General features: G+C 40.2%; 5 protein-coding genes across 10 annotated transcripts; 3 read left to right on the plus strand and 2 right to left on the minus strand.

Moving 5' to 3' along the window:
- The first annotated feature begins 5,733 nt into the window (after positions 1-5,733).
- Positions 5,734-17,121, plus strand: LOC104248296 (ISWI chromatin-remodeling complex ATPase CHR11). Of its 3 annotated transcripts, none has more exons than XR_716422.2 (26): positions 5,734-6,155; positions 6,404-6,529; positions 6,616-6,722; positions 7,463-7,569; positions 10,335-10,432; positions 10,541-10,720; positions 10,857-11,078; positions 11,493-11,627; positions 11,917-12,199; positions 12,295-12,368; positions 12,477-12,697; positions 12,783-12,870; positions 12,969-13,062; positions 13,158-13,346; positions 13,433-13,464; positions 13,563-13,639; positions 13,728-13,817; positions 13,991-14,060; positions 14,149-14,203; positions 14,319-14,377; positions 14,455-14,620; positions 15,930-16,108; positions 16,190-16,405; positions 16,480-16,581; positions 16,676-16,734; positions 16,833-17,121. XR_716422.2 is itself a non-coding variant. In XM_009804530.2 (25 exons), exons 1-24 carry the CDS (start codon positions 5,955-5,957, stop codon positions 16,552-16,554), a joined length of 3,144 nt encoding a protein of 1,047 aa, XP_009802832.1. In that variant the 5' UTR covers positions 5,734-5,954; the 3' UTR covers positions 16,555-16,581; positions 16,676-17,121. The 3 variants fall into 3 exon arrangements, 1 of the variants encoding a protein (XP_009802832.1); XR_716421.2 differs by having other exon boundaries at positions 16,881-17,121; XM_009804530.2 differs by having other exon boundaries at positions 16,676-17,121.
- An 8,638-nt stretch (positions 17,122-25,759) lies between these two features.
- On the plus strand, positions 25,760-26,041 carry LOC104248295 (monothiol glutaredoxin-S2-like). The gene has a single exon (XM_009804529.2). The coding sequence runs from the start codon at positions 25,760-25,762 to the stop codon at positions 26,039-26,041; it is 282 nt and encodes a 93-aa protein (XP_009802831.1).
- Positions 26,042-26,058: 17 nt separating this feature from the next.
- Positions 26,059-30,759, plus strand: LOC104248294 (uncharacterized). 3 transcript variants are annotated; one of them, XR_716420.2, is made up of 6 exons: positions 26,059-27,367; positions 27,521-27,658; positions 27,738-27,795; positions 27,994-28,229; positions 29,108-29,233; positions 29,686-30,759. XR_716420.2 is itself a non-coding variant. In XM_009804528.2 (5 exons), the coding sequence occupies exons 1-5, from the start codon at positions 27,051-27,053 to the stop codon at positions 29,592-29,594; spliced, it is 762 nt and encodes a 253-aa protein (XP_009802830.1). In that variant the 5' UTR covers positions 26,059-27,050; the 3' UTR covers positions 29,595-30,759. The 3 variants fall into 3 exon arrangements, 2 of the variants coding, with proteins under 2 accessions (XP_009802830.1, XP_009802828.1); XM_009804528.2 differs by lacking the exon at positions 29,108-29,233 and having other exon boundaries at positions 29,582-30,759; XM_009804526.2 differs by lacking the exon at positions 29,108-29,233 and having other exon boundaries at positions 26,445-27,367.
- Positions 30,760-31,462: 703 nt separating this feature from the next.
- On the minus strand, positions 31,463-38,374 carry LOC104248293 (zinc finger CCCH domain-containing protein 34-like). 2 transcript variants are annotated; one of them, XM_009804524.2, is made up of 7 exons: positions 38,107-38,374; positions 37,861-38,006; positions 37,507-37,587; positions 36,436-36,555; positions 35,950-36,282; positions 35,539-35,856; positions 31,463-32,624 (listed from the first exon to the last, which is right to left on the minus strand). In XM_009804524.2, the coding sequence occupies exons 1-7, from the start codon at positions 38,189-38,191 to the stop codon at positions 32,229-32,231; spliced, it is 1,479 nt and encodes a 492-aa protein (XP_009802826.1). In that variant the 5' UTR covers positions 38,192-38,374; the 3' UTR covers positions 31,463-32,228. The 2 variants fall into 2 exon arrangements, with proteins under 2 accessions (XP_009802826.1, XP_009802825.1); XM_009804523.2 differs by having other exon boundaries at positions 35,950-36,294; positions 38,107-38,327.
- A 4,437-nt stretch (positions 38,375-42,811) lies between these two features.
- LOC138871447 (secreted RxLR effector protein 78-like) lies at positions 42,812-43,210 on the minus strand. The gene has a single exon (XM_070149327.1). It carries the CDS (start codon positions 43,208-43,210, stop codon positions 42,812-42,814), a length of 399 nt encoding a protein of 132 aa, XP_070005428.1.
- Between the last annotated feature and the right edge of the window lie 27,523 nt (positions 43,211-70,733).

Genomic DNA, 70,733 nt, shown 5'->3' on the forward strand with positions numbered 1-70,733 from the left:
CAGCCCAAATGACATAACAAGAAACTCGTAATGACCATACCGAGTCCTGAAAGTAATCTTCGAGATATCTGGCTCCCGAATCTTCAACTGATGGTAACCTGAGCGCAAGTCAATCTTAGAAAACACCAGTGCACCCTGAAGCTGGTCAAATAAATCATCAATACAAGGCAAAGGATAACGGTTCTTAACTGTAACTTTGTTCAACTGGCGATAATTAATACACATATACATGAACCATCCTTTTTCTTCACAAACAAGATATGAGCACCCCAAGGTGATATACTGGGCCGAATAAAACCCTTATCAAGCAATTCCTGTAACTGATCTTTCAACTCCTTCAACTCAGGAGGAGCCATACGATACGGAGGAATAGAAATGGGCTGAGTGCCCGGCAACAGATCAATGCCAAAATCAATATCTCTATCAGGCGACATGCTTGGAAGATCAACTGGAAACACATCAGGAAAATCCCGTACTACTAGAACTGAATCAACCAAAGGGGTATCAATACTAACATCTCTCACATAGGCTAAATACGTGTCACACCCCTTCTCAACCATACGATGAGCTTTAAGAAAAGAAATAACTCTATTGGGAGTGTGATCTAAAGTACCCCTCCACTCAACACGCGGTACACCTAGCGTAGCCAACATCACGGTTTTGGCGTGACAGTTAAGAATAGCATAATGAGGCGACAACCAGTCCATGCCCAAGATAATATCAAAATCTACCATGCTAAGCAACAATAAATCGGCTCTGGTCTCAAAACCACTAAGAGCAACCAAACACGACCGATAAATGCAGTCCACAATAAGAGAATCTCCCACAGGAGTAGAAACATAAATAGGGGAACTCAAAGAATCCCGAGATACACCCAAATGCAGAGCAAAATAAGAAGACACATAATAGTAAGTGGAGCCTGGATCAAATAGAACCGATGCATCTCTGTGACAGACCATTTTAATACATGTGAAGATAGAATCGGAGGCAACAACCTCGGTACGGGCAGGAAGGGCATAGTATCTGGTCTGGACTCCCCCTATAGGGCGACCTCTACCTCCCTAACATCCACCTCTGGCTGGATGAGCATGTGGGGTAGCAACTAGAGATGTAACTATAGCCTAAGAACTCTGCGGGGTGCGCTGTGGCTGAGAAGTCTGTGGAGGTGCACTCCTCCCAAGTCTAGGGCAATCCCTCACCACATGGCGTATGCCACCACACTCAAAGCAAGCTCTGGGAGGACGTGGTGGTTGTGACTGGCTCAGGCCAGGTCTGCTGGACTGACCTCTGAAAGCACCCCGTGCAGGAGGCACGCTAGATACCGGAGGTGCATAATAACCCCTACCATGATGACCTGCTGCTGGGGCACGGGCACCAGAGAAATGGCCCGACTCTCGAGACCTCTTGGCCTCCCTATCCTCTCTCTCTCTCTAGCATGCATACCCTCAATCCTCCTAGCAATGCTCACCACCTGCTGATAAGAAATATCCATCTCCAACTCACGAGCCATGCTAGACCCGATGTTGGGAATAAAGCCCTCAATAAACTGGCGAACCCTCTCGCGAACAGTAGAAACCAACGCTGGGGCATGTCTAGCCAAACTAGTGTAACAGACAGCATACTTTGAGACAGTCATAGCACCCTAGCGCAAATGCTCAAACTCTGCGCGTCATGCGTCCCTAAGGCTCTAAGGAACATACTCTTTCAGGAACAGATTTGAAAACTAAGTCCAAGTCAGTGAAGCAGCCTCATACGGACTGTCTAACTCATAGGTGCGCCACCACTCATAGGCAGCCCCTCGAAGCTGGAAAGTAGTGAAGGAAACCCCGCTCGATATATACCCATGGTACGGAGAATGCGGTAACACTCATCTAGAAATCCCAGAGCATCATCCGATGCTAGACCACTGAATATAGGAGGTTTGTACTTCTTGAACCTCTCAAGCCTCAGCTGCTCATCCTCGGAAGCCGCTGCCCTGTCCTCGGGCTGATATCGGACTGCAAGCTGTACAAGAATAATCTCAAGAAACTGCTCAACATGCACTCACTGCTCAGGAGTGCAGGCAGCGGGAGTCTGTGCTCCTCCCCGGCCTGAGACGTAGCTGCAGCAAGGGAAAGCAACCCTGCCTGAGCCAAAGTGGTATACATGCTCATGAACTGTGCTAGTATCTCCTGAAGAGCTGGTGTAATGGTAGCAGTAGGCGTATCAGGTGCCTGGACTCCGGCTAGAACTGCTGGTGGTACTTCGACGGCAGCTCGCGCATGTGCTCTAGCTGCACCATGTACGCGTCCTCGGCCTCTGACGATTGCAGAAGGGGGCGCGGGTGCCTGATCATCTCGGGTAGCGCGTGTGTCCTCACCATCTATGAGAGAATAGAAGATAGAAGTTTAGAATTATGATATCAAAATCTCACACGACAAAGAAATCAAATGAAGTGGAATTTTCCTAACGGTTACATAGCCTCTCATAGATAAGTACAGACGTCTCCGTACAGATCAACAAGACTCTAATAAACCGGCTTGTGATCCATGACTCCAATGAACCTAGAGCTTTGATACCAACTTGTCACGACTCCTGTTCGTCCTCCGTAAACCATCGTGACGACACCTAGTTTCTACGACTAGGTAAGCCTAAACGCGGAAGATAAACCAATTTGCACAAGAATACAATTTAAAACAGAAATAATGTAATAAAACAACATTTTAAAAGTGTCGCTCGACATACAAAATATAACTCTCAAATCCAATATATATATCTCCCAAACCCGAAAACCCATAAATCACAAGCTAAGGATATTACATAGTGCTCTAACTCCAGAATAGTCTAAAACAAGTAAATACAGAAGGGTTTTAAATACAAGAAAGAATAGAAAGAGACTCCCCGGTCTGCGTACGCGGCAGATATACCTCGAAGTCTCAGAAAGGTCGCCTCGCCTCAAGGATGGTAAGTCTGAGTTAAGGTACCTAGATCTGCACATAAAAAACATGCGCAGAAAGGGCATGAGTACACCACAACGGTACTCAGTAAGTGCCAAGCCTAACCTCGGTCGGGTAGTGACGAGGAAGGTCAGGCCCCTACTGAGATAAAATAAAAATATAAGATATGACAATATACGATAAGCAGTACAGTCGGAAACTAACACTAAGAATTTAATACAGGAAAATAGGAAATTCAATAACTGGAACAGAGGCAAAAACAATCACAAGGAAATAAACGGGGATCTCTCCGTATCCCGGGGATCTCTTAATACCCTCAATATATGCCAGGGATCTCTTGGTATCCCGAGGATCTCTCGGTATCCTCAATATATGTTAGGGATCTCTTGGTATCCCGAGGATCTCTTGGTATTCTTAATATACGTGCCAGGGATCTCTCGATATCCCGCACCTCAGTTCAAATCATAAATACGTACAGGAGATCTCTCGGGATGCCGTCCCGTAGTTCCAAAGTAAAACACACAGCAGCAACACAAGAATACTCAATTAAGCTCAATTTCGTATCAAGTAAACAGGTACTTCCAATCTAACATGCTTCACATAATTAAATTAAGCCAGTTTAAGTAAATAACAGTTAAGTCAATTAGACATGCTTTTTCTAAGTTAACAACAAGTTTAAATTTCAAGTAAAATGAAACAGGAAAAGGAACACAATTGAAATTACTTAAAGAAAATCGGATTTCCAACAATTAGCTCAAGTACGCACTCGTCACCTCACGTACAAGGCATTTCAAACATTAAATATACCAAATCCTAAGGGGAAGGTCCTCACACAAGGTTAGACAAGCCACTTACCTCGAACCGGCTCAATAATCAACCCGAGACCACGTTCTTGCCACGAGTGCTCGACTCCAAATGACCCAAATCTATTCAATTCAATTGCATAGTGTAAATAACACTTCAAGTAACTGATTCTACAATTAAATTCTAAGCTAATATGCGAAATTAGGTAAAATGACCAAAACACCCTTCGGACTCACATCTCGGAATCGGGTAAAATTTATATTTTCAGAATCCTCATACTCTCACGAGTTCGTGCATACCAAAGTTATCCAAATCTAAGGTCAAATTCCCAATCAAAAGTTGAATTCTAGGTCTAAGAACTTCCTTCCAACTTTTCCCCAATTTTCATCTCCAATCCAAAATTAAATGATGAAACTAACTATAGATTAATGGAATATAACTAGAAAGTGTTAAAGAATTGTTACCCACTGATCTCCTCTTCAATTTTCTCCCAAGATCGCCCTCTCCCGAGCTCCAAATCGAATTTCCAACTTTTGAAACTAAACCCTCAAAATTTCATATTTCTGCCCAGCTGTTACCGCATCTAAGATCCTAGGATAGCTTTTGCAGTCTCGCTTTTGCGGAACACTGGTCGCATCTGCGACTCCTCACTTAAAACCAGATTCCGCATCTGCGACTCACCATCCGCAGATGCGGTACCGCTTCTGCGGAAAGCCTACAGCTTCTGCAGCTCCTGCTGAACCTCCCTATTTTCGCTTCTGCAATTGATCCGCCGTTTCTGCGGCTCCGCACCTGCGTTCCCACACTCGCAGGTGCAGTTATGACAGTAAAACAGCTGAAGCTGCAACTCCAAATCCCAAAAATCTTTCCGTCAATCATCCGAAATGATCCCGAGGCCCCCGGGACCTCAACTAAACCTACCAACATATCCCATAACTTCATTCAAATTTGTTTCAACCTTCAGAACGCTCAAAACAACATCAAAACATCTATTTTTAATCGGATTCAAGCCTAAGAATCCAAAAAACTCTAAAAATACACTTTCGATAAAAAAAGCTATCAAACCTTGTCCGAATGACCTGAAATTTTGCACACACGTCACATTCAACACTACGGAGCTACTCTAACTTCCGAAATTCCATTCCGACCCTCGGATCAGCATGTCACTATCGAACTGAAAACTTCAAAATTCGACCTTTCGTCATTTCAAGCCTAAATTAGCTATAGATCTCCAAAACACAATCCGAACACGCCCCTAAGCCCGAAATCACTCAATGGAGCTAACGAAACCATCAGATTTTCATTCTGAGGCCGTCTTCACACTGTTCCGACTACGGTCAACTTTCCAACACTTAAGCTCTCATTTAGGGACTAAGTATCCCAAAACTCTCTGAAATTCAAAACCGAACATCCCGACAAATCAAAATAGCAGAAATAAACTCAGGGATAGCAGTTAACAGGGGGCGTAAATTTTTAAGACGACTGGCCAAGTCGTCACAATAAGTAACTATACTATAGACTACTATATGCTTTGGTATAACTATATATGTTATATTGATTTAAATCTTTAATATATATATTTGCTTTATGTTTTATATTTTAATTAAATAAAATAAAAAATAATAAAAGTGTCTTATGATAAATTTTTAAATTCATTTTTCTCTTTAAAATAATTATAAGACTTTGGACTATCCTTTTTGGTAATTTGATACTCAAAAGTACTTTTTAGAAAAATTGGCCAAACACAATTTGTTTATCAAATGTTACAAAAAGTTTTTCTTAAATGAATTGGCCAAACACAAATTTTTAATTTTTTGCAGCTTGGCCAAACACAAATTTTTATTTTTTTGCAGCTTGGCCAAACGGGCTCTATGTATTGTCGTACCGTGCATTTTCTCTTAATTTTTTTGTTTCTCAATTGGACTAAAGCCCATTCTAAGTTGGCACACGTGGCTCAGCCCATAAACCTATCGGCTTTCGTCCAAGACCCAACGGCGCTAAATTGCAGATCCCCCACAAGTGGCGGGAAGTTTCATTTCCTAATGTAATGTGCTCAACAGTCAGCAACATTACATCAAATTATCAAAAAGGAAAAAATCTGCTGATTTGGTTCCTTCACCAAGCCGCTACTTATATATTCCGAACCTAGAAAACTCTCTAGTTAGACGGCGAGTTCCCTTTTAGATTCAGGTTAGAAACCCTCGAATTGGAGCCATGGGTAAACACTCGAGATCCAAATCCTCGTCGTCGGAGCCTCCATCGGATAGTTCGGAGGAGGAACAAGTCCAGGATCAGGTCAATGAAGAAGAAGATGAAGAGGAGCTTGAGGCCGTCGCGAGGACCGCTGAGGACTCCGACGAGGAGGACAATGACGCCGCCACCGACGTGGCAGACCAAGACGATGAGGATAATGAGGTATGTTAATTAATTGTTGTGTTAGGGTTTTTTTTCTTAGGTTTTGGTCGGTCTGCCGAATTAATGCCTGATAACATGTCTCATTCCACTAATGAGTGGGCATGCTAGGGTTTTTAGACTGAAGTTGTTTTTTCAAGCATAAATGCACATTCTTCAAATGATGTATAAGTTTGAGCAGCTTTCATGTTTTGACAAGCTTTAAGGCTATTTATTTTTTAAGTCACCCGGTTATGCTATGCTACCTGTAGGAAGAGGTTGCAGCCAATGAAATCTCCAAGCGCGAAAAGGCCAGGTTGAAAGAGATGGAGAGGATCAAGAAGAAGAAAATACAAGAAATGTTGGATTCACAGAATGCTGCCATTGATGCTGACATGGTATCTCATTCAGAATATTTGTTGCTGGACCTTTTTGTGTTCTGTTTTAGTTAAGAGTGTGCTCAATGCTGACATATCTGTGGCAGGACAACAAGGGAAAGGGGCGACTGAAGTATCTCTTGCAGCAAACTGAGCTATTTGCACATTTTGCCAAAAGCGAGCAGTCCACCTCTCAAAAGAAGACCAAAGGAAGGTATGGGTAACTTCCTATGAGTAACTTAGTTTGATCCTTTCTTTGTTGTTAGCTTTGCTGAGTTTGCAGCTGATCCCAGAGACTTATAGAGCTTGATTGCTCCGAGCAATGCATTTTGGCTAATCCGCTAGAATTTCTTTGTTATTTGATGGTTTATGTTAAGGTGCATGGAGTGAGCAATATGGAACTGAGGTTCAAGCAAGAAGAAAAAGATATTACTAATTCTTTTATGTTTAGCTATTTGATACTTATTTACAATAGAATGATATCTTCGTTGCCTATTAGTGGGAGTTAATGTGCAAGTGTTTTCGCAGCATGAAATCAACATTGCATACATAGACATAGCTATTTTGGTGTCTTCCTAAGGACTTTCATTTTGTTTGCTTGTTTGTTAAGTTGCTTGCTTTATGTTACCTTTTCAAAAAAAAAAAGTTGCTTGCTTTTCTTGATGTAAAACGATGCTGATACATTGACGGACTTCATTGACTCCTTATGTAAATAAACAGGCTTGATTCCTTTTCTGCATGTTCTGCACCTTCCTGGTGTTTTATGTCGAAAAATACAGCTTGGTTTTAGATTTGGCTGCTACCATGTGGTTTCAGATGGTTATTTGTGTGGATGTGATTCACGCAATATGCATTATGTTGTGTCAAATAAAGGGGAAAGTTTATGCATTAAACGGAGGTACTTCTGCATGTGGATTCTTTATGAGCCAATTTGATGATCTTTTCTTTCTCCAGGGGCCGTCATGCATCAAAAGTAACTGAAGAGGAAGAAGATGAAGAGTATCTCAAAGATGAAGAAGACGGACTTTCTGGGAATACACGATTGGTGGCACAACCCTCCTGTAAGATATAGGGGTGCTTGGATGGGCTTTTAAGCTCGTCAAACCAGCTTTTAAGTTATTTTTAGCTTGTTTTAGTGTTTGGCAAACTTAAAAAGTGCTTAAAAGGACTTGGCTTTTAGGCTAAAACAAGCTAAAAACAAGTTGGGTTTTGCTCAACTCATCACTTTTTAGCTTTACAACTATCTATGTTTGACCAAGTGTTTTACTGTTCTGTCCCTTATAATGTTCTATAATTCCTAAAATAAACTTCAGAACAAAAGGCCTAATTTAGACATTTCTTTTCCCTTGTTTCTTTCGTCCACCTTTCTTCCATCTCCGCGCTCTTCCATCTCTACCATTTCGCCAATCTTGAGGTTTGGTATGTAGGAAAATACTTTTTTTTGTGTGTTGGATTTTGCGCGGTTTCTTTGATTTTATATTGTTCCTTAGGATTTAGGATTAAAAAATCAAATACCAAAAAGGTCCAAAAGCTCTAACCCACTTTTGTGCCAACTCGAACAATATGGTTCTGCTCTTCATATCTCCGAACTTTGCTGTGTAATTTTTCACTTTTGCGGCTCTATATGAAGCCGGCAGATACCTTGCAGGCCTCGAAATGTTTTCATTCCTAAAGCTTTAATTATTTAGTAAATTTCCTTAATATTAGCATCTATTGAAGAACCACATGAATTGAAACTATTGGAGTTTATATTGTTTGATTACCATTATGTATTGCTAGTAAGTTAACTTGAGCATGAGGAAAATGATATATTTTTTAATGAGCTTGCTTTTCTCTAGTTAATTAGACATAAATTAAACGTAAAAAAGAAGAAAAAAGAATGTATAGAGATTAAATATATACATGCCAACAACAACAACAACAAACCCAGTATATTCTCACATGTGGGGTTTGGGGAGGATAGTGTGTATGCTGACCTAGAAAAGCCGTTTCCAATAGACCCTTGGCTCAGAAAAGGTGAGAAGAAGAAAAAGAAGAAAAGGCCAATCTTAACAAACATGTCATGTAAAATAGGGACATTCAATTTAAAAAGAAGGGTGAGGCCAATAGTTGTTTCTTTAATCAGCCATCAGGAAAATCTGGAAGATGATCCCTCCTTGCATCTTTTGGGTTCTTTGGACAGAGAGGAATCGCACATGTTTTGATGGAGTTTCAACTCCTCATTTTTTGAAAGTGAAAGGTCTAGTGTACCTTTTTAGTTGAAGCAACCTAACCCCTATAAATAATGTTGCCTCCTATTTAGATTTTATCGGTTCACTTACTTTGACTTAGGCCATACTTTTGCTCTTTTGTTAGCTCTTTGGCAGGAAGCACATTGTAATGGAGCTAACAATGGCATATTTTGTATTTCTGTATCTTCTGGATGCCATCGGTGAATCATCTTACTTCATCAAAAAAAAAGTTACTCCCCTACCCCCCCCCCCCCCCCCCCAGAAAAAAAAACACTTACCATTTAGTTCTTTGTATCTTTCTTTGAAAACTTTCGCATATCTTTCAACCTCCTCCTCAATTCTCCCTTCCATTTCAGCAGCAATACTTTTTAAGTCACTGCGACCATACTTCTCACAAGCCCTGATAAAGGTATTGAAGTCTCTTCTACTCCATGTTGAAAACACTTGTCAACCTCCAACAACAATAAAGGTAATTATAATCCTAGGATGAGTTAGTAGAAACACTTACCTCTTCCAATAGTCGCTCCTTCTCCTCCTGCTCTACAGCCGTTAAAGGCTCTCCTGCATCTTCAGGTTCTTCCACCTCTATAGTGTCTTTAACCTGATTCTTCTGGTGTGTTTGCTGGAATAAGTAACAAATATATACATGAAATTACACAAATTATACTAGTGCATAAACTATAAAAATATTTTATTTGAACAATTTAGAATTAAAAATATGTAGTATCAGCTCCTTGTGTTAACAGATTTAAGGACATTCACTAATTTTAATGGAAAAAGCTGCTTATCAGCACTTTTTTATCACAACTTATTTTCAACTACATCACTTCTATCCAGATACATAACTGCATATTCATAAAACCAGCTCCAACACTTAAAAAGTGCTTTTAAGCACATAAAGCTTAAAAGTTGATGCACATGTATTTGTCATATGATGTTGTTACTAAACCGTGTAAAATGAAGCTGTTACGAAATTGGGAGATCCATCTTGAGAAAGCTCAGATCAGATACACGAGCCTAGGTCCTACTTATAAGAAGTTCAATTTATCATCCTATAAGGTGTATAGTTTGTGTAGCTCCGTTCAAGGCTCTTTAGTCGCGTTGTCATTACAAGTAATAGTGCTTCTTTAGTCAAGTTGTCATTACAAGTAATAGTGCTTTGTTATACATGTGAGTAACTGATGCATGGCTGCACAGAAACTGTAGTCATCATTGCAAGTGCTACCTAGGAAGAATTCATGATGTTTTTATTCTATATAAGGTGGCTAAGGAAATAAGCAGGGTTCAGAAGGGTGGAGGTTTATCAATACCTCTGATCACCTTAGGGTTATTGAGCATCATTATGGACAAATGTGAATTTTAAAGAAAACCAAACTAGTGAGGTTTCACGTATTGAATTCTCCCGTACTTTCTTCATATTAAGCCTGCTCAAAGCTCTAAACTTAAGTGCATTTGGGAAGAAACGTCATATTAAACAGTTGAAGCTGTAAATGCATTGGATAAATGCTTCTATCTCAGACAAATTTTCTCTGTTAATGCTTTCATTTCTTTCTTCTTTAAGCGTCCAAAGATCACATCCATAAATATTTTGTCAGGTATTCAAGGGAAGATGAGGGATTATCAACTCGCTGGTTTGAACTGGCTGATACGACTGTATGAGAATGGGATAAATGGAATACTTGCTGATGAAATGGTTAGTATGGTCATATGCAACTGTATTGAGATGCTCCTTTCTCCCTACATTTTGTAATTATTACTTCTAGGAGAAGCATCATCATTTAATCCTCTTATTATTGCATAGGGTCTTGGTAAGACATTGCAAACCATCTCCTTGCTGGGATATCTACGTGAATTTAGAGGAATAACTGGTCCTCATATGGTTGTTGCTCCAAAATCGACTCTTGGCAATTGGATGAATGAAATCAAACGTTTCTGTCCTGTTTTACGTGCTGTTAAGTTCCTTGGAGATCCTGATGAAAGGGTAAGCAACAACTTATATTGGTTCTTTTGCTTTCCTCTGATGAAAGGGTAAGCAACAGCTTATATTGGTTCTTTTGCTTTCCTCTTTTGCACATTGCATTGCTTGTTCAGACTAGTCTTTTATATTTTATTTACAGAGATACATACGTGAGGAGTTACTTGTTGCGGGGAAGTTTGATGTGTGTGTCACAAGCTTTGAGATGGTTATCAAAGAGAAGTCTGCTTTACGACGCTTTACTTGGCGTTACATCATAATTGATGAGGCACATAGGATCAAGAATGAAAATTCTCTTCTTTCAAAAACAATGAGGCTCTACAACACTAATTATAGACTACTTATCACGGGGACACCACTTCAGGTGATGCTTATTTTATTATTTTCCTTGCATGTAGGCTGTAATTCCTGATTTACTTGACCTTTTTATTTCTGCATCATTTTTTTCAATCTCCTTAAATGCAAATTACTTATCTGAAATTTCAAACTAATATGATATAATGATACTCCAACCTTTCATGTTCCAAATACTGCTCCAACCAAAGAATTACTTAAAACTATTTTCCAACTAATAATGATAAATAACCTGAGTAATACCTTTGATTTTTAATTTTTAGCTAGTCAAGCGTTATTTCCTATTTTTATAAATCAGTTTCCAATCTATTTGTTGTATCTTTGCTGCGATGCCGATGAGCATGTTATCTTAATAGTCCTCGGTGTGCATACATATGTCTGCATTCCAGCCTAATTGATGTGCGAATTTTGTGATATTACACAGAATAATCTTCACGAACTCTGGGCGCTTCTGAACTTTCTGTTGCCTGAGATATTTAGCTCAGCTGAGACTTTTGATGAGTGGTTCCAGATTTCTGGTGAAAATGACCAGCAGGAGGTGGTCCAACAGCTACATAAGGTGTGTTGATTTCTAGTACGTAGTAGTTTCTATAATTGAGACCAAACAGTCATCTGATACATGCAGTTTGAATCATCCCCCCCCCCCCCCCTGCTCACCAAAAAAAGTATAGAACAAGGTTATGGTTGAAGGGGTGAAGACAGAACAACAGTTACCCTATGACCTTGCTGCAGATGTAATTTCTTTATTTTGAGACATCAATGTCCCACTCGCAAATATCTTGCTTTGAACTTTGAGGGAGAAGCCTTGTAAACCTAACCTGAGTTTTCAACTTTGGCTACTTGGTCAGGTCCTCCGTCCATTTCTTCTTAGGAGGCTGAAGTCTGATGTGGAGAAAGGCCTGCCTCCCAAAAAAGAAACAATTCTTAAGGTTGGTATGTCCCAGATGCAGAAGCAGTACTACAAGGCTCTGCTGCAGAAAGATCTTGAGGTTGTCAATTCTGGAGGAGAGCGCAAGCGTCTTCTCAATATAGCAATGCAGCTACGTAAATGCTGTAATCATCCATATCTTTTCCAAGGTGCTGAGCCAGGACCTCCATATACAACAGGAGAGCATCTCGTAGAAAATGCTGGTAATATTTTGATTCCTTTGGATGCAGTGTTGGCGTCTATTTGCCGTTTCTGCAGCAGCTTTTTACTTAACTTATAATTCATGTGCTTGATGCAGGGAAAATGGTTCTTCTAGATAAGTTGCTTCCTAAATTGAAGGAACGTGGCTCAAGGGTCTTAATATTTTCACAGGTTTCCCCCTCGAATTTTCTTTGGTTTTGTTGTGCCTATCCGAAGTTTCAACAGCTTTCTGGATGCTCAGCTTTCGGACTTACCCTTTCTTTTGATTTTCTAATTCAGATGACAAGGCTATTGGACATCCTTGAAGACTACTTGATGTACAAAGGTCACCAATATTGTCGGATTGATGGAAATACTGGTGGTGAGGATCGTGATGCTTCTATTGAGGCTTTTAACAAACCAGGGAGTGAAAAATTTGCATTCTTATTGTCAACCAGAGCTGGTGGTCTTGGTATCAATCTTGCTACAGCAGATGTTGTTATTCTTTATGATAGTGATTGGTGAGGATCTCCTATATTGTAGGTTTTGTCAACCCAGGAGAGAGGACGGTATCTGAATCTTGTCTTTACATTATTGAAATTGCAGGAATCCACAGGCTGATTTGCAGGCTCAGGACCGAGCCCATAGGATTGGTCAGAAGAAGGAAGTCCAAGTATTCCGCTTCTGCACTGAGGTTCGAATTCTTTCCCTGATGTGTTAATGCACTGAAAAGATGCTGCTTTGGGATCTTCTGGTGATGTAGTGAGACATGCTTTTCAATTATTCATTCAGTATACCATTGAGGAAAAGGTGATTGAAAGGGCTTACAAGAAGCTAGCACTTGATGCATTGGTTATCCAGCAGGGGCGGCTAGCAGAGCAGAAAGGTGAGGTTATCTTTGCATACAATTTCCTTCTCTTTATACTGTTTGATATGCATATGAAATCACTGACTGTTTGTATCATGTGATGCATAACACAGCTGTTAATAAGGATGAGCTGCTGCAAATGGTGCGATTCGGTGCTGAAATGGTTTTCAGTTCCAAAGATAGCACCATTACTGATGAGGATATAGATAGAATAATTGCTAAAGGAGAAGAGGCAAAAGCTGAACTTGATGCCAAGATGAAGAAGTTTACAGAAGATGCTATCAAGTTTAAGATGGATGACAGTATGCACTTTGCTTCCTGATTTTTTCTGTTTGCCTCCTGCAATTTGTTGTGCTGCTTTAGTTATAAGATTGCTGACTTTATGCAGCTGCTGATTTGTATGACTTTGGTGATGAGGAGGTAACAACGCTTGTTCAGTTTTCTGGTGACTCCTTGCTTGGTTAGCTACTTTTCTGTGTGTTTCACTTGCCTTTCTGCCTTTGTTTGGGTCAATAAAGGATAAAAACAAGGTGGATTTCAAGAAAATTATCAGCGACAATTGGGTAGAACCTTCAAAAAGAGAAAGAAAGCGCAAGTATGCTTCTTATGTTGCTGAATTTTACCTTTTATGTACTGAAGCTTAGTTTATCATCAGTTAAAACATGACTCTCCTTTGCTGTTAGCTACTCAGAGTCTGAATACTTCAAGCAGACCATGCGTCAGAGCGCCCCTGCAAGACCTAAAGAGCCTCGAATTCCTCGGATGCCTCAGCTGTAAGTCTGTGTTTGCACATTTTTCTACTTTTCTGTACTACTTTTGTTCTCTCCTGATTCTGTTGGGCCATACATAGTAGCGTTTTGAAATGAAGGTTCCGTGACTCTATGTCTCTGGCAACCTCATTACTTTTTCTCCTAACGACAGTTCTGGTTATCCTTATCATTTGTAGGCACGATTTTCAGTTCTTCAATACACAGAGACTGAGTGAGTTGTATGAGAAGGAAGTGCGCTATCTTATGGTTGGTTAAGCTTTGTATTTCTCAAGTTTTTCCATTGCCACCCTTTCGTGTGTTTTTTTGTGGATTATATATTTGTTACTTATTCCAGCAAACACACCAGAAGAATCAGGTTAAAGACACTATAGAGGTGGAAGAACCTGAAGGTTTGAGACTTTTATTTCCATTTAAAAGAACTTCAGTTTTTTTTTCATTTCTGTATGGGGAAAATTTTGGGCCTGCTTCTTCTGAATATGTTTTCAAAATGTTTCATGTATATAGATGCTGGAGATCCTTTAACAGCTGTAGAGCAGGAGGAGAAGGAGCGACTATTGGAAGAGGTAAGTGTTTCTACTAACTCATCCTGGGATTATAATTACCTTTATTGTTGTCGGAGGTTGACAAGTGTGATATCTAGGGATTTTCAACATGGAGTAGAAGAGACTTCAATACCTTTATCAGGGCTTGTGAGAAGTATGGTCGCAATGACTTAAAAAGTATTGCTGCTGAAATGGAAGGGAAAACTGAGGAGGAGGTTGAAAGATATGCGAAAGTTTTCAAAGAAAGATACAAAGAACTAAATGGTAAGTGTTTTTTTTTCTGGGGGGGGGGGAGTTTAAATTGTGATTAAAAAAGAAACAACTATGCTTCACCCTTCTTTTTTAATTGAATGTCCCTGTTTTACATGACATATTTGTTAAGATTGGCCTTTTCTTTCTTGTTGTTCTTCTCCTCCACACCTTTTCTGAGCCGAAGGTATATTCGAAACAACCTCTCTACCTTCACTAGGTAGGGGTAAGGTATGCGTACACACTACCCTCCCAGATCCCACCTATGGGAATATACTGGATTTGTTGTTGTTGTTAAGATTGGACAATGATTAGTGTTACAAGTATTTGGAACATGTGAGAGAACATTCAACTCTTTTGACACAGTTTTTGGTTTATGTTCTTGGAAAAGAGTTTCTGAAGTAGTCTGGAAATCTTCTTTGAATATTGATGTGTGTGAATGCATTTTTCCTGGAAACAGAATGAAGTTTGGATTGGAATCTTGTTGAACTAGAAAGTTAAAATTGCAGCATATCATTTTATAAAGCTATAACTACAAGCCATTTTTCAAAAAAAAAAAAAAAACTATAACTACAAGTCTGCCACATAATTAATTCCATCTCCATTGTGAATATTGTAGCAATTCATTAGAACTACATGCATTAGACTAACAATACATTGTACAATAGCAATATAAAAACTGGAACTAACAAAAAGGTAAATAAAATTTTAGTCCTTGAAAGAATAGAATAAGATGAATGAAAAAAAAGCATTTTGGTCATAATAAAAAAGGAGGAAAACTAGATGAAATTTTATTTTAAAAAAAGGAGGGGTCAAAGTGATAATGTTGACAAGTTTATGCGCAACTGGGGAAGAAAAGGGTTATTTCTTGGTTTTGGTTCAGAGTAGAACAGATTTTTTAGGTATCTTCGTGTTCCCAAAACCCAAAAATTGATTTTGAAACCAAATAACTTTGTTCGGGTTTGATTTTTGAAAATGTCTTCCAATCCAAACACAATTGAAAAGAAAACTTGTACTGCGTAGAGTAAGTGGGTCGCATGCAACTGTTTTGTACTATCATTTTCTTGAGTAGGAACTTTTTTTTAAAAGAAAGTGCACTGTTTAGGACAAGTAAGATTACCAATAGTAATTTGGGATGGGGGCATATTTAAAGGTTTGTAATATTTATTTTCTTCAGTTTATGTGCTCTGCTAATTTATGTCACAAAAGTAGGATAGAAAATTCACTAGGAAGATCTTGATAGTTGGGAGAAATATAATTATTTATGTCGAGCATGTAGGTTTTGGAGAACTGTAGTTTAGTTTAATGGATGTGATGCTTGCAGATTATGACAGGATTATTAAGAACATTGAAAGAGGAGAGGCTAGAATTTCACGGAGAGATGAGATTATGAAAGCAATTGGTAAGAAGCTGGATCGATACAAAAATCCATGGTTGGAATTGAAGATCCAGTATGGTCAGAACAAAGGGAAGCTGTATAACGAGGAATGTGATCGTTTCATGGTGAGTGGACTGAAATTCAGGGGTGAACTTTTAGGATTTAATCCACTATCAGGAAAATGATTATATAGGTTATTTCTATAGATATGTATGGTTCACAAGCTCGGCTATGGAAATTGGGATGAGCTGAAGGCTGCATTTCGCTCATCACCCTTATTCCGATTTGATTGGTTTGTGAAGTCTCGTACCACTCAAGAACTTGCCAGAAGATGCGATGCACTTATTCGGTTGATTGAGAGGGAAAATCAAGAATTTGATGAGAGGGAGAGGCAGGCACGCAAAGAAAAGAAGCTTGCAAAGGTTAAACTATCAACCTCTTAACTCATTCTTGGAGGTAAATATGTCTGATACTAAAAAAGAATTTATATCAACAGAACATGACTCCATCAAAGCGCACCTTGGCAAGACAGGCAGCTGAAAGCCCTCCTACTTCGAAGAAGCGGAAGTAATTTTCAATGGATGGCTATGTCATCTGGGTAGGTATTTCTTCTTTGAACTTCTTGTTGCGCCATTTACCAATACTTTAAAAGAGTATCATTTTTGTCTAACCATGGTTGTTCCTCTTTGCAGGGAAGTAGGAAATGAGAGTAAAAATGAGCACTAAATTCATTTCGTGATCTAATCATCTGGTACTTAATTAAGAACGTCATCTAATGGATGCTTTCTGTTTTTGTCATTAGATACCTCTGGCATTTTTGAAAAAAAAAAGATCTGGTATTTTATGCAGAACGTCATCTGATGTTCTATCCTTTTGGTATGACAATCATCAACTCAGGGGCATTGAGATTCTGTCCAGGACAATATCAGACCGGCGGAAGAAAGAAAGATTGCAATTTGTTAGTCCACTGATAAATGCAAGTCCATTAAGATAGTCCCGTAGCTAATTCTACATTCCGACGGAGGCACCTTAATAATTTGTTGTTTTTAACTGGTTGAGGTACGGTAGCACTTATGAAGTGACGAATCTACAAGGGTTCTGAATGATGGCAAGTAATGATATCTTTTTATTTCCATAATCGTCTATCCTCAAGTAGCAAATGATATGATTGCGTAGTGTGTGTTGGTGTGATGCCAAGAACAGCCTTCGTTCTCCCTTCCCTATCTTTATATCCATCATATTGTGCTTTTTTTTATTTAGCATATCATATTGTCACCTATATTTGTCTATAAAATTGACAATTTTTCTTTATTTAGCATGCCATATTGTCACATACGTTTGTCTAAGAAGTTGACATTATTTTTTCAAGACAAATAATCTATATTATTTCTTATTATTTTATGAATATAATTCGTAATATGAGTGGAACAAAATTTTCTAAAAGATTCTCCTTCCTTTCTCTTTCTAGCTGTGTGATGCATGTTTGCCAATGCAAACTATTGCTGCATCAATGTCTTCTTTATTCCCTTAACTTCCTCGGTTATCTATATTAGGTGCACGTGTATTCATCGCTTCTGTTATTTACTTTTTCTTGGTGGATGTGTCTATTTAATCTTTCGATTATTGTTTGACTCAAAAGATATTGAAACTTTTTGAATAAATCAATCAAAGAAAGTGAAGGGGTAAATTTTAGTTAGACATAATAAATTTCAGATCAATGAGCTAATTGAAATAATAGTATATGAGATACAAATGGAGTAATCGATCTCATTGAAATTCTTTATTAGGGCTCCCATTAATTAATGGGAGAGGCAGTTCTACATGTTTTTCAGGATATTATGTCTTTCTTCTTTTATTATGAAGATTCCAAGGAGAGAACTAGGGAGAGAGGACCTTTGATATTCACTCGGTCTGACACTCTCACACTATGTCTGTCTTTGGTCGTCTTTTACACGTTATTTCTTCTGACTCGACGAGTGTCGAGAGTGCTGATTGTGGAACAGACCATGTCATCTTTCGTTGCCTTGCCGCCTGGGCGGGGTGTTGATCAGCTTGACCACAACGGTCAGATTTTGACCAATACAGTTAGTCCATCCGTCTGTCGGGGTCGCCCCCTATCGGGCCAGGCAGACGGATCATGATTGTTACAAATTCCAGAGAAATCTGACTGCTTGATCCTTGGTTGTACCTTTTAGGTTGCAAGTGAGATGATGGCGCTCTTCCGATATCCTTGGACCGTTGCGACCGTTTCGGAACCGAAACGTCGTTTGGTATTGAAGCGTTGTTTCGTGGTTGTCGCCATTATGACACACGTTCCTGGGGAACCGAAACGATTCGTGCCCTATCAGATTCGATTGACGACTCTTGGGTTTCGTGCTTGGTGGATTTATGTCTTTTATAAATTGAAGGAACATATCCTTTGATTGACATACTTTTTTGCCCTTTGCTTGAAAGAATTTTGCTGAAATGATTTTCTTCCTGATACTTCGAATTTTCATTCGCCTCCAATTGGTTGAAAACTTTCGTCCTTCTTTTCTATTGTCTTTTTGCCACTCCCCCTTGACAAAATGGCTGGTGATTCTTCTCGCACTGATCTCCCTATCGCAATTATAGCGCCAGAGAATGTTGCTCAGGCCACTAAAGGAGTAGAAGTGGTGGAGGATGAGGAGGTCCCGTCAGTAACCGAGATCTTGCCTCGTCCTGGAAGAGAATGGAATGACTTCTGCAGCCGTGCCGGGGTGGAACCGGAACCAGTCCCCTCTGTTTTAAAAGAAGAAGACCTTGCAGAGTTGAAAGCTAGGTGGGGAATTCCCAATTACGTTGATATGCGGTCGACCGTAGGGGATGACATAGTACATTTTGACCGTCCCGGGTACTACGTGTTCTACGCCTACCCCTTTCTTATTGGATACACACTTCCTCTCCCTCTCCTGGTGGTGGATTTCTGCCATTTTTACGAGGTATACCCTGCTCAACTTTCGCCGTACTTGTACAAGCTATTCCTTATGTTGCTCAAGTTTGCGGAGCTCGCTGGTCGTGAGATCACTTTGGATCACATGCTCGGTATCTTCGCCCCTCAACTCATTCGCGGCACGATGCTTCACATGCGTCCGCGAGGGTTGAAGAGTCTGGTGGTGAAAATGGACGACAGGGCCAATCGTCGTTTCTACGAGATTTATTTCTATGTGCGGACTGAGCACTTTGTGGCGGATCCAACGGGGTTCTCTGAGAAGTGGAACTTTGCACGTAAGTTTCTTGTATTTTCAGTCGGCGAGAAATCCGACCGCTTTCCGTTACGGTACTTAAACTTTTATTATGTTTCTGCATTCGAGAAATTGCCTCCTCCATCTGTCGATGGTATCCGCGAGTGGGTGAGCGCCATCCTTCCCCATACGGCGGGGGTTCGCACCTGGTCGACCTTTTATGAAAAATTTGGACGCAGGCCCCTTACAGGTGATATGTCGTTTCTGTATGCTATTTTTCCTCTCTTTTTACTTAGTTTCTTATATGCTGTTTGTCGATGCCAGGGAGAGTGCGAAGAGCGAGGGCTCTTCCATTGGGTTTTCGTCAGCCGACATTGTCTGCTCGCCTTGTTGCAGCACCTGCCGCTCGACCTTTGTCGAGGGCTGCTACAGTCGAGTCAGCAACTGTGATTATACCTGAGGAGGCCACTTCTCAAACTGAGGTTCCAACTCGTGTTGCTTGTCCAACGAGTGAGTCTCCCTGTGCTAAGGAAGAAGAAGGGTCGTCCAAAAGGCGACGAGTTGAATTCGAGGCAGCCCGTCTGACTGTAATTCACCTGGACGACTCATCCTCGACAAGATCTGGGGCGGGGGTTGACACCGCCCCACCCGCAGCGATGGAGATAGCCGTCGTATCTGCCCCGTCGACGGAGATTCCTGCTACTGTCATTGATCAACAACCTGTCGCGACGAGGGGCTAGATTCCCGAGGCTGCTGTTGTGGTTTCGGAAGTACCCTCGTCCTCCGTACCTGGTCGTGCCTCCTCCTCAGCTGTTGAAAGAGGAAAGGGCGTTGTGGTCGACGATTATGAGTCCGAGTCGGACCTCGATCCTAATGATGTTAGGATGTTTGAGGAAGGTGTTACCCACTCGGTGTTTCGTGCGGGAGTCCCGACCCGTATTCTTGAGATTTCTTCGGATGTTAACCTGCTGGGGGACACGGAAGATCTGGTGACACAGTTCGACATTTTGTGCTCCGCCGCCGAGAACGAGGCTCTCCAGAATGTTCCTGATATCAATTTGATGAATGAGGTGGCCGCTATGGGCTTGAGAGTATGTCGCACTTTTCTTTTATACTTCTCTCATTTTTCTTGTTGATATGGCTTTAACTCGTCTTCTCGTTTTTCAGACGTACATGGAGGAAGTGGAGAGTATGCGCAGGGCCGACATTCGGGCCAAGCTTTTCTTGAAGATGTTGGAAAAGTATCGACGCTATCGCAACAAGTGTCATGAGATGCACGAGCGACTGAGGGAGAATCCTTGTGCTCGATCCCTGGCGAGGAATTGGAGAAGAGAGACTAGCAGTTGATGGAGGCCATTCGCAGGAACAGTATGCTCGAAGAGCAACTTCACGCGAAGGATGAAAAGCTCGAGGTGGGAAAAGGGGTGGCCGCAGAGTGTGACTATCTGCAGGGGAGACTGAGGACAATGCAAGCCGAGATGGACCAGAATCTTATCAAGGTCGAGGCGATGAGTGCAAAGTGTATGGGAAAGATGGCCGAGTTGGAGAGAAAGGTCGCCGGGTTGGAAAGTATCGAGAGTGCCTGGTCTGCGGCTTCAACAAGGGCGGCGGCCCTGGAGAACACTATCCGCGTCCTCCAGTCCGAGCAGGAGTCGGAGAGAGCGAAACGCTAATGGAGGTGAGGCTTAAGGAGCACATTGGGGAGATCGACCGGGAAGCTTCGACCTTAGGTGATTGGGTCGCCGCTCTTGAGGCAGAAAATGAGCGATTGTTGGCTCAGATTGAGTCTTCCTCCGCCACTGTTCCCCGCCGCTTACACGAGTTTTGGGTTCATGCTGAAGCTCAGCGAGATATATACAAGAGCCTGTGGGAGGCGGGCAATGTTACTGAGGCCGAATACGAAGGAGCACGAGCAAAGGCACGAGAGGCTCGCATCAACTGTGGTTATGACTCTGCGACTCCGGAGGCCGACGAGGGCGCGGATGATGAGGGAGAGCTTCTTGGAAATGATGGCGATGAGGACGCCGAGTGAAAGAATGCTGTCTTAGTCTGTTTTTTTATTCATCGTGTGTTGTCGTTGTTCCTTTCTTTTTTTTTATTGTTGGCTTGGGCCATATGTAATATGCGACCGTTGGCGCGACGACTTTGTATAAAGAGGAATTTTCTCGTTATTATCTGCCTTGTGCTTTATCTTTGTTTTCGCTTTTCGCGATTTTGGTACGGGATAGATTCCTGTATGACGAGTCCCGGCTTTTCCTTCCCTTTTTGTTTTGTGACGGCACTTGGCCTTGGATATATTTCGAACTTTTCTCTTTGGCGATGGCTCGTGGCCTTAAAGGGTGTTATTTTGAGCTTATCGAAATAGTAACCCGTCATCATTCGATCGAGGTCGAGCTCTTCTTTTTAGGGAAGTCCCTTGGCCTTAAAGGGTGCTATTTCGAACTTATCAAAATAGTAACCCGTCATCGTTCGATCGAGGTCAAACTCTTTTTGTTTTTTGGCGAAGGCCCTTAGCCTTTAAGGGTGTTACTTCGAACTTATCAAAATAGTAACCTGTCCTCATTCGATCAAGGTCGAACTTTATTTTTTTGCGAAGGCCCTTAGCCTTTAAGGGTGTTATTTCGAACTTATCGAAATAGTTCGTCGTTCGATCGAGGTCGAACTCTTTTTTTTTTTTTTTGCGAAGGCCCTTAGCCTTTAAGGGTGTTATTTCGAACTTATCAAAATAGTAACCCGTCATCGTTCGATCGAGGTCGAACTCTTCTTTTTGGCGAAGGCCCTTAGCCTTTAAGGATGTTATTTCGAACTTATCACAATAGTAACCCGTCGTCGTTCGATCGAGGTCGAACTCTTCTTTTTGGCGAAGACCCTTAGCCTTTAAGGGTGTTATTTCGAACTTATCGAAATAGTAACCCGTCATCGTTCGATCGAGGTCGAAGTCTTCTTTTTGGCGAAGGCCCTTAGCCTTTAAGGGTGTTATTTTGAACTTATCGAAATAGTAACCCGTCGTCGTTCGATCGAGGTCAGACTCTTCTAATTGGCGAAGGCCCTAGCCTTTAAGGGTGTTATTTCAAACTTATCGAAATAGTAACCCGTCGTCTCGATCGAACTCTTCTTTTTGGCGAAGGCCCTTAGCCTTTAAGGGTGTTATTTCGAACTTATCGAAATAGTAACCCGTCGTCGTTCGATCGAGGTCGAACTCTTCTTTTTGGTGAAGGCCCTTAGCCTTTAAGGGTGTTATTTCGAACTTATCGAAATAGTAACCCGTCGTCGTTCGATCGAGGTCGAACTTTTTTTTTTTTGCGAAGGCCCTTAGCCTTTAAGGGTGTTATTTCGAACTTATCGAAATAGTATCCCGTCGTCGTTCGATCAAGGTCAAACTCTTCTTTTTGGCGAAGGCCCTTAGCCTTTATGGGTGTTATTTCGAACTTATCGAAATAGTAACCCGTCGTCAGTCCCAGTTTTTGGAGAGTCAGGCATCTTTCGAGGGAGTCCCGGTTTGCTTGATATTGTTTGCATTGGAGGGCGTAATGTCGGAGAGTATGAAACTTTGTTGTTTCTCTTATGTTCATTTTGTGCCCATATTGGAGTTTCTTTGCCTGATTCCGGCCTTCCGCCCTGAAGATGTTATCGTCGGGCGATTTTTCGGTTATCTTGTAGTAGTTTCTCATTCTTTAATTAAGATGTTTCTTTGCGCGTTCGCCCGCGCGACATTTGTATTCCTGCTTGAGCAAAGGGCAGAATGTGAGTCAAAATTATATTTTCCTTACCCCCATCCGATGGACCGGTGAACGAGAGCAGGTTTGTAACATTGCTCATTTTGTTTGGCATTTCGACGGTTGATGGGGCGAGGATTTTTAAATCCGGTTACTCTATTCAGCTCTCTTTCCCCTTCTATGCTGCAACTTTGTCCTGCGTGGGTTGGGTCTTGCCTTAGCGCTCTTTCTGGTGGGTAATCGTGTTTCTTGTCTTTGATCTGGAAGAGACTAGGAAACTTCACCAAGAAATTCCCACAGACGGCGCCAAATTGTTTGACTCAAAAGATATTGAAACCTTTTTGAACAAATCAATCAAAGAAAGTGAAGGGGTAAATCTTAGTTAGACATAATAAATTCCAGATCAATGAGCTAATTGAAAGAATAGTATATGAGATACAAATGGAGTAATCGTTCTCGTTGAAATTCTTTATTGGGGCTCCCATTAATTAATGTGAGAGGCAGTTCTACATGTTTTTCAAGAGATTATCTCTTTCTTCTTTATTATGAAGATTCCAAGGAGAGAACTAGGGAGAGAGGATGGAGAAAAAGCCCCCCCCCTCCCCCATCGAAGGTTCTTCCGTATTATATATAGTCATGTGACCTTTGATATTCACTCGGTCCGACACTCTCACACTATGTGTATCTTTGATCGTCTTTTACACGTTATTTCTTCTGACTCGACAGGTGTCGAGAGTGCTGATTGTGGAACATATTATGTCGTCTTTCGCTGCCTTGCCGCCTGGGCGGGGTGTTGGTCAGCTTGACCACAATGGTCATATTTTGACCAATACATTTATATTATCGGATCAAGTTTCCTATTATTCGAGCATTTAAAACAATTCAATGTGGCACATTTTAATCTAACCTACTGTTGGCTTAATTTTCTCACCAATATAAAAAAGGCGAGCCTTCTAAGATTGTTTATTTATAATCTACTCGCTTCTTCAATTTTAACCGGATAAGTTGATAAATATATTTCAAATTAGCGGAAGTTAATTGTTTTTGCCTTGACTACTTTTTAAATTCAGGGAATGTTTCGATGGATTGGTACGACACTTTAGTGCGAGCAAAAAATCAGTAAATGAAATCCGACCTTTGGGATCTACTAGGGACATTCATCCCAAATTTTAGAAAAGGGCAATGACTAGTACTAGAATTGTGTGAAATGTTCTGTTATTCCATTTTGATGAAGTGGTTTCAAAAGGTTTTGAAATTCCACTGGAAATCTGTAAGCATAAAATTGAGTATGAACATAACATCATAAAATGGAAAGTAAAATAAAAATCTGTGAAAAAAGTCGGACAAAGATAATACTACTGGACATCATGAGTCATGGCTTGTCCCTTCTGATGTACTGTACTGTCCTGTCTTTTTGCAAGTACATGTTCTCAAACAATAAGTGTTCGCGCTATTAGCAATATATAATCTTAAATTCATCGTTGAGTTAGTCTTTTACACATGTTATCAGTACTGCTCTTAAAATTTTTGGTTGAGCTTTTGCATTTGAGTTTTAATTAACATCAAAAAATTGAAGCCAAGTGCATGGTTAGCGTTGTCATCAACAGTTTAAGTTTGTGCTAACAAAAGTCATTGCAAAAATTCTATATCCTCATTCTCTTCGCATTTTGCCTTTCTGCTTTGTCGAGTGAATATATCTTTGTTTATTGGACCACAGAAAGTTCCCAATTGGATAAATCCAACCTCCTTCTCCAACTAATCAGACGCTTAATTCCTTCTGGATTCAATCATCAATAGAAGAAAGTCACTTTCTACCTGGGAACTTAATCAAGATTTTCCTTATCCCACCTCCACACATATTTCTTTAATTGCATATCCATAATCAGAAGTCAGAATTTGAACCTTATGGATTCGGGATTTTAATTAGTTCTTTTAAATTATTGGATTCTAAATTAACAATTTGTATATATTCAATGAATATTTTAAGACAATTCAAAATTTGGATCAAAGTTACTACATTCCGCCCTATACCTACAAACTAGCTCCATCTAACAATGATAAATAAGAAATGGTACCCTTATACCATTGCTTATCGTATCATGAAGCATAAAATCCCTACGTACAATGACACGTTTCTTTTTTCTTTTTTCCGTATGAGATAAGAATCATTATCATGAAACTTCTTTAGTATACACGTACACGTAGCGGGAATATATATGCATCAGTTGTCAAACCAATACTCTCATGAAATTCTGCAACAAATCCAAATATCTTTTTACAATGTTAATTTACTTGGCTAATAATGAAAATATTGCGACGTTAAAGAAATTGTTCATAATTAGGCACCATCATCAGAACATATAGAGTAGAATACTTGTGAAGTATATGTCTCTAATGAAATGAAACGACCACATTGAACACATACAGTAACATTTATACTCACTTGGATTTAAATTTGTTTAATATTGCCAAAAAGAAAAATAATGTCTGAAATGGATTATCTGCATTTGCGCTAGTAAATTGTACTATTAATTACTTACGCACTGACAATCCTAAGAAGTAGAATAAAAAAATAAGAGCAGTAAATCTAATACATTAATTATTCTTAAATGGAACTTCCAGTTCTTTTCCTTTTCTAGGATTATATTCGTTCTGCAACCTTAGCAAATCTGGACCGACGTCAAGGAAGTTTATATATATATATATATATATATATATATATGTCTCGTTGGACCTTCATTTCTCCTCACCTTAAAATTCAAAGTCTAAACAAAATCAACTCGTATATATTTACAGGAGCTGGTATCTATATATATGTATTATACTGAATTTGCCAATATTGGAGAGAGTGAGCAGAATGGTAACTGAAAAGCCGGTGGTAATATTCAGCAACAGTTGTTGCTGCATGAGCCACTCTATTAAGTCTCTCTTCTCCGACCTCGGTGTTAACACAGCGATTTACGAGCTGGACGAGATGCAGAGAGGCCATGAGATAGAGGCGGTGCTTTCAAATCTCGGCTGCAATCCAACGGTGTTCATCGGCGGCGAAATGGTGGGTGGAGAAAATGAGGTGATGAGTCTTCATCTCCAAGGGTCCTTAAAGCCAAAACTCAAAAGCGCAGGAGCTTTGTGGGTTTAGACGTTTAGTAACGTACGCCTAAACCTCTACGTATCCAACGCAAGCCAATAATAACAATAACAATGATCATATATGGTGTTGCTTTGCGTTTTTTTTTTTTAAATTTTTTTAAATAATACTCTTAGTTAGAGTTTGGCTACTAATTAATTACTTTTAGTATGAAAAAGGAAAAAAAGTTAAAGTGCGTGTATGTATAAGGATTAATCTTATATATACAATGACAGATGTAAAGATTTCTAACACTATTTGTATATTAACTTCTTGTAGTCTGCTTTATTTTTAACACTTATTATGAACACTTATTTGTAACTATTTTTTTGACGATGCCCGAGTACTGTATAATTTATTTTACACTATTAAGAGCCTCTTTGAATTGGCTTATTTCAAGTGCTTCTAATCCATTTTGTAGTATTTTAATAAAGTAAAAAAAAGTATTTTTAAACATTTGTTTTAAAGTTAAAATGACAAAAATAAGCCATAACTCAAAAACTAGAATTTCTAACTTATGATTTTTGACTTAAAATTCACTTACAAGTTATAACAAGTCACATCCAAACAAGTCCGGATTTAGTCGGGCCCCAATATAAGTACCGGAAACCGAGCGAGAAACCAAAAAAAAAGTCACGTCCAAACGGGCTCGAATATAGAGTTAAACTCTATGTAAAAAAGGAGAGCGCGAGAGTATATTCCAATGACCCTATTTTTACTAAAGTAAAACACATGACTGAAATTGAAAGATACAAATGATGATGGAATTATAATCCTTGAATCTAATTCAACACGACATTTGGAGACTCCAACAAAGCTATGAGTGTTTTATCAAAATCATGACCTTAGTTTGGAGTCAATTCTAGGTTTTTTTGAATTGGAGAATTTTAATTTTATTTTGACTTGGACGAGCTTTCCAAATTAGGAAACAAGAATCGGGCCGGTGATATAACCGCCAAAGAAATCCAATAAAATCTGCTGGATTTAACAATTGGCCCGATTTGAAATCGTCTCTTCCCCTATGGACTCGAGATTTAAGCGAATTGTCAATGCTGTAGTCGGGAAATCATGTCCAATATGCCTGAGCCGGTTACACCATCGGAAAGCAGCGGTTATTATCCCATGTATGCACGCCTACTGCATCGATTGCATCCGCAGATGGAGCCATATGAAGCGAAAATGCCCTCTCTGTATCTCCGACTTTGATTCATGGTTCTCTAGAATCAGTTTCTCCTCCGGGACCTTTAAGAAAGAGAAATTATCAGCTCCTAACGAGACTAAGAAATTACGCTTAGGGTTTGCATCATCTAGGTCGAGAGATCGTTTGGTGGACCAAAGGTTAGTTTTTATCCTTAATTGTCCATCAGGTTTAGCCATAACCAAAAAATTAACTTTAGTGTTAAAAGTACAATTAATTTGAAGTGCCCGGAAGTTGGCTCGGATTATCCCCCAAAAATAGTACAATTAATTTGTGAGTTTTTTCTTGTACAGAGCGATTAGGAGAAGGAGAGACGAGCTGAATGGTTTTGGCTCCAGAACGAGGCCGTTCCCAAGGCGGCGATCCTTTGATCAGATTGGAGCTTCAAATTCATATGATATTAACAGGAGAATAATTCACTGGCGTGCTAGGTATTTTGTCTAAATTAACATGGAAAATCCTAAATACATGGCTAGTTGTTTGACCTATCGTGATATATTTTGGTTGCAGTATATATGAAGAGAGATTGCAGGCTGTTCGGTTTTCATCCAAATATTGTCTTGTGCAGGTAATGCTCACCCCAATAAATTGACGCTCTTCACTAAATAAATTAAAGAAATTGTGGTTATTATGTCTGCTATCTTAGCTATTATTATGTCTACTATCTTGATGATAAACCTGATGGCTAGAAGTTGTTTGTCTTAACTGATTCTGCTTGAGACGTCTAAATTTGATTCTGATCTTTACTCGGTGTTTAAATTTATAGCGCATGGATAATAGGAGTGCCAAAGAAAAGATGTTACAGAGAATAGAACCTTGGATAAGAAGGGAGCTGCAGGCTATACTGGGGGATCCAGATCCGTCCATTATCGTCCATGTTGTTACCTCACTTTTTATCTCCGAAAATACACATTCAACACAACAGTATGCCGGAGATGATTTTCTTGCGCCGTTGCGACCCTTCTTGCATGAACATGCTGAAATGTTTTGGCACGAACTGAGGTATCTTTCATTATACTTCTATGCTTCTTTACTTTAACCTAGCTATTGTATACATTAGTCAAACCTTTATGAAAAAGAGTGTTCACTGACCAACTAATTGCATGACTCTAACAGCAATCAAATTTTCATCAAAGAAGTGTTTTCTTTTCTATTTGAGGCCAAGTATTCAAGTTGAACACTCCGTAGTCGATATTTTATGACATTTCTCAAAAACTAACAAAAAATTGCTATGTTCTAATAGCAATCAATCTTTTTGCTCGTACAAATACTTCTCCATTCAGGACCAAGTATCAGAATTGAACACACTGCAGTCAATATTGGGACTTTGGGAGGGGAAATTCATAGGGATATTTGCACAAATATGGCCGCATTCACTGTTTAGTTTTCCTATCCGATATACATAGATTTTACACTGATTATACATATATTATACATCCACCATTTATTTCTGGTTTAAGCTGTTGGGTTGTTGACTATTTAGGTCAATTCCTCAAATATCCAAGCAAATTGATTTGGATGTAGGGCAGGAGAATCACCTTTAAGCCCCCCCCCCCCCCCCAAAAAAAAAAAAAAAAAAAAAACCGCCTTGGGACCTATTTTGTAAGTTTCACTCAGAAGAGCTCACATTGAGATAAAGGAATATGCCAAGTATTTTCTCTGCTTAATTTAATCTCTTATCGGCATCCATGAGATGCCTCGCTTTCCTAACTGAAGCTGAGAATAGGGTCGCCCAAAGCTCTGGTTCGGTATTGTGGGTAATGTAAACAATTCCTTAGGTTTGATGTTGTTTGGCAAAAAAACTTCTGATTAACATCAGACATTTTTTTGAAAATAGATTAACATCAGACGTTAAATCGTTGTTTTTCTTCTTGCTCCAGTGTTTGGCTGTGAGAGTCGATTCCTGTCAACCATCTTAACAATCATTTGTGAACATTGCTGACCATCGGTGTTAAACTCATTGCATTGGATTCATCTCTTAGACAAAAAGGGAGAACTTCATCAAGGTTTATCTGTCAAACATTTATTCACTATTGCTTTTATAGGCAAATAAGCTCTAAATAAATAGCCCTTCCAGGCAGCGCTATATTTACTAGTGATCTGTTTAGAATTAGAAACTGCTATCCTAACTAACTACCTGAGCTACAATTATAACATAGTAAAACAGAGAATATAACTTCTTTTGAGAAAATATTCCCTATGTTATATAATTGCTCTTTTGTTGACTATTTTCAGGTAATGTCATTCCTTTTTCCTGTCGTTTTAATGTGTTTTTTGCTTTTTGGCTTCGTTCGTTTTAATTAGAAATTTTATCTGAAAAAAATTTGAGGCTCTCGATCTCTCTCTTTCTTTAGGGTGGGGATGTAATGGGGACTTGCTCTCTGTCTCTCTCTCTCTCTCTCTCAAGCGCTGTTGTTCGTACCGCATTCTGTGACTTAGATAATAATGTTCACTGTAGGTGCTTTGCCGAAAGCCCTTTGTCTATGCAAACATATGATACTGTGGTGGAGTACAAGTCCTTGGACTAATTCAGTAGTACCAGTCATTGATACATTGGCTACAATCCTAGTGTAACAATGGATTGAGATGGATAAAGGTTGAGCTGCAGCATAGTCATCTGACAATGGCTATGATGATGTTGTTGGAATCTAAATTCTTGTGGCTAATGGAAGAGCAAGCCATCAGTTTTTCTTCCTCAAGAGCCAGCTAGATTTGTTGAAGAGCCCATTATGCACTGTTCCTTGGTGGTTAGCATGGTATCTTGCAGCTTTGGCTTTGTGTAGGCAGGGATAGCATTTCTGTTCTGCATATTCATGTGATTTGTGAAGTCCAAGACATGAAGAAAAACATCACACCTGTGTGATTAGCAATCCTGCCCATTAATATGAGAGGCTGTAGAAATTTGAAATGCCAAAATTAGATTTCTGCATTGTTTAATCCAAGTGTCATTGGAATTCATCTCTTTGGAGCTTAATTAGGCTTTCGTCTGTTGCTGTTACCTGGGGCTCAGTCTGAAGAGATATTGGCAATATTTTGATTGTGCCCCCAAATGAGTAGTCTTCAATGTCTTTTTTGTTTAACTGCCACAAGGCTATCGCATTCTGCATCTGCCTTTGGTGCACTCAAGTTTCAGAAGTAAGGGTAGACAGCAGGAATAATTAACTGACTATGGCGTTTCTCATTTTATCACCTTTATTCCTTGGAACTCAGAAGCATTGTTTGAGAGTTTTTAGGTTCTCTCAAAGAGACTTACCCCCTATGTTTGAGTTCCTATTTTGTAGTTTTGTCATATTCTTTCAAGAATTTTACCGTGCACAGTCTGATGTTGATGGTCGTAAGAAATGTCATAACGTGCAAAACTCGAAAGTGGAGTAGTGCAGTCTACTCCTACATTACTTTTGAGTTACATTGAAGATTGATTTTCTTGAATTAATGTACTACTGCTATTTTTCTGTATATGTCACTATTATCAGAGTTTGGCTAATTAATTTCAACAAAAGAAGAAAGAGAATGCTAATAGTAGTTTTCAATGTTTTTAGCGATTATGTTGTAGAAAGTTAATAAGTGAAATGCACATTATATTAGATTGCTACTAGTTGAAACATAAATAACAGTAATGCAAAGCTAAAAAGAAAGTTTGAGTTTGTTATTTCGACTCTAAAAAAACTCCTACTGCCATCAGATATTGATATTCCTGGTTATAATTCGAAATTGCCCTAATATATGACACTTGCTGAGACGAAAGCTCAACTAAGCCAAAACAAAATTGAAATCCAGCAAACCAGAAAGCGGAAAATAGAGAAATTTCGTTAAAGGGTAAGTCTCAAACATTATCAACCAAAAAAACATGCTTAAATCTATAGCATTTTACTAAGCTGCTAATAAGATTCCAGTTTCTTTGGGCAGAAAAGGACATGCCACAATCGTGCAGAGAACAGATTACAAGTCGATCAGTCACTTAGATTGGAAAGATCTAGATTTCAGGAGAAATATTCAATCTCACGACTCTAGCTTACAACTACACTCTTGACCTCAGACCCGATGTCATTTAGTTCATTTTATTGAGCTATGACTTGTTTTCCTCCTTGGTTTTGTTAGCTTTAACCACTTTAGAACCTCAACTTTGTAACTTAGGTAATCAATGGAACCTCATATTTATTTCTAAGGGCACTCTAGACAGTAATCGTTGGCAGCACACTCACGGGGAAAATCATAACCGATAAATAGCATCAAAATGACAGTGGTGAGTCTGAATTTGATATAAACAGAAATTGAATTCTTACAAAGTCAAGGTTTCCCCTTGGTAATTTTGCTGTATTTGGTGTTAAATATTATAATAAAAGAAAAAAAGTTGGGTGATTTCCCATATCACAACATAAAGTATCAGGTAGATCCCATAAAGGCAGCAATACATTTGTCTTGCTCGGAATCTGTGAATCAGCTGTTTTCTTCACAAGAAAGTCCCACACCAAAACAACAAGACCAGGATATTCATTCCTATAGTCAAGTTGGAGCTTGTCCCTAGTTTTAAAAGGGACCAAATAGGACAGGAGTGAAGACAGTCCAATTGGAAGGAGAATGACACGGCAGGATTTTTTTTGGTTCCCTAAAAGACTACAACATAAATAGCCACAACAAGGTCCAAATATGACATCTAAAAGGAAGGTGGTTTTTGTTACTAGATATTCACCTCCACTGAGGGTTGTTGGACCTCTGAAGGATGGAATACACTTATTCAAAATGGGCAAAAATGGAGAAGGAGAGCCATGTGGTGATTTAATGAACACAAAATGACAGAACTAGTGTGTGCTAGATGGAAAAGGTGAGCCATGTGGTGATTATATGAACACAGAAAGACAGAACTAGAGTGTGTGCTAGATGTGAATGGGAGGAACCAAGATGACTAAGATAAAAGCCTCCTAAGAAAGGCTAGCACCAAAAACGGAATCCTTGATCATGACCATTCAGCAGGAGAAAAATGTGATTTCTCAATCTTTTCTCTCAACTTGATGTTTGAGCCTCACCATCGCAACCTGTACTGCTGCTGCCACTGGAAGAGGTAGAACTCTGTATAGACTGTTGAGCACCAGAATGAGAAACAGGACCACCCTTTGAGAACATTGAACCAACTGAACCGCTTGAAGTGCTCATAGAAGACGTTTGGGTAGAGAAGGCATCCTTGGTGGATCCAGATACAAGTTCGGGCTTCAAATCTGAGGACGAGGAGGATGGAGCCAAAGTACCAACAGAAGATCCCACAGGGTAAGGCGCAACTGGCATATCAACGAGAGAAGATGCCGAGGGACTATAGCTTATTCCCATTGGATGGTCAAACTTGCAAGAAGGTCCAAATTTGCACACTCCATTTTGTGAATAGTGAGAGCAAATTGGTGCACCCTAAGAACAATTAAGAGAACCCAAAAAGAATGATCTTCCAGTCTGAGCACAGCACAGTTAATATTAAAGCATACAATTCACTCTGTTAAAATATTAATACACCTCGGTAAGAAACAAAAGTGTTTAAGATATACTATATAGAAGTAAATCAAAAAACAAATCAATTCCTGGCTCATGCAGTAAGCTTAAAAACTAGTCAAACTACTATATTAGCACGGTCATTCATGGAACTGATCACCAGATAGCTGATGATTAACTACTGGATGAATCTTGCCAAAAGATCAATGGACTACTAGGAATCACTTCACACAAATAGAACCAGAATGCAACATCAACTTGGCAATGCAGATCTCAACGGATGCGTGAATAACATAAAAAGGATGATGATATGGCATCACAAAGTCAAGAAATATGTTCTTTAATCGCCGATAAGCAAGGCATTCAAATATAGTCCATAATCCAAGTTGACATGTGGAAAAAGCTAAAATTTTGACTTTCCAACACAACGAACAAAAATAAGCATAAGAATAGAGCAGGATCCAAGCATTTCTCACCATCCGCAGTAAAGCATACTGTTTATAGCAAAGGTGCCAGTCGGGCGGATTTAGGGGGGCGCAAGGGGGTTCACCCGAACCCCCTTCGCCGAAAAAATACACTGTATATATAAGGCAAAATCTATTACCTTTATATATTAAGTTTTGAACCCCCTTAACACAATCCAAAAGTGTAGTTTAGTGGTCAAGGGGGTTCAAAATCTACATAAAGTCATGAGTTCAATTCCCACTAGATACAATTTTTTTTTTTAAACCCCCTTCGTGGAGATCCTGCCTCCGCCACTGGTGCCAGTAAATGTGCCACAACAATTTTTAAGTGTACAATAGTAACTAACAACTCAAACTTCAGATAATATCAGTGTATCACATATTTACAAGGCCCCAGTTGAGGTGAAAAACCCTGGTGAATAAGGATGAATTTTTGCAGCTTGCACTGTATTCTGGTTGCTTATGAACAATACAAAGTTTAACCACTTTTTGCTGCACTTGAACAAGTAATTGTATAGATAAACACCATGAGACCACGGCAATATAGAGACTATTTTAAGTCTCTTCCACGTTTTCTATAATTTTTAAGCATTCAAAAGATACAAAAGTTTCTGACTGAAAATGTAGTATAAGTTATTAGACAGCTGTGTCATTAACTAGGAAGTGGATGACTTTGACTTGGAAGAACATTTAAAATACTCCAACTCAACTTCAGAATCCTAAGATTAATTTGTCAAAGAAAATCTGCGAAGTTCCGTGCAACCTAGGAGATGGCACTTAGAGGCTGCAAATGGTGACAAAAGCCATGCAGCTGTGTGTGAAACAGACCACTGCAAAGATAGCATTCCTAATAGCTAATTGACAAAGGTTTCTTAAATTTCAAGAAAGATGTATTGAAAATAAAAATTACTTTTTTCACTTGAATTTACTATCATAACAGCTAGGACACTACTTCATGCTAAATAACACTGACAACATATTAAATTGATTTTAATGTTAATCAATTAAAAAATGGAGTTCACTGTCCTTTTTTCAATATTCCACTGCTATGGAGAAAAAGGTGGTAGAGACAAAAGTACTCCCATCATAGAGAATGCTTTAGTACAAAAATTAGATGGAAAACACACCTAAGTTCAGTTGGATTCCTAAGCATATAGCTACAGTTCCAAGAGAATGATTATTAAAGAACCATGGATGTTAAGATGAAAGTGCAATCATATAAATTAGACAATATCAGAATGATCACCTCTGACAGAACGTGCAAGCAACACACATAGAGAAAAAGACGAGTGAAGGCCGCTTGAGATGATTTGGTTATATCCTATGCAGACCTACAAATGGATGTGCACCATACAAGATCCGAATGATCACCTCCAATAGAAGGTGCAAGCAACACACATAGGGGATAAAATGAAAGAAAGAGATTATCTGGTTAAGTCCTATGTAGACCTACAAATGTACCCACCTCTAGAGTGAAGCCATGATGATTGAAAGTGTAACGAACCAGCTAGACCTAAGATCTCAAGGGAGAAATTGTCTCAAAAGACCTGTAATCTCTCGAATCCATACTTCGCAAAAAAATAGAATACAATGAGAGCAGATGATCAATACAGGCAATAGCAACCTGTTGGAATTAATGCTTAAGATGTTTGGTATGCTTATGTTAGGTCCAATATTTGCTGGAAGTCTTTTTACTTAGTGTAACATAACCCTAAATTATTAAATATTGGAATGAAATGGTCCAACAGAACCAAAATGAATGGTGAGGATTCACATAGTTGCCTAACTAGCTTGCAATTGAGGCATAGCTGTTTTTGCTGTTGTTTCATAGCTTCTCGAATAGATTCTTTTTACCAAGTACTCACAAAGTTTATAAGTACTTACACTAAGCCAGTGCGACAAGGTGTAATTACAGATTATGCAGAACCCTTATGTATCAAAAATTGTATCTACATCATGTACAATAGCCAAATCTCGAATAGATTTAGCTTCTCTAAAAATTTAGTATTACCATTAGTCTAGGTTTGTTTTCTCTGGGGGGGGGGGGGACACAACACTAGTTTAAAAAATTCAAATGAAACAGGTGCTTATTGGAACATCAGCATTACTCAGGAAACATGAATCAAGAAAAGTGTTAAACATAACACCAATAAAAATGCTAGGAGAGATCGACAGAGCACTCTTGCTATCATCTCATTGTCAATATTTTTTCCGATAGAACATGAAATTGAAAATTTGCACTTAGAAAGGCTGAGGAAATGTTGGTTGATGACCTGTTATAATCTAATTAACTTGCAAGCAAGACCAAAAGAATGAAACATAAACGTGCAAAGAAGAATCTCAATCTAAAGATTGAAAGCCAAGTTGCTTACAGGACGAAGAGGAAGACCCATCGCACTAAGGATAAAACCTAATTTTGGTCCACTCCACTCAGGTGGATGATGGTATCTACATGAAGATCCAAATTTGCAATCCCCATACTTCATGTAATACTGACATTCAGGTTGCCCAGGCCTTTCTGGGAACGCATGTTCCTTCTGGATGCTGCCTGAAGGACCTATAGAAGCAGTAAGAGACGTGTGCGGTCCCATGTAGGAAGGTGCTGATGCAGAGAGTTGCGTAAGCCCATAAACTGGACCTGCTCCAGCAGCAGGCTGAGTAGTTAGGGAGGGCAATTGACTAGCAGATGCCTGCACCATATAATTTAATACTCAGGAAATAAACAGTGCCTTTCAGGAAAGGTCTACATCAGCAGCTGCAAAAAACACTCATAATATACCTACCGGATAAGGAGTCCAACCTGGCACAGGAACCATCCCAGGGGGGAAAAGCATAGGGCCGTATGTGCCAGGAAGATAGGAACCTGGAAGCAGAGTAGGCCTCACAACCGGCCAGTTGCCAGCAATCACTCCATATTGTTGAGCTGATTGAACAGAAGGAGATTGCACTGTTGGATAAGTGGCTGGTGGGGGAACAGCCGCTGGCAAAGGAAAAGCTCCAGGTCTAGCTGCTGATGCTGGCACTTGCACACCAGCTGGCTGTGGATGGTGAAATTTACAGGTGATGCCAAATTTACACTGCCCTGTTTTCATATAGAACAAACATTCCTTTTCACCCTGTGCCAGGAACTCAAAGAGCCAAATCAGAAAGATACGTCAATGGTCAAACTTTTCAAAGGAGACAAGGAAAAAGAACGTAAACATAAAGGAACGGAAGATAACAAAACAAGGAAACAAAAGGAACGAAATGAACATGAAAAGAAGGCAGACCGGTCGCAGTGGGTATCCATAAATGTTATGTGTCATCAGGGCTGGAGATCCACCTCCCTGTCTTGGATGGTGATATTTGCAGGAAGCACCAAATTTACACATCCCCGTCCTCATATAGTACTGTAAATCATAATCAGCAAAAACTAGCATTATAACAGTGAACAGTAAAAGTCTTATATACAAAGGTTTTGAAAAGTTTCCAAAAAAGGACAAAAAACTATCTAGCTTTGCTGACCGACAGTTTCCATATTCAACAATCACTTAGGTGAATTAGCAGCAGATCAAAATTTTAAACAACCTTTTAATGTGAGTCATAGTTTGGAATAGAATAGGTACACTTGATGGATCAAATAATACGAAGATAAGTGAGGGAATATTGTAGCAGACAAAACCATTTTCATTTTTTCCTTTGATTATTTAATCCTAAAAGTACAACAACAAAATTTTTCCAACAGATAACATTCTAAACAGCCAAGTGAACAGATGAATCATGGTGAGATAGAAAGTCTCTGAAGCATTTCCTCCAACAGAAGCTCGAAACTAGCACCCAATGGTAGAAAGTAGAAACTAAATCTGGTTATTCAAACTAAAATAGTTATCAGTATCCCAATTCAACAGTATATTTCCAAAGACCAAAAGCAACAAGAACATAAGCACTTATCAGCATGATCAACATCTAAATAGCATAGTAGATGGTAGGACAACTTTTTTTTTTTCTGTGGATAAGTTACTAGATGCTAGGACAACATAAGCTGCCTATTAGACCTACTAGAGATCCAATAAGTAGGAAAAGCACAAATCTTGGTTAACGAACTGGGAGCACAAATAGGACAAGTTACTAGATGCTAGGACAACATAAGCTACCATTCAGCATAATAAAGATCCAATAAGAAGTAAAAGCATAAATCTTGGTTAAAAAAACAGGAGTCCAAATAGTACAGGATCAACAAAAAGTAAACCAAGTTATTGCACTAAGAGAGTCAAATCCAGAAAACATATATTCACTCTCGAATTTGATCATTAAATGAACACCAAATTCCGAAACTGATGCATCACATTTAAGGAAACTACCTGGCAAACAGGTTGACCCACTCTTTCGGGGTATTCTCCTTCTCCTCCTCCTCCTCCGATAGCTCTCGCAGCTCCCATAACCTGTCATTAACTTACATACATGAAATTTGGAATATTTTCTGCTGACTAAACTAAAGATCAAAAGTACAAAATGTACAAAAAAGGAAAGATCTTTCAGATATAACTTTCAAGGATATATAATAGACATCACTAATGAAGATTTTAAAAACCTGATATATTAAGAAGATCAAGCTGAATTGGACAGTGAGAAAATAAATCAAGTTGATCAGGTACATAAAGCATAAACACCTAGAAATAAACCCTAATTAATTGGAAGTAAAGAAGAGAAAATACCAAATTACGATCGGGAGGATGATTGAACCGACAGCGAGAGCCATAGCCACAGAAGCCCGTCCTCAAATAATAAATACAATCGGCCTCGTTGGGCCGTTCAGGGTACGATTCTGGGCCACTTCCCACCGACAACTGCCACATAGCCTCTGCATTACCCATAAATAATATATGACACAAATACAGTCCACATTATACGAACTGATACTAATTGGTCCGAAATTGAAATGCAGGTAAGAGTATACTCGCCTTCGAGCCCAGTATCGCCGCCGGGAGAAGTCCATTCCGACACCGGAGCACCCTCCATTGCCTGGGTCCCACTGTACCTCTCCATTGCCCTTTAAATTAATTTATAAATACAAATAACTATACAAATATTTCGTATATGTTTATAATCTATGTACGGCTGGCTATACGTATATGTAATCTATGAACACGAGTGAGTGAGAAAGAAGAGAGTGTTTGTTGTGTGCCTCGGGGGAATGGTTTTGATCGAGTTCGAGTGGGGGTTTTAGAGAGAGAAAAGAGGGGTTTTTAGTGGTTTTTATTGTCACGCGCGCGCACACTATTCTCTCTCACTCAGTAATGGCTTTTGTGTGAGAGAGAGAGAGAGAGAGAGGGAGAGCGTTATTTTTCTCGCGGGAGTCGGGGTGCGCGGGCGGTTGGAGGAAGGGGCCTGTCAAAGTCGTTGTAATCTCTCATCTTTATTGGGCAAAATAAAATAGCCTTTTTATTTTCTTTATTTTTTCCATTTCATAAAATATTTAGGAGAGATTTTTTTGGAGGTTGAAAATAAAATTTAGGAGAAAAAACCGGTGAAACGAAATGCGACAGCCTTTGGCTGATTTGGTTTCATGTACAAGGCATGATTAGTTTGTGCAATGTTTGTTTATCTTTTTTTATAATTGCATAAATTTAGGATTGTTTGTACATTGTCTGATTATCATTTTAAGTAATACATGGATTAAAGTACTGAAATGATCATTATAACCCTCATGTATTAAACTATTATTTCAAACAATAAACAAAACTCATTTTTAGGTTATATCTTGCACAAAAATAATACTCTTTATAATAAATATAATTCTTGCATCATTCATATCTTTTTATCCCTCGTCTAAAGTTGACACACAATTAAAAAAGCATCAAGTATGTAAAAATAGCACGGGCTAGCCAGTTTTCAGATTGGTCATTCAAAAATAGCCAGTGTTTGCAAAGTCATTGAAAAATAGTCACTATTTTGCTGCGACACGAAAAGTTTCAGCATAATATACTGGAGACCGGTGCACATGTGTATGAACTTCCAGCATATTGTGCTGGAACTCCAATACGCGAAAAGTTCCAGCATAATATACTTGAGATTGGAGCACTGGACTGGTATACTGAACCAATCTCTAGTATATTATACTGGACCGGTATATTATGAACTCCAGTATATTATCTAGAATTCCAGTATAATATACTGGAGTATTTTTCCGCATTTTAAATAGTATTTTTGTTCAGATTTATCTTTACATGAAAAATGGCTAAATTTCGATTACTTTTGAAACTGTGACTATTTTTGAATAACTACTTGTAAATCTGGCTATTTTTGAATTTCATAAGGAGTGTTTAACTAATTACACTTATCTTTCTTAGAAGACTACTTAATAACTATACGCTTTCTTGAAAGTAAGAGTAAAATATAAAAAAGAAATATCTTTATAATTTTAAAAAGTAACAAATATTTGAGACCTTTTTCTCCCTACACCGACATACAAAACGGACCGAAGGGAGTACTATTTAATTTTTTGTCTTTTTCCCCCTTGTCCAATTTTTAAGGTTTTACTTATTCATGACTATTTTGTTCTTTTTATCAATCCGGGTTGTGGTGGAATGTGTATTTCTTTATTTTTAAGCAGAAATTTCGGGTTCGAGTAGTGGCACATGCAAAATTTCTATTAAGGGGATTCAAAAAAAGAAAAAATTAAAAAATCAGAAGAGATTGTAGCTAGTAGGAAATGAACCAATAACCTCACAAATATTTTGAACTCCCTTGACCACTAAGCTATGCTTTCAGGTTATGATCAAGGGAATTCAAAACATAATATATAAAGATAAAAAATAGATTTTTTCTTATATACAATGTAATTTTTCGGCGAACGGGATTCAGGTGAATCTAAATCTACCCCTGGGTTCGAGCCCTGGATATAAAAGCGCTTTTGTAACGGAACCATTTACCTTCCAATGTGAAATTTTTCGGTACAAATTCAAATTTAATCGAGTTTTAATACGGGTGCATAACATCAGATGAGAAACAAGAAAATAAAACTTTCTATTCTTGTCCCTTCTATGTGTACTAGTATATGTACTCGCGCGATGCGCGAATTAGTTCAAGAGAAAAAGGAACGTAGAGAGATAATAGAAAAAGATGTATATTGCAGACAAAATTTAACGACAACATTCAAAAGAATTAAACCAAAAAATAAATAGATACATTTCTTTGAGTTGTTTCTAAAAATTTGTTGGCAGGCTTAGATCGATTACATGCCATTTCTTTGTATTCATCAATCAAATTGCTGCTTGAAATGATAAACCCTCCATGATTGCATTGAATTTAATTTTTTATTTTTGGTTTCTCTGTTTGTTGTTTGCATAGCAAAGTTGCTTGATTAGGGTGGCTTCCACAAGTATCATCTGACTTGGAAGTGGCTGAAGTAATTCAAAAATTATCGTGGCGGTAGAGATTTGATCAATTGTGATCATGTGGCTGGTGTTGCAACTGCTTTCCGAGCCTCAACTGCTCTCATTTCACTGCCGCCTCATATCTTTAGCCAATCAGTGGTTCAAATAAACTTTAAAATAAAATTTCCAATAACTACTTCAAAATTGCTATGTAAAAATTATTTCATAGTTTTGATCTGGAGTACTTATTGTTTCTTATGTACTTTTGACTTTGATGGTATTTATCGTGCACTTCATCGGCCATCACAGTTTTCTTGGCGGTGAAGCATGTTATGGTTTAATATTCCAAGCCATAGGTCTATGTAATTTGAGAAAGAATTATTCATAAAAGGAATTCCCAAGTAGCAATAGCTAAATCAAAGCATGCCCATTGAATATGCGCTTGTATTAGTGCCACCAACCATCTTGACATATGTTCGAGCAAGATTAGCCTTCGATAAGGCAGAGACGAAACCTGAATTTAAACTTTATGAGTGCACATTTTTAGCTTGAAACCTATTATATTTTAAAATTAGCGGTTCAGACTCATTACTCGATTATATAAGGTTGCATCCGCCTTTGAAGCAAGGAGTATAATGGGCCTGACGAATCTACAAATGAACAATTAAAGCAAAAAGAGTGACAGTTTTTGAGTTTTGATACACAAAAAATAAAATGTATTTGGACCTCCTAAAGAAGCAGTAGTGTATCAGCAACTTGCACAAAACCCCTATCAAAGCAGTAAAAAGAATAATTAGTAGAAAGACAAGTTTGATGGTTTTATAAAATATTTAATACACAAACCTAATAGTACTTAATTGACCAACCACTTGAATTGGCACCTAAACTCTTTCTCCATAATTCATATTGAGGCATGGTATTAACTGACAATATCTTCGTATTTATGAATAACATGCACAAAAAAATACAGAATAATGTTTACTACTTGTGAACCAGATTGAGGTACTTTGGCTATTTAAGAAAAAGGTACAAAATTCACCTTCATAATTGTTGCGTTGGACTCAACCAAGAAAAATGGTACTTCAGCAAGGATGGCCAAAAGTGTTGATGAAAGTAACTAAAAGACCCTGATATGTGAACTATAGCGATAACAACTAAAGTATAAAATATAGTTCAATCACAGTGAATACAGAACAACAACAACAACAACAATATCCCAGTATAATCCCACAAGTGGGGTCTGGGGAGGGTAATATGTACGCAAACCTTACCCCTACCCCGAGGGGCAGAGAGGCTGTTTTCAGGAGACCCTCGGCTCAAGAGAGAAACAAGAGCCAATATATTAGTACTATAAATAGGATCATAGTAAATAACATAAAATACATAACATAAAATAACAAAATAACAACAATATATAGAAAATACGAAAAGGATGTAAGGTATACTAATATCCAACAGATATAGCACTGCATCAGTAGCTGATCAGTAACATCCTAAGTCTAACTTCTAAATGGCTAGTCTCCCTCTAGTGTGCTGTAGTAATATTCACAAACTTCCCCCTAAGCTACAACCTTAATGCTCGACCTCCACAATTCCATGTCAAGGGCCATGTCCTCAGAAATCCTAAGTCGTGACATGTCCTGCCTGATCACCTCCCCCAATACTTCTTAGGTCTCCCTCTACCTCTCCTCGTGCCCACCACAGCCAGTCGCTCACACCTCCTCACTGGTGCATCAGTGCTCATCCTCTAAATGTGCCCGAACCATCTGAGTCTTTCTTCTCGCATCTTGTCCTCCATGGGGGCCACACCCACCTTCTCTAGAATATCTTCATTCCTAATCTTTTCCATCCTTGTATTCCCGCATATCCACCTCAGCATCCTCATCTCTGCTACTTTCATCTTCTGGATGTGTGAATTTTTAACTGGCCAACACTCGGTCTCATACAACATAGCAGGCCTAACCACTGCTCTATAAAACTTACCTTTTAGTAACGGTGACACTTTCTTGTCACAGAAGACTCCCGTTGCTAACCTCCACTTCATCCACCCCACCCCTATACGATGTGTGACATTCTCATCGATCTCCCCGGTCCCCTGAATAACTGACCCAAGGTACTTGAAACTACCCCTCTTAGGGATGACTTGAGAGTCGAGCCTCACTTCCACTCCTGCTTCTGTTGACTCGGCCCCAAATTTGCACTCGAGGTATTCCATCTTCGTCCTGCTCAGCCTGAAACTTTTAGACTCAAGGGCATATCTCCAAACCTCTAGCCTCTCGTTGACGCCGCGTCATGTCTCATCAATGAGGACTATGTCATCAGCAATTAGCATGCACCATGACACCTCCCCTTGAATATGATGTGTTATGGCATCCATCACCAGGGCAAATAGGAAAGGGCTGAACGCAGACCCTTGGTGCAACCCCGTAACAACCGGAAAATGGTCGGAGTTGCCTCCTACTGTCCTAACCCGAGTCTTAGCTCCATCATACATGTCTTTAATCACCCTAATGTAGTCAACCAGGACCCCTTTAACCTCTAGGCATCTCCATAGGACCTCCCTAGGAACCCTGTCGTACGCTTTCTCTAGATCGATAAACACCATGTGGAGATCCTTCTTCTTATCCATGTATTGTTCCATCATCCTCCTAATAAGGTGGATAGCTTCTGTGGTAGATCGCCCCGACATGAATCCGAACTGGTTATCTGAAATAGACACCGTCCTTCGCACTCTCATTTCTACCACTCTCCCAGATTTTCATGGTATGACTCAATAATTTGATACCCCTATAATTGTTACAACTCTGAACATCGCCTTTGTTCTTATACATCGGAACCATTGTACTCCACCTCCACTCTTCAGGCATCTTATTGGTCTTGAATATAACATTAAACAACCCAGTAAGCCATTCCAAGCATGCTCTACCCACACACCTCCAAAGTTCAACCGGAATTTCGTCTGGCCCGGTAGCTCTGCCCCCCCTCATCTTATGCATTGCTTCCTTGACCTCATCGACCTCAATGTCCCTACAATAACTTAATTCATGGGGGCTGTTGGCATTCCTCAATTCACCTAGCATAATATCCTGATCCCCTTCCTCAATACAGAACAACCACAAGATAATTCACATAAAGAAAGATGGATATTACCGAAGAAAAGAGATAAATTTACAAAAGATCTGGACCTAATTTTTGTATATATTATAGTTCCAGAAATTTCTTTCCAATGGAATAAGCGGATTATGATTTTGATATGCCTGCAGAGAGATATAATTATTTAGTCACCGCACACAAAACTGTGAAAAGCATAATAACAGAAATTTCTAATTGAGTTAAAAAGAATATGTTTATAAATATACAAATAATTTGGACTTGATTATTTTATATCATTCGTTTTGAAAGTAAATTCCGTATTTCGAGGTCTTAAAAATCTCTTTTTTTTCTTACCTCGTTTTACGTGCACAATCCGGGTGCATTTTCGGAAAGTTTTTATGTGAAAACTAAGTAAAATAAGGAAATTGGCTTTTAAAATTGAATAAAATTGACTTTGGTCAACATTCTTGGTAAACGGACCCGAACCCGTGATCCGACGGTCTCGTAGGGTCCATAGTAAATTTGGGACTTGGGCATATGCCCGAAATCGAATTCCGAGGTCCCAAGCCCGAGAAATGAATTTTTGAAAGAAATTGTTTAACTAAAATTATAAGAGCTTTTGGAAATGAAAAAAGATTTGAAATTGATGGTATCGGGCCCGTATTTTAGTTTCGAAATGCGGTACGGGTCTTATATAATAATTAAGTTGAATCTGTGAAGTTTGGTAAGAATCGGAGTTCGTTTAGTATAAATCGAACCCTTATTTGAGAAATTGGAAATTTGATGTTCTTGAGTGATTTCATGAATTTGAGGTTTAATTCATAGTTATTGATGTTATTTTGATGATTTGATCGTACAAGCAAGTCCGTACGGTATTTTTGGACTTGCGTGCATGTTTAGTTTGGAGCCATGAGGGCTCGGGTGAGTTTTGGGTAGGCCATGGAGTGAAATTGGACTTAGGAAAACTACTAGTGTGTTGCAGGTCTGTTGAAAGCCTGGCTCGCAATTGCGAGATCATATTTGTGACTAACCATCGCATTTGCGATGGGGGGGGGGGCGAGAAACCTTCGCATTTGCGAAGCTCCAGTCGCAAAAGCGACTCCAACAGTGTTCGCATTTGCGAGGTTAACAAGGTAGGCCTTCCTTCGCAATTGCGAAGCCTTGGCCGCATTTGTGAACATATCATCGCAAATGCGATGCCTGCGCCTGTGCAAATTATAACTTAACCGAAAATTCTTCATTTTTCAAACTCCCTCAAATCCTAAGCTCTCTTGGGCAATTTTCTAAAGAAACGTTATTCTCCAAATCAATTGTAAGTCATTTCTAACTCACTTTCTTCAATCTATAACATCTTTTCACATGATTTCAACTCAAAATTAAGGGTTTTCATGGGGGAAATTGGGCGTTTTGGGTAGAACTTAGGATTTTCAAATTTTGGGGATTTGTACCTCGATTGGAGGTTCGATTTCAAAACAAATTATATATTTGAGTTCTTGGGTGAATGGGCAATCGGGTTTTGGTTCGAACCTCGAGTTTTGACCACGTGGGTTCGAGGTCGATTTTTGACTTTTTGGGGAAATCTTTAGAAAACCTATTTTCATGCATTATAATTGATTCATTTAGCATTTATTGATATCGTTAAGTAAATAGTGGCTAGATACAAGTGAATTGGTGGTGGAAATAAGAGGTAAAACGGTAGCTGAGGCTTGAATTGCGTTCGTGGCATTAAGGTAAGTGTTTGGTCTAACCTTAAATTGAGGGATTGGGAGTTGTGTCTTATTTTCTATGTGTTAAATGTTGAGTACGACGTATAGGCATGGTGACAAGTATCTATACGTCGGTGTCACGCATGCCCGTGAATCTTATACTATGATTAATGTGACTCCATTTTGTATTGTTCATGCTTTATATGATGATTTCTATTGTTAAACAACGCTTGTGGAAGTATTATTGGTAATTGAACATTGTAGAGCGTTGGCTCAAGTTGGGAATTGAGTTGTAAAGTAATTGTGGAAAGGAGAAGAGGTTTATGATATTGTCTCCCTTTCTAGGATGTTATTGCTTTTGATATTATCTCCCCTGTCGGGATGTTATTACTCATGATATTATTTCCCTTGCCAGGATACTGTTGTTAGGCTATTGTTCCCTTGCCGGGATTTTATTGTGATGTTATTGATTCCCTTGCCCAAATTGCTTTGTGATTGTTGCTTGGGTGAGGAAGAGTGTAAAGTACGAAGGGCTTCGTGATGCCGTGCATGATTTTGAGAGTGTAAAGCACGAAGGGTGATGCTGTGCATGATTTTGAGAGTGTTAATGCACGAAGGGTGATGTCGTGCCGATATTGTGAGGTAAAAGCACGAAGAGTGATGCCATGCCGCACGATGTAAAATGTTGTGCCATGATATGAGTGATAATGCACGAAGGATAATTCTGTGCCATGATTATGTGATGTAAAAGCACGAAGGGTGATGCCGTGCCGATTATATTGATTCTTATGGTGAGGACGAGAGTAAAAACACGAAGGGTGATGTCGTGCACTTGTCTTTGATTTCCTTATTCTTGCTTACAATTGAATTTTCGTGTTCCTTTCACTTCTTTACTGAGATTTGTTTGTACATGATATTTCCCGCAACATGTTTCCCCTTCCCATCTTTAACTGCTAGTTTCTGTCATTATTACCTGCTATGTATGATATAACTGCACAGATTTATTTGGTAGTCTTGTCCTAGCCTCGTTACTACTTTGCCGAGGTTAGGCTAGGCATTTACCAACACATGGGGTTGATTATGCTGATATTACACTCTACACTGTGTGCAGATCCCGGTGTTGCAGCTTTTGGACCACAATTAGGTTACTGCCTTCAATCCATCAGGCGACCTGAGGTAGTCCTACAGGCATCTGCAGGCCTTGGCGTCTCCTTCTATCTTTCCATACTGTTTCTTTTATGTATTTCAGAAACAACTTTGTATTTATCTTTCAAACCCCTATTTATAGTATTCCTAGACAGTCTGTGAGATTATGACACCAGTTCTAAATAGCTTTTGTTTATGAATTTGTATTGGTATTATTTTAAATTGTTACATTTCATTCTTTCGCTTTATTATTTCCGTTGTTTATAAAATGTTAACTCACAATTATTGAGGGATTAAAAATGAAAAGGGTTAAATAATTGTAATGATTGGCTTGCCTAACTTACACTAGTAGGCGCCATCACGACTCCCGAGGGTGGGAAATCCGGGTCGTGACAAGTTGGTATTAGAGCTCTAGGTTGCTTAGGTATCATAATCACGGACAAGCTTAGTAGAGTTTGAGGGATCGGTACAAAGATGTCTGTATTTATTCCCAGAGGTTACAGAGTTATGAAAAACTTCACATCTATTCTTTCATGTCGTGCGACTTGATTTCTCAATGCTAATTGAACTTCCATTCTATTCTTTCGTAGATGGTGAGAACATGTACCACTTCATTAGCTGACTAACAACTCGAGCCCTCAGTAGCAGCTCCTGCAAGGGGCAGAGGTCGAGGCCGTGCTAGGGCCCGAGGCAGAGGTAGGGCTCAACCCAGAGCTCGAGTAGCAGCACCCTCATCCTAGAGCTCGAGTAGCAGCACCAGCGGCAGAGCCTCAGGTTGAGTTTGATGATGAGGTTCCAGCCCAGACAGTTCCAGCAGGACCAGCTCGGGTCCCAGAGGGGTTCATCGCCACCCCGGTACTTCAGGATGCTTTGGTCCGTTTAGTGGGCCTTATGGAGAGTGTCGCCCAGGCAGGCTTGCTTTTTGTAGCACCAACCATCTCTCAGGCTAGATGAGGAGCCCATGCTCCTTCTACTCGCACTCCGGAGCAGATGGCTCCCCAGTTTCAGACTCCAGCAGCTCATCCAGTTGGGGTAGTTCAGCTTGGTGTTGTGGCACAGACCAGTAAGGGGCCAGCTATGTCTGCTGATGTCTTGTGGAGATTGGACAGGTTCACCAAGCTCTTCACTACTACCTTTGGTGGTACATCTTCTGAAGATCCCCAGGATTATTTGCATAGCTGTCATGAGGTTCTTCGGAACATGGGGATAGTGGAGACCAATGGGGTCAACTTTGCTGCTTTTCGTTTGTCTGGATCCGCCAAGACTTGGTGGAGAGATTATTGTTTGGCTAGACTAACTGGGTCACCAGCTTTGACTTGGGATTAGTTCTCTTAGTTATTTTTGGAGAAGTTTCTTCCTATCACTCAGAGGGAGAACTATCGGAGGCAGTTTGAGCGTCTCTAGCAGGGTTCTATGACTGTCACTCAGTATGAGACTAGATTTATTAACTTGGCCCGTCATGCTCTTCTTATACTTCCCACTGAGAGAGAGAGAGAGAGTAAGGAGGTTTATTGAGGGACTCGTTCAACCTATTCAATTGCAGATGGCTAAGAAGACGGAGAGTGAGATTTCTTTTCAGGATGCGGCCAATGTGGCCAGGAGAGTTGAGATAGTTCTATCGCAGGGGGTGGTCTGGGGTCTGACAAGAGGCCTCGTCATTCGGGAAAGTTCAGTGGTGCCTCATCTGGAGGCAAGGATTCTTTTGGTAGGGACCATCCTTCCAGTCCGTTTCATTCAGCACTTTAGGCTTCTCATGGTGCTCCGGGTGGCCGTGGTTCTCATATGCAGTATTCAGATCAGTTGCCCTGCAGTGCATCTCCAGCTCAAATCAGTGCACCTACGCTCTAGAGTTTTCAGATTGGTTATTCAGGCCGTCAAGGTCAGTAGTCTCAGCATCCGAGGGCTTGTTATACTTGTGGCGATACGAGACATATTGCTAGATTTTGCCTTTAAGCACCGAGCAGCTCTTAGCATCAGGGTTCCCGTGCCATAGTTCAGGCACCGAGTGTTCCATCGCCCTTTTAGCCAGCTAGAGGTGGAGGTAGAGGTGCTAGAGGTGGAGGTAGAGGTACTAGAGGTAGAGGTTAGGCCGCTAGAGGTCGAGGCCAGCCAGCAGAAGGCCGTCCCAGAGATGTAGTTTAGAGTGGTAGGGCCCAACCCCGATGTTATGCTCTTCCAGCTAGGCCTGAGTCTGAGGCTTCCGACGCAGTTATCATAGGTACTGTTTTGGTTTGTAGTAGAGATGCTTCAGTTCTATTTGTTCCAGGGTCTACATACTCCTATGTGTCATCTTATTTTGCACCGTATCTGGTCATGCCTAGTGATTCTTTGAGTGATCCTGTATATGTGTCTACACAGGTGGGTGATTATATTATGGTAGATCATGTCCATCGTTCATGTATAGTTGTGATTGGGGGTTTTGAGACTCGAGTAGATTTGTTACTTTTGGATATGGTTGATTTTGATGTCATATTGGGGATGGACTGGTTATCACCTTACTACGCTATCTTGGACTGTCATGCCAAGACTGTGACCTTAGCCTTACCGAGTTTACCTCGTTTAGAGTGGAGAGGGACTCTTGGTCATTCTACCTGTAGGGTTATTTCATATATGAAGGCTCGGCGTACGTCGAGAAGGGGTGTTTGGCCTATTTGGCATATGTTTGTGATTCTAGTGTTGAGGTTCCTTCTATGGATTCTGTGCCTGTTGTTCGTGAGTTTTCTGAGGTATTTACTTCAGACCTGCTGGGTACGCCACCCGATAGGGATATTGACTTCTGCAATGATTTGGCTCCGGGCACTCAACTCATTTTTATTCCGCCGTATCGTATGGCCCTTCCAGAGTTGAAAGAATTGAAAGAGTAGTTGCAAAACTTGCTTGATAAAGGCTTTATTAGACCTAGTGTCTCACCTTGGGGTACGCCGGTGTTGTTTGTCAAGAAGAAGGATGGATCGATGAGGATGTGTATAGATTATCGACAGTTAAACAAAGTCACAATCAAGAATAAGTATCCATTGCCGAGAATTGATAATTTGTTTGATCAGCTTCAGGGTGCCAAGGTATTTCGAAGATTTATTTGAGATTTGGCTACCATCAGTTGATGATTAGGGCATCTGATGTCCCTAAGACAGCTTTCCTCAATCGGTATGGGCATTATGAGTTCTTGGTAATGTTATTTGGGTTGACAAATGCCCCAGAGCTTTTATGAATTTGATGAACCGAGTGTTCAAGCCTTACTTGGATTCGTTCGTGATAGTCTTCATTGATGATATTTTGATCTATTCCCACAGCCGGGAGGAGCATGAGCAATATCTAAGAGTTTTTCTTCCGACTTTGAGAGATAGACAGTTGTATGCTAAATTTTCAAAGTGTGAGTTCTGGTTGAGTTTAGTTCCATTCTTGGGTCACGTAGTTTTAACAAAGGGTATTCAGGTGTATCTGAAGAAGATAAAGGCAATCAAGAATTGTCCTAGACCCGCATCAGCTATAGAGATCCGGAGTTTCTTTGGTTTGGCAGGCTATTAACGTCGGTTTGTGGAAGGGTTTTCATCTGTTGTAGCCCCGATGACCAGGTTGACCCAGAAGGGGCCCCAGTTCAGGTGGTCGAGTGAGTGTGAGGTGAGCTTTCAGAAGCTCAAGATAGCTTTGACTACGGCGCCGGTGTTTGTTTTGCCCACAGGTTCAGAGCCATATATAGTTTATTGTGACACATCTCGTATTGGACTTGGTGCGGTGTTGATGCAAAATGGCAAGGTCATTGCTTATGCTTTCCGACAGTTGAAGATTCATGAGAAGAATTATCCAGTTCATGACTTGGAGTTAGCAGCCATTGTTCACGCATTGAAGATTTGGAGGGATTATCTATATGGCGTGTCATGTGAAGTGTTCACGGATCACAAGAGTCTACAGTATTTGTTCAAGCAGAAGGAGCTAAATTTGAGGCAGAGAATGTGATTGGAGCTATTGAAAGACTATGATATCACTATCTTGTATATCCAGGGAAGGCCAATATGGTGGTCGATGCTTTGAGTAGAAAGTCAGCCAGTATGGGCAGTTTTGTGTATATTCTGGTCGGTAAGAGACCACTTGCTTTGGATGTTCAGGCTTTGGCCAATCAGTTCATAAGGTTGGATGTTTCTGAGCCCAGCCGTGTGTTAGCTAGCATAGTCGCTCGTTCTTCATTATTTGAGAGTATCCGAGATCAATAGTATGATGATCCTCATTTGTGTGTCCTTAGAGATACAGTGTAGCATAGAGGTGCCAAGCAGGTTACATTGGGAGATGATGAGATTTTGAGGATGCATGGTCATATTTGTGTGCCTAATGTGGATGGACTTTGAGAGTTGATTCTAGAGGAGTACCATAGTTCCCGGTATTCCATTCATTCGGGCGCCGCCAAGATGTATCAGGACTTGCGGCAACATTATTGGTGGAGGAGGATGAAGAAGGATATTGTTGCATATGTGGCTCGGTGTTTGAATTGTCAGCAGGTGAAGTACGAGCATCAGAGACCCGGTGGTTTGTTCCAAAAGATTGAGATTCCTGAATGGAAGTGGGAGTGTATCACTATGTACTTTGTTGTTGGACTCCCACGGATTCGAAGTAAGTTTGATGCAATATGGGTTATTGTTGATAGGCTGACCAAGTCAGCACATTTCATTCCTGTGGTAGTTTCCTATTCTTCTGAGAGGTTAGCCGAGATCTATATCCAGGAGATTGTTCGTCTTCATGGTATGCCCGTGTCTATTATTTCAGATCTAGGTACATAGTTTACTTCACATTTCTGGAGGGCAGTTCAGCGTGAGTTGGTCACACTGATCGAGTTGAGCACAATATTTCATCCTCAGACAGACGGGCAGTCCGAGCGTACTATTCAGATTTTGGAAGATATGCTCCGAGCTTGTGTCATTGACTTTGGAGGCTCGTGGGATCAGTTTTTGCCTTTAGCGGAGTTTGCCTACAACAACAACTACCAATCGAGCATCCAAATGTCTCCTTATGAGGCTTTATATAGTAGGCAGTGTCGGTCGCCGGTTGGATGGTTTGAGCCGGGATACAATCGGTTGTTGGGTACAGTTCTAGAACAGGATGCCTTTGACAAGGTTAAGATCATTCAGGATAGGCTTCATACAGCTCAGTCAAGGCAAAAGAGTTCTGCCGACCGTAAGGTTCGTGATGTGGCATTCATGGTCGGTGAGCGGGTATTGCTTCGGGTGTCGCCTATGAAGGGCGTAATGAGATTTGGGAAGAGGGGCAAGCTTAGACCTAGATTCATTAGCCCGTTTGAGATTCTTGATCGAGTGGGAGAGGTGGCTTACAAACTTGCATTGCCGCCGAGTTTATCAACCATGCATCCAGTGTTTCATGTGTCCATGGTTTGAAAGTATCACAGAAATCCATCCCATGTGTTAGACTTCAACATTGTCTAGTTGGACAAGGACTTGTCCTATGAGTAGGAACCGATAGCTAATCTAGACCGGCAGGTTCGTCAGTTTATATCGAAGAGTTTCCCTTCTGTTCGTGTTCAGTGGAGAGGTCAGCCTGTTGAGGCAACAACCTGGGATTCCGAGTCCAATATGCATATCCGATATCCCTATCTTTTCTCCGACTCAAGTACTTCTTTTCTATGTCCGTTCGAGGACGAACGATTGTTTTAGAGGTAGAGAATGTGATGACCTCTTTTTGTCTCACCTCGTTTTACGTGCATAGTTCGAACGCATTTCCGAAAAGCTTTTATGTGAAAACTGAGTAAAATAAGGAAATTGGTTTTTAACATTGAATAAAATTGACTTTGGTCAACATTCTTGGTAAATGGACCCGGACTCGTGATCCGACGGTCTCGTAGGGTCAGTAGTAAAATTTAGGACTTGGGCATATGCCCGGAATCGAATTTCGAGGTCCCAAGCCCGAGAAATGAATTTTTGAAAGAAATTGTTTAATGGAAATTATAAGAGTTTTTGGAAATAAAAAGAGGTTTGAAATTGATAGTATCGGGCCCGTATTTTGGTTCCGAAACCCGGGATAAATCTTATATAATAATTAAGTTGAATCTGTGAAGTTTGGTAAGAATCGGAGTTTGTTTAGTATAAATCGGACCCTTATTTGAGAAATCGGAAATTTCGATGTTCTTGAGTGATTTCATGAATTTGAGGTTTCATTCATAGTTATTGATGTTATTTTGATGATTTGATCGTACGAGCAAGTCCGTATGATGTTTTTAGACTTGCGTGCATGTTTGGTTTGGAGCCCCGAGGGCTCGGGTGGGTTTTGGGTAGGCCACTAAGTGAAATTGGACTTAGGAAAACTGCTGGTGTGTTGCAGGTCTGCAGGCTTCGCAATTGCGATGCCTAGCTCGCAATTGCGAGCTCGCATTTGTAATGACTGGGCAGGGGGGTGACCTTTGCATTTGCAAAGATCCAGTCGCAAAAGTGACTCCAACAGTGTTCAAATTTGCGAACGGTTATTCGCATTTGCGAGGTTAACAGGGCAGGCCTTCATTCTCAATTGCAAGCCTTGGCTGCAATTGCGAGTTCGCATTTATGAACATATCATCGCAAATGCGATATCTGCGCCTGTGCAAATTATAACTTAGCCGAAAATTCTTCATTTTTCAAACTTCCTCAAACCCTAAGCTCTCTTGGGCGATTTTCTAAAGAAAAGTTCTTCTCCAAATCAATTGTAAGTCGTTTCTAACTCACTTTCTTCAATCTATAACATCTTTTCATATGATTTCAACTCAAAATCAAGGGTTTTCATAGGGGAAATTGGGTGTTTTGGGTAGAACTTAGGATTTTTAAATTTTGGGGATTTGGAGCTCGATTTGAGGTCCGGTTTCAAAACAAATTATACATTTGAGTTCGTGGGTGAATGGGCAATCGGGTTTTGGTTCGAACCGCGGGTTTTTACCATGTGGACCCGGGGTCGATTTTTGACTTTTTGGAGAAATCTTTAGAAAACCTATTTTCATGCATTAGAATTGATTCATTTAGCATTTATTGATATTGTTAAGTAAATTGTAGCTAGATACAAGCAAATTGGTGGCGGAAACAAGAGGTAAAGCGGTAGTTGAGGCTTGAATTGTGTTCGTGGCATTGAGGTAAGTGTTTGGTCTAACCTTAGCTTGAGGTATTATGAGTTGTATCTTCTTTGCTATGTGCTAAATGTTGACTACGGCGTATAGACATGGTGACGAGCATCTATACGTCGGTATCAAGCATGCCCGTGAGTCTTATACTATGATTAATGTGACTCCGTTTCGTATTGTTCATGCTTTATATGATGATTTCTATTGTTAAACAGGGCTTGTGGAAGTATTATTGGTAATTGAACATTGTAGAGAGTTGGATCAAGTTGAGAATTGAGTTGTGAAGTAATTGTGGAAAAGAGAAGAGATTTTTAATATTATCTCCCTTGCCAGGATGTTATTGCTTTTGTTATTATCTCCCTTGCCGGGATGTTATTACTCATGATATTGTTTCCCTTGTCGAGATATTCTTGTTAGTCTATTGTTCCCTTGCCTGTATTTTATTGTGATGTTATTAATTCCCTTGCCCAAATTGCTTTGTGATTGTTGCTTGGGTGAGGAAGAGTGTAAAGTACGAAGGGTGATACCGTGCGTGATTTTGAGAGTGTAAAGCACGAAGGGTGATGCCGTGCATGCTTTTGAGAGTGTTAATGCACGAAGGGTGATGCCATGCCGATATTGTGAGGTAAAAGCACGAAGAGTGATGACGTGCCGCACGATGTAAAATGTCGTGCCATGATATGAGTGATAATGTACGAAGGATAATTCTGTGCCATGATTATGTAAGGTAAAAGAACGAAGGGTGATGCCGTGCTGATTATATTGATTCTTATGGTGAGGACGAGAGTAAAAGCACGAAGGGTGATGCCGTGCACTTGTCTTTGATTTCCTTATTCTTACTTATAGTTGAATTTTCGTGTTCCTTTCACTTCTTTACTGAGATTTGTTTGTACATGATATTCCCCACAACATGTTTCCCCTTCCCATCTTTAACTGCTAGTTTCTGTCTTTGTTACTTGCTGTATATGATATAACTATACAAATATATTTGGTAGTCTTGTCCTAGCCTCGTCACTACTTCGCCGAGGTTAGGCTAGGCACTTACCAGCACATGGGGTCGGTTGTGCTGATACTACACTCTACACTGTGTGCAGATCTCGGTGCTGCAGCTTTTGGACCACAGTGAGGTTGCTGCCTTCAGTCCATCAGGTGACCCGAGGTAGTCCTGCAGGCGTCTGCAGGCCTTGGCGTCTCCTTCTATCTTTCCATACTGTTTCTTTTATGTATTTCAGAAACAGCTTTGTATTTTTCTTTCAAACCCCTATTTGTAGTATTCCTAGCCAGTCTGTGAGTTTGTGATACTAGTTCTGGATAGCTTTTGTTTATGAATTTGTATCGGTATTATTTTAAATTGTTACATTTTGTTCTTTTGCTTTATTATTTTCGCTGTTTACAAAATGTTAACCTACAATTGTTAAGGGATTAAAAATGAAAAGGATTAAATAATTGTAATGATTAGCTTGCCTAACTTTCACTAGTAGGTGCCATCACGACTTCCGAGGGTGGAAAATCCGGGTCGTGACAATTGTAGTTCTAGAAGTCCTCTTTCTAACGACATAAACGTATTGTCTATTCGACGTGTATGAAAATAGATGTGATCTTTTTAGTCATAACGCTCAAAGATGTGAAAAGTAGAATAGCAGAAATTCATTATTGAATTCAAAAGCATATTTTTATTATGACAAAAAATCTGGACCTCAATTTTTTATATATTGTAGTCCCATAAGTCCTCTTTCTAATGGCGCAAGCGGATCATGGTTTCGATGTCCCTGTAGAGAGATATAGCTTTGTTAGTATGGTCGTACAAAGCTGGAAAAAGCATAATGACAGAAATTTAGAACTGAGTTCAAAAGGTTAACTGTTTAAATATATAAATAATCTAGACTTGATCTTTTTATATATATTGTAGTTCTAGAAGTCTTATTTTCAATGGCACAAGTGGATCGTGATTTCGATGTGTTTGTAGAGAGATTTGATTTTTTTAGTCAGGACGCGTAAAGCTATAAAATGTATAATTTCAGAATACCATAACTAAATTCGAAGGCATATATGTATAAATCTACAAGAGAATCTGGACCTTTTTTGTATGTATTGTGATTCCAAAAGTTTTCTTTTCAACGACACCAACAAATCGTGGTATCGATGTGTCTGTAGAAATATATTATTATTTTACTCAAGACATGTTGTTTCCATTAAAGTTTATGATTCATGAGTTTATAGATTGAATTACTTTAGAAAAGAAGGACCATGGACAAGGAAATGCAAAGAACAGAGAATAGGTGTGTACCTATTCTATGTGAACCTTTGAAAATAGAAACACCAAAGCTAAATTAAGAAATCTAAACATAATAAAAACTCTTTAAATATATGACCATATAGTTGAATAGTTCTCCTAAAGTTCAGTGTGGTGCTTGCATACCAAAGTTTCTTGGTCAGTGTGGCTTCTTCAAGTATTACAACTGACTTAGAAGTACCTGAAGTAATTCAAAAATGACTGTTACCGCAGATATTTGATCACTTGTGGTGTTGCGCCTGGTATTGCTACTCTTTTCTGAGCTTCGGTTGCTTTTATTTGACTGTTGCCTCATATTCTCAAGCCAATCAGTGGTTCACGTAAAAATTTAAAATGACAATTGCCAATCACTGGTTCAGATTAACTTTAAATTGCTATGTAAAAGTTCAAACCTATTTCAACCTTTGATAGACCATGAGAGTAAATAATTTTTTCCTCGACAGTGAATGCTATATTTATGACACGAGAAAAATGGTTGAACCAAATTTGACAAACAGTATACCTTAAATATGAGAATGATATTGGTATTCACTTCATTCCAAATAAGAAGTCGATTAGTAAGCATTCGAGGGCCATGAGGCAGTTTACTTTGAATTTGGATAGAGAAAAATTATGCATAAAAGATTTGCCACTAAGAAATCTTGCTTATTGATTCAACTATAAATTACCAGTTTTCCTTTGTCAGGTATATCATAAGTCGATGACTAAAAAAATCTGAATGTAAAGTGCATATTAGTTGTTCCATGACAAAAATATTAATTGTTCTCAGAATCAACAAAGCTATCGACATGCTTTCCCAATTGTCACACCTCCTTTTTACATACCCGCGAGGGTACAAGGGAGTTTTTTTCCAATTAAAGGACAATCGAAACGAGATTCGTTTATTTATTTCAGAGTCGCCACTTGGGAGATTTAGGGTGTCCCAAGTCACCAATTTTAATCCCGAATCGAGGAAAAGAATGACTCCATATTACAGTCTACGCACCAGAAATCCGGATAAGGAATTCTGTTAACCCGGGAGAAGGTGTTAGGCATTCCCGAGTTCTGTGGTTCTAGCACGGTCGCTCAACTGTTATATTCGGCTTGATTATCTGATTTTATACAAATATGAACTTATGTGCAAAATTTTATCTTTTTACCGCTTTCTTACTTATTGTTATTATTTTACGAGAATTGCAACGTCGTGGAAACATATCTCGAACCACGTTACATCAATGCACCCGTAGTTGTTTGGCATATCTCGACTCGGTTGAGATTTGGATTTGGGTCACATAAATGTGCACCCGAGTTAAGGAAAATAAATTATTAAAGGCGCGCCTAAAGCAACTAGCGTCTTGTTATTTTGGGGAAGGCCGTAAAATTCGCTAAACGGCCTGTCCTCGAATTCTAAGTATTTTAATATATACATTTAGAGGGCCCCGCAGCTTGTGCATTTTTTGTTTGTCGAGGCTCGTCTCATTCATTATTAAAAAGAATTTGCAATGTCATGGAAATACATCTCAGACCACGTCACAATCAATGTACCCGTGATTAGAGACACATTTCGATTTCGTTGAGATTTGGATTTGGGTCACATAAATGTGCACCCGAGTTTAAGGAGATAACATTATTAAATACGCGCCTAAAGCGACTAGCGCAGGGTTATTTTGAGAAAAGGCCGTGAAGTTCGCTAAGCGGCCGATCCCGAGTTCTAAGTAATTAACACATACATTTGTGAGGGCCCCGCAATCTATATATTTTACTAGGCGAGGCTCATCTCATTTATTTTAAATGGACAAATCCTAAAGCGACTACATCTTTTCTATTAAAATTAGTCTCTAAAATAAATAAAGAAAATCCTAATTAATTACGAGCTTTTTTTATTTAAGAAAGCATGGCATACTAATTGCTATATTAATACAAATATTGATGAACAAGAATTTTACTAAAAAAATTCGAAATTATAAATAAAATAAAAATTTGACAACTAATATTCAAAAGAATCAAATATAGTTAGATTGAAGCTCGCATTGTTATATATAAAAAAAAACTATTGGAATTAATTATTCACAACCATTTGAAACTGGATTTAACCATAATTACTAAAGCTTAATAGAAAGTTTATTAGACTTAAACGTTCTTCTAATTTTGTTTGAACTCAAATCATGCCTTAATACCTAATTCACGAAATTTAGTTCAAATTCATGCCTTAGCTAAATTTAAGTACTTGTTCACAATTAACCTACTGTTGATAATCTTAGAACCTTCATAGCTAGTGAATTAACCCGTTTTGCCAAGCCGATTCATTAAAGACTAACTTATGTTATTTTCTCTTATTCCAATTATTATTCAATAATACATAAAATAGCCTAAATACAATCAATAAAAGGAACAGAGAAAAAGCGAAATTAAAACTTCAAAATTCGATTCTTCATATGTATTCATGCTTCCACATTTTTAGCTTGCAATAACTAGTATTACATTCGTGTACCTGGTATTGGAAAACAAGAGAAGATGAAGCTGAGAAGCAGCAACAGTAGTAACAATGTAGCACAACAACGACAGTCCAGCAACACAGGAATAGACCAGTAACAGTAGGAATAGTAGAAAACCCAGGAGACTATAAACGACTCCAAGTATAGAGAAGAAGTAAAAGGCAGGAAGGTTCTGACTATTTCAGATCTTAAGCGAGGCAATGAAACAGTAACTATTCTTTTTCAACTTCAAAACTCTCCAAAATGAATTCTGCCCCTGTATATTCAGTGTATCCAGAATGTATATCGGGTGTATACTTCTCACTCCGCCCCCTCTTTTTTTCTTCTCTCTATCTAGTTTTTCCTCTCTTTTTTCCACCCTCTTCTTCCTAAATTTTCTCTTCTATTTATAGCAAAATTTTCGAAATTTTCAGATTTGTTTTTTTATTATTTTATTATTTTTTTAATTAAAAGAAATCCCACTTACAAATTGCTTTTATTTTTTTAGAAAAAGAAATCCCACCTTTATTTACTTTTATTTTTAAAATTCCAACTTTAATTACTTTATCTTATTTAAAATCCCACTTTTTATTTTTTTAAAAGAGAATCTCACTTTATTTAACTTTTCTTTAAAAAACAAACCACTATCTTTTCTTTTTCTTTTAAAAATGCTACTTTCAATTACTTTAAATTTTTTAAATTTTCAGATACCTTTATATTTATTTTTTAATTCCAACCTTATTTTACTTTTAAATTTTTTAAAACTTTTTACTTTTTTTAAATTTTCTACATTCTTTTACTTTTTTTTTATTTTTTATTTTTTTAAAATCATTTCCGAAATTACTATATATATATATTTTTTAAAATAAAAATAATAAATAAAATAAAATATTTTCGGATTTTTTTATATATAAAAAAACAAAAAAATAAAACTATTAATAGTGATAATTCACTTTTTATTTTTTATTTTTTTGGTTTTGTTTTGTGTTGGACAAAAATGAAGAAGGGGTGTTGGGTTAATGGAGCGGACCGGATCGACCCGGTTTGAAACGGACCGGGTCATGGGGAAAGTTGGGCAATTATTTGGGCCTGTGGTTTGAAATTGAAGAAGTGGCCCAATCCGATTTTTCTTTGTATTTTTGTTCTCTTTTCTTCTTTTATTTTTCTAAAACTAAATTATAAAAGTACTTAAATTATTATTAAGAACTAAATTAAGTTATAAAAGCGCAAATTAACTTCCAATAACAATTAACGCACAATTAAGTAATAATTAAGCATAAAATTGTTCATTTGGACATTAAATGCTAAAAATGCAAAAGATGCCTATTTTTGTATTTTTTATTAATTTAACAAATAAACATGCATAGACAAACATACAAATAGTTACACAAAATATCACAAAAATTGCACACCAAGAAAAATTATTTTATTTTTGAATTTTTTGGGAGTAATTCTCATATAGGGCAAAAATCACGTGCTTACAGCTGCCCCTCTTTGCCCGAAGACACGAATGGTTTTCGTGCAAAGATAAAGCGAGCGATTTTTGCCCATCCGAGTACTCCGTGTGAAGCATTTTTTTTTATTTTTTTATTTTGAAAAAGATTTGACCGAACCTTTGCTTCAAAGGTTTCCTACATATCCTGGGCTAAACAGGAATCAGGTCAATGTAGTTCGGGAAGTTTTGGTAGCTGGGACTACCGTGGGACTGCAATGTTACTGTTGTTGCATGCTATTACCACTGCTTACCGATCTCTTTGTTACACCGTGCTTAAAAGAAAACAAGAAGCTAGGCTAGACTGCAACTTGTTCTTGTTGCCTTCCTTTCTTGTCGGCTTGTGTTTCCTCCGGTGCTTTTCTTCCGTGAATTTGGGGATGACACTGGCCCTTTGCTTTTCTGAATACCAGTTTTCATCATTTTGTTCGGTCCGCTGGGGACATGACTTCCTTCATTAAGCTTTTTGGCGGTTCCTCTGGGGATACAGCTCTCTTCATCAGATCTGTTATGCTGGGCATAATTTAATGTTCACAGGCCGCTTCTTTCAAGACGCGTCTTTTCTTCCTTTTGATTCATGCGCTTGAACTTGTGTTGGGACCTCTTGTTGCAACTTTCTGCTTTCCGGTGCTGGGGATTTTTATTGTTTCCTACTGGGGATTCCTGTTGTAACCTTCTACCTTCCGGTGGGTTACTGATTTCAAGATTTGCAGTATAAGACTCAAAAGTATTCCTCTTGTTATACAGGTGGGTGCCTGAATGCAAAAATATGAAATGTATGCCCGCATTATACTGGTGGGCGACCTAGAACTGAAAGTATTCCCGCATTTTACTGGTGGGCGACCTAGAGCTGAAAAGTATTCCCGCATTTTATTGGTGGGCGATCTAGAGCTGAAAAGTATTCCCGCATTTTACTAGTGGGTGACCTAGAACTGAAAAGTATTCCCGCATTTTACTGGTGGGCGACCTAGAGCTGAAAAGTATTCCCGCATTTTACTGGTGGGCGACCTAGAACTGAAAAATATTCCCGCATTTTACTGGTGGGCGACCTAGAACTGAAAGTATTCCCGCATTTTACTGGTGGGCGACCTAGAACTGAAAGTATTCCCGCATTTTACTGGTGGGCGACCTAGAGCTGAAAAGTATTCCCGCATTTTACTGGTGGGCGACCTAGAACTGAAAGTATTCCCGCATTTTACTGGTGGGCGACCTAGAACTGAAAGTATTCCCGCATTTTACTGGTGGGCGACCTAGAGCTGAAAAGTATTCCCGCATTTTACTGGTGGGCGACCTAGAGCTGAAAAGTATTCCCGCATTTTACTGGTGGGCGACCTAGAGCTGAAAAGTATTCCCGCATTTTACTGGTGGGCGACCTAGAGCTGAAAAGTATTCCCGCATTTTACTGGTGGGCGACCTAGAGCTGAAAAGTATTCCCGCATTTTACTGGTGGGCGACCTAGAACTGAAAGTATTAAAATTGTTTCCTCGTTCTTCCGAGAAATTTTTTGACAATCGGCAGAAAATTTTCTGCCCCGGTTTTGGTGATTTCCCTGGCATCGCGTCCTGCTGCCATCATCAATCCTTCGCTTTCCTGCAGCAGACAAAAGGATTTAGTTAGTTTTAATCATGGTGGGAGGAGGTGCCTTTCCGGTGGATGATTTTTCCTCTCTTTCCCTTTTCTTGCTCTGTGCCCCCATAACTGGTTGGTGGACAAAGTTGCTTGCTGGGGGTTTCCGGCCTGCTGGGGATTGGTTTTCAATTTATCCCCTTTTCTGCTTTCTCTTTACAGTACATGCCGTGGGAGTCTGCTTTTACTCCCGGAAACACTCCCTTTAGGAGTTTACTTCCTCCAAAACTGCAGGGCACAACATTGCATTGCCCGGGGCTAGCCTTTAGGACTGTTGGGGTTACCCTGCATCAGATGAATCCCTCTTCGGTCTCTGGTAGTAAGCTTTAAAAAATCCTTTTCAAGACAAATTTTTAGAAAGAGAAATAAAAAGATAGAAAAGGAGAAAATCTTTCTGAACCAATACTTGGCGGGAAAAGAAATTCAGAAGAACTTATCTGGATGACATGACTGGTCCCCGTGATCATGACGTGCACCATAGATTCCCGACCCAGTCTATTTGTATTAATCAACTTGCCCGATGGTCTTACTTGTTGGGGATAAATGAGTGTCCATTTCTTTGCGAATGTGGACCCTTTTGTTGATCTGTCTTGTCGCCTCATAGTGCCCTTCGAGGAGTTTTCACTAATGAGACTCTCTCTTTTCTCTCAACTCCCGACGCCTTATGGTGCCTGCGAAGGTTTTCACCGATAAGACTCTCTCATTTTATATCTCTCATCTTATGTCGCCTTTCGGTGCCTATGAAGGTTTTCACCGATAAGACTCTCTCATTTTATTTCTTCATCGAGGAATCGGGGTGTTGTCGATGTGACTCTCTCTTCTGGAGATCCCTTTGGACTATCAATTCATTTCCAATTTCATGATCCTCTTCTTTGCTGGGGATCGGCGTATTATTCTCGGCTTTATTTGCATGACTTGGCACCTCTTGGATATTGATCGGGAGGTCTTTTGGACGTCGATGTTGGTTTTGGTGTGGGGCTAAAGCAAGGCTATCAAAATGAAATAATTTGATGGGTGATCTGCTACAACTTTTGGAATCTAACCTTTGTTGGAATTTTTAAAACATAACCTCTGCCCCAGTTTTCTTGCTTGGGGGATTTTATTTTTACTCTAGGTTGAGCTACGTGCGTTATGCACACTGTGCCTATTATGCATACTTATGGACATTATGCACACTATGACCGAGCCGTGAGGCGCCTACGTATCCTCTTCGAGGAATCAGGTCAAACGTAGTTCCCACGGTTTTGTATTTCTTATGATTTTTATCTTCTTTTTCTTTTCTTTCTCCTTCTTTTTTTTCATTTTCCTTTAATGATTTTTTCTCTTTTTTTTCTTTTTCTTTCATATCTTTTCCATTAGTGATTCCAAAAGAGGGGTATGAAAGAATAACTTAAGGCTCAAAAGGGGGAAACAAGGGTTAAAAGTGTTTGGATAGAAGAAAGAACTGCCTCTGTCATTTCATTATCCAATAAGCACCAAGTACAAACAAACGAACCGATAATTGCCATAATTAAAGAAATTACGCATAATATCTCTTGACTGCATCAGAATTGATAGCCATGTCGACACATCTCCCCTCGATATCTGTCAAACACACAGCACCGTTGGACAACACTCTGGTCACAATATAAGGCCCTTGCCAATTTGGGGCGAACTTGCCTTTTGCCTCGACCTGATGCGGGAGGATCTTCTTTAACACCTGCTGCCCTACTTCAAACTTCCTGGGGCGTACCTTCTTATTGTATGTTCTCGCCATTCTCTTCTGATACAGCTGACCATGGCACACTGCTGCCAATCTTTTCTCATCTATCAAGCTCAACTGTTCCAATCGAGCTCTGACCCATTCATCATCATCAATCTCGGCTTCAGCGACAATCCGGAGGGACGGAATTTCGACCTCCGCCGGTATTACGGCCTCAGTTCCGTACACCAACAAATAAGGAGTTGCACCTATGGAGGTCCGGACGGTAGTGCGATAACCCAACAGAGCAAAGGGTAATCTCTCGTGCCATTGTCTAGATCCTTCCACCATCTTTCGCAGTATCTTCTTGATGTTTTTATTGGCTGCTTCGACCGCTCCATTCGCCTTGGGACGATATGGGGTGGAATTGCGGTGTGTAATCTTGAATTGTTGGCATACCTCACTCATCAGGCTGCTGTTAAGATTCACACCGTTATCCGTAATGATTACTTTTGGGATCCCAAATCTGCAGATGATATGGGAGTGCACAAAATCCACCACCGCCTTTTTAGTTACCGACTTGAAGGTTTTAGCCTCAACCCATTTGGTGAAGTAGTCAATGGTTACTAAAATGAACCTATGACCGTTGGACGCTGCTGGCTCGATAGGTCCAATGACATCCATGCCCCATGCCACAAACGGCCAGGGTGCTGACATCGTATGTAACTCTGTTGGCGGAGAATGAATCAGATCTCCATGTATCTGACACTGATGGCATTTCCTTACGAAAGTGATACAGTCGTGTTCCATGGTGAGCCAATGATACCCTGCCCTGAGGATCTTCCTTGCCAATACATATCCGCTCATATGTGGCCCGCAAACTCCAGCATGTACCTCTGCCATAACCGTCGTGGCTTGACCGGCATCTATACATCTCAACAATCCCAAATCCGGGGTTCTTTTGTACAAAACTCCTCCGCTGAGGAAGAAACCATTCGACAAACGCCGAAGGGCTCTTTTTTGGTCTCCAGTGGCCTGTTCCGGATATATCCACATTCTGAGGTATTCCTTGATATCATGAAACCAGGGCTCGCCATCTGCCTCCTTTTCTACGGCGTTGCAATAAGCGTGCTGATCACGGACCTGGATGTGCAAAGGATCAACATACATTTTGTCAGGGTGGTGCAACATTGATGCTAAGGTGGCCAATGCATCCGCTACCTCGTTATGAATTCTCGGGATATGTTTGAATTTCACCGATCGAAATCGCTTGCTCAAATCGTGCAAGCATTGTCGATAGGGTATGAGTTTCAGATCCCGTGTTTCCCATTCACCCTGAATCTGATGTACCAAGAGGTCCGAGTCTCCCAAGACCAAAACGTCTTGGACATCCATGTCCGCAGCCAATCGCAGACCCAAAATGCAAGCTTCATACTCAGCCATATTGTTGGTGCAATAGAAGCGTAGTTAAGCCGTAACAGGGTAATGGCGTCCTGTTTCAAAAATGAGTACTGCTCCTATTCCAACCCCTTTCGCGTTTGCAGCTCCATCGAAGAAAAGCTTCCAACCTGGTTCCTCGGGTAACTCCAGCTCATTTGTATGCATTACCTCTTCGTCGGGAAAATATGTTCTTAAAGGCTCGTATTTTTCATCAACTGGATTCTCTGCCAAATGGTCGGCCAGCGCCTGGGCTTTCATGGCTGTCCTGGTCACATAGACAATATCAAACTCTGTGAGCAGAATTTGCCATTTGGCCAACCTTCCTGTGGGCATAGGTTTCTGAAAGATATACTTCAATGGGTCCAAACGGGATATGAGATAAGTAGTATATGACGACAGGTAGTGTTTCAACTTCTGAGCTACCCAAGTTAGGGCGCAACATGTTTTCTCGAGTTGAGTGTACTTGACTTCATATACTGTGAATTTCTTGCTAAGATAGTAGATGGCCTGCTCCTTCCTTCCTGTGTCATCATGTTGCCCTAGTACACAACCAAATGAATTTTCCAGGACCGTCAGATAAAGAATCAAGGGCTTCCCTGGCTTAGGCGGGACCAATACGGGTGGATTAGACAGAATACCCTTTGATTTGGTCGAAAGCCTCTTGACACTCTGCCGTCCAACTTACCGCAGCATCCTTTCTCAGCAGCCGAAATATGGGCTCACAAGTTGCTGTGAGTTGAGCGATGAACCTGCTGATGTAATTGAGTCTACCCAGCAAACTCATTACCTCTGTTTTGTTCTTTGGCGGTGGCAAATCTCGGATGGATTCGATTTTGGATGGGTCTAACTCAATCCCCCGTCGACTGACGATGAATCCTAACAGCTTTCCTGACGGAACCCCGAATGCGCATTTGGCCGGGTTAAGCTTGATATCATACCTTCGGAGTCTTTGGAAGAATCTCCTTAGGTCTGCTATATGGTCTTCCTGACGCCAAGACTTTATGATCACATCATCTACGTACACCTCAATTTCTTTGTGTATCATGTCGTGAAACACAACAGTCATTGCTCGCATGTACGTTGCCCCGGCATTCTTCAGTCCGAACGGCATTACCCGATAGCAGTAAGTTCCCCATGGCGTGATAAATGCTGTCTTTTCCGCATCTTCCTCGTCCATTAGGATCTGATGATAACCCGTATAGCAATCCACAAAGGATCCGATCTCGCGCCCAGCGCAATTATCGATCAGGATATGAATGTTGGGCAACGGAAAATTGTCCTTGGGACTTGCTTTGTTGAGGTTGCGGTAGTCGACGCACACCCTGATTTTTCCATCCTTCTTTGGAACTGGTACCACATTGGCCAACCACTCGGGATATCGAGTGACCCGAATGACCTTCGCCTGCAACTGCTTAATCACCTCTTCTTTGATCTTTACACTCATTTCTGTTTTAAATTTCCTTAGCTTTTGCTTGACCGGAGGGTATGCCGGGTCAGTGGGCAATTTGTGAACCACTAAATTGGTGCTTAATCCCGGTATATCGTCGTATGACCATGCAAAAACATCTTTGAATTCCACGAGGGTTTTGATCAATTCTTCCCTGACATTCGGCTCAATATGGATGCTGATTTTGGTTTCTCGGACATTATCAGCGTCTCCTAGATTCACAGCCTCAGTGTCATTTAGGTTAGGTTTGGGTTTTTCTTCAAATTGGCACAGTTCTCGGTTTATCTCTTCGAAGGCTTTATCTTCGTCATATTCAGATTCATCGTCACAAACGACCTCTTGCATCATTGAGTCGGATTCAGATTGATTTATTAGACTAGGTCGAAGATCCGCTGTGCATGCCATGTCATTAGAACCAGTAAAAAGAGAACTGTTCAGAAAGAAAAAGAACAAAACAAAATTAAAATGGGACAAAAGAAGAGAACTTTATTAAACTTGCGGGATAAAAGGGTTCACACTTTTACAAAACAAAAGTAAAATTTGGATTACACCCTGGAATAATCCGAACAAAACAAAACAAACAAAACATAAATCAAAGCCTACTACCAAGACTCCCCTCGGACAGGAAGAGGAGTAACTGTCCAATTGTTGGTTTTGGCCTCAGGCCCCACAAACTGTATCTCTGCTCTGCTGGAACCTTCTCCAGCTTCTACCATACTGACATCAGCGAATAGCCGCTCGAAACTCTGATTCAGGTCCCCATCCATACCAATCAATGGTCCTAGAATCTTTGGGACCGGTGGCCTTTTGGCGCTTGCTCTGACAAAAGATCTTGAGAGACGTGGCACGGGTTTGGGAAGATACCAGACTTTCTTCTTCATTTTCCGCGCTTGCTTTACATCTGCTGCGGTTGGTTTGAACCCCAATCCGAAAGTTTCTAGATTTTTAGGCAGGGAGACAGGTTGGACAATCCCCTGAAGCTCGACTCCCAGGCCCTTTCCCGGCACAAATCCATTACCCAGCATTTCCGAGACCATCATGACTGTCGCGGCGGCTACCCTAGGGTGCGGGATGATTTCTCCTTCAGAAATTTTGTTTGCCGACACTGTATCGAAAATCTGGTAGACCCAAGGACCTTTGTCATCATAGGTCTCTATGAAGGGCACAATGGCGCCACCCATGGTGCATGCCGTGTCCTCGCCGTGTAGTACGACCTCCTGCCTATCCCACTCGAACTTCACCATCTGATGTAGGGTGGAGGGCACTGCTTTGGCTGCATGAATCCATGGTCGTCCTAACAGAAGGTTATAAGATACTTGTGGCATCTAATACCTGGAACTCCATGGTGAACAGGACAGGACCGATGGTCAATTCAAGTACAACATCCCCTACAGTAGCTGTTCCATTTCCGTCAAATCCTCGGACACAAATGCTATTCTTGTGGATTCTTCCGTGGTCGATCTTTAACTGGTTCAGGGTGGATAATTGACAAATATTGGCACTTGACCCGTTATCCACTAATACCCGAGTAACTACCGCGTTTTCACATTTGACAGTCAGATAGAGAGCTTTATTATGCTCCGTATTTTCCACTGGCAGATCATCATCTGAGAACGTTACCCTGTTCACTTCGAAAATCTTGTTGGCAATGGTTTCCAGGTGGTTTACAGAAATCTCGTTGGGTACATGAGCTTCATTCAGTATTTTCATCAGGGCCCGGTGATGTTCCTCAGAATGGATCAGTAATGATAGCAGCGAGATCTGTGCTGGTGTTTTTCTCATGCCCCAGCATCCCTGAGCAGTACTCACAACTTATTGATCGGTCCAAATTCTGGGGTGGGGGATTTGGTTCTCGAGTCTGGACAGGACTAACCAAACCCAACTGCCTCAATTTGTGGAACAAAACGGTGTAGGTTTCTCCCAACTCTGTGAAAGTTCTGTGCTTCCGCAGCCTGTCATTCCTAGCATCTGGATTTCCCCGAAAGCCTGCCCCTGGAGGGTTTCTATATGCCCTTGGTGGAGGATAGGTGTTTTGGGGTGGTGCATATGTGTTCTGGGGAGCCGGCGCGCGCCATTGCGGGCGAACCGGAGGCTGAGTGTATGTCTGGGCTTGGTGTATGGAGAAATGTGGTTCTCGGTGTGGATAGTAGTGCTGTGGTAGGCTGTATGGGTAGTTTGGCCCGTGGGGCCTAGGTTGATTGTAGTGGGGTTTGCCAGACCTGGCTCAACTGCTTGCCTCAATCGTGGTAATTTCTTCTTTCTTTCTTCTTCCCAACGCACCTCCCGTGCCGCTCTGAATAGCCTGGGTCGTAGCCTTGAGTGCCGAGTAATTCAGGATTTTGTCAGACCTCAGACCCTCTTCTATCATGACCCCTATCTTCACTACCTCGTTGAAGGATTTTCCGACTGTTGTCACCAAGTGACCAAAGTAGGTTGGATCCAGTGTTTGCAAGAAGTAGTCCACCATTTCTCCCTCTCTCATGGGAGGATCCACTCTAGCTGCTTGCTCTCTCCAGCAGAACCCGTACTCGCGAAAACTTTCCCCGGGCTTCTTCCCGGTCCTCAATAATGTGAGACGGTCAGGGACTATCTCGAGATTGTATTGGAAATGACCTGCGAAAGCCTGCGCCAGGTCATCCCAAGTGTACCATCTGCTGGAATCCTGCCTGGTATACCATTCTAGCGCAGATCCGCTCAGACTTTGGCCGAAATAAGCTATCAGCAGCTCATCTTTGCCGCCTGCCCCTCTCATTTTGCTACAGAATCCCCGCAAATGCGCCATGGGATCACCGTGCCCTTCATATAAATCAAACTTAGGCATCTTGAACCCAGCCGGGAGTTGGACGTCCGGGAAAGGGCATAGATCTTTGTAAGCCACGCTGACTTGGTTGCCCAATCCGTGTAGGTTCCTGAAGGACTGCTCCAGGCTTTTGAACTTCCTCAATACCTCATCCTGTTCAGGGGCTTTAACCGGCTTTTCAATCTCTGCCGGTACCTCCAAGTGCGGGTTGTAGGCCTGTGGTTCGGGGGCATGGAATGTAGGCTCAGGGGGATAATATTGCGTATCGGGAGCCTGAAACAATGGCTCACTGGTTGATCTTTGCAGGGTGGCTGATGTGGGTCCCATAAAAGTGGGAACATTTGGTGTTGGGAGAGGTTGATGGGGTGGTGGAGCTTGGGAATCATGTGGGCTTCTTTCCTGATGATAACGGGGATTCGGGAGGCTTGTTGAAGGGCCGGAGTGAGGGTATTCCGGCATGTGCCCCAGTGGCTCAGGGCTCTTTTGTGCTTTGGCTAGAGCTAGCTGCATTGCATTCATCTCTAGTCCCATCCTTTCAATCTTTTCCATTGCTTCTTTTAACAACTGGCTCATCGGCCTTTCTTCCTCGTTACTATTCTCTGAAGTAGTCATGCTTGTTGCTACTGGTCCTTTGGATCTGGTTTGGTAAGAGTGTGTTGCCAGAATTCTTTAACAACTAACTTGTCTGGAAACAGACAACAACAAACTTTGTTAGCGTTAGATTTTAACAGATTTGATCACAACACATAGAGGATGCAATGTTCCTAGGCAGTTAACCGTTTCTACATGCTTTGCTTCAAACAACATGCGTCATCCCGGCTTACTCATTTGTCCCTTTTTTAAAGTACTTTGGGAAACCCTGTATTTTATTTTATTTCTCCTTTTTTTCTTTCTTAAAAGCGGTCGAATCTTATGGGGATTGCCTACGTATCACGTCCCCGCGCGAATCAGACCAGACGTAGTTCTGCCATAAGGTAAAGACACACAAAATTCTTTTTGGAATCATTAAGTTCATCATCAAAATTTGCTATTACAAATTACTTCCAATAAAGAATAGCAACAGTACAGACTCCACAGTTTTTAACTTGATTTGGCTAAAAGAAAAGAAAACAACACATGGGAAAGCACAAAGCCTGAACAGGACTCGACCGAAGATTAATTTCCCAACTTAGGGGCCCACGAGGCATCATTCGGCCTTTTCGCGGCTCTAGGTGTGAGGTCTCTCTGCAAGCTTTTCAATTCATTCATGATCCGATGGACGCAGCCCATGATGGAAACAAGGAGGGTTTTCCGAGGCATTTGCTCACATGCTAGGCATCTCATGTAGATGTAGTGCCCAATCTCGTCGATCCTTCCTCGAATGTTGTCCCTTTCAACGAACAATTGCCTTATTTGTCGGTTTTTTAATCCTAGTGCTTGCGCATTGTCGGCAAGCTGATCCTGGAACATCTCCATTTGTCTTTCCATGCAGGCCATTGCATCGTAACAACGTCTTCTGTCAGCCTGGGCATCTCGTGCTTGTTTGCTGATCCGATCATGCAGAGTGGAGTTCGTTTTCCTTAATATCCCGATGCTCATTTCATAATCCCTTATGACTTGTTGCAGGTGCTGCCTCCAGGCCATGGTACTTTTTGCCCACTTGGTTCGTAATCTTGCTGTGCTAGCCTTGGCTCTTTCCAAGTCTTCCTGGCTTTCCGCAACCTGATTTTTTAACCCTGCTATCAATCTTTTATCTGCCCGGCTTCTCAGTTGGTTGTCGGCCTCCCTTTTCATCTTCCGGATCTGAGCTTTGAGGATCTCGCCTTCTCTGATTAATCTGTTCTTTTCTCCCTTGTGGGTAGCGGACTGTAATTGGCTTTCAAACTTCATATCCTGAACTTGTTGCTTCAGTTTGCCTGTCTCGGCAAGATATTCCCGCTCTTTGGCCAACCAGTCCCACTGCTCTTGTGAG

This window comes from Nicotiana sylvestris, chromosome 6, assembly GCF_000393655.2.
Source record: "Nicotiana sylvestris chromosome 6, ASM39365v2, whole genome shotgun sequence".
In the NCBI taxonomy this organism is placed as follows: Eukaryota; Viridiplantae; Streptophyta; class Magnoliopsida; order Solanales; family Solanaceae; genus Nicotiana; species Nicotiana sylvestris.

Excerpts from the sequence above, each read along its gene's own strand:
- LOC104248296 (XM_009804530.2), top strand. The coding sequence starts at position 5,955 with ATGGGTAAACACTCGAGATCCAAATCCTCGTCGTCGGAGCCTCCATCG. Across the intron at positions 6,530-6,615 it reads CTGCCATTGATGCTGACATG|GACAACAAGGGAAAGGGGCG; the intron begins GTATCTCATTCA and ends TATCTGTGGCAG. Across the intron at positions 11,079-11,492 it reads TCACGGGGACACCACTTCAG|AATAATCTTCACGAACTCTG; the intron begins GTGATGCTTATT and ends GATATTACACAG.
- LOC104248295 (XM_009804529.2), top strand. The coding sequence starts at position 25,760 with ATGGTAACTGAAAAGCCGGTGGTAATATTCAGCAACAGTTGTTGCTGC.
- LOC104248294 (XM_009804526.2), top strand. The coding sequence starts at position 27,051 with ATGGACTCGAGATTTAAGCGAATTGTCAATGCTGTAGTCGGGAAATCA. Across the intron at positions 27,368-27,520 it reads GATCGTTTGGTGGACCAAAG|AGCGATTAGGAGAAGGAGAG; the intron begins GTTAGTTTTTAT and ends TTTCTTGTACAG. Across the intron at positions 27,659-27,737 it reads ATAATTCACTGGCGTGCTAG|TATATATGAAGAGAGATTGC; the intron begins GTATTTTGTCTA and ends TTTTGGTTGCAG.
- LOC104248293 (XM_009804523.2), bottom strand. The coding sequence starts at position 38,191 with ATGGAGAGGTACAGTGGGACCCAGGCAATGGAGGGTGCTCCGGTGTCG. Across the intron at positions 37,588-37,860 it reads ATCCTCCCGATCGTAATTTG|GTTATGGGAGCTGCGAGAGC; the intron begins GTATTTTCTCTT and ends AGTTAATGACAG. Across the intron at positions 36,556-37,506 it reads TGGGTCAACCTGTTTGCCAG|TACTATATGAGGACGGGGAT; the intron begins GTAGTTTCCTTA and ends TATGATTTACAG.
- LOC138871447 (XM_070149327.1), bottom strand. The coding sequence starts at position 43,210 with ATGTCGGGGCGATCTACCACAGAAGCTATCCACCTTATTAGGAGGATG.